This window comes from Ranitomeya imitator, chromosome 1, assembly GCF_032444005.1.
Source record: "Ranitomeya imitator isolate aRanImi1 chromosome 1, aRanImi1.pri, whole genome shotgun sequence".
In the NCBI taxonomy this organism is placed as follows: Eukaryota; Metazoa; Chordata; class Amphibia; order Anura; family Dendrobatidae; genus Ranitomeya; species Ranitomeya imitator.
Genome location: NC_091282.1, coordinates 264,826,717 through 264,898,805, shown reverse-complemented (window position 1 = coordinate 264,898,805; position 72,089 = coordinate 264,826,717).

Below are 72,089 nucleotides of genomic sequence, written 5' to 3'. Positions count from 1 at the left end.
ACGCCCGCAGAGCATTCCATCAAAGTCTGCATTTCAAAACATCAATACTTCCCTTCCAAACCCCGACGTGTGCCCAAACAGTGTTTTACCCCCCAGATATGGGGTATCAGCGTACGCAGGAGAAACTGGACAACAACTTCTCGGGTCAAATTTCTCCTGTTACCCTTGGGAAAATAAAAAATTGTGGGCTAAAAAATCATTTTTGAGAAAATAATTTTTTTTTTTATTTTCATGGCTCTGCGTTATAAACTTCTGTGAAGCACTTGGGGGTTCAAAGTGCTCACCACACATCTAGATTAGTTCCTTTTGGGGTCTAGTTTCCAAAATGGGGTCATATGTGGGGGATCTGCAATGTTTAGGCACACAGGGACTCTCCAAACGCGACATGGTGTCCGCTAATGATTGGAGCTAATTTTCCATTTAAAAGGCCAAATGGTGTGCCTTCCCTTCCGAGCTCTGCCATGCGCCCAAATAGTGGTTTACCCCCATATATGGGGTATCAGCGTACTCAGGACAAACTAGACAACAACATTAGGAGTCCAATTTCTCCTGTTACCCTTGGCAAAATAGGAAATTCCAGGCTAAAAATAATTTTTGAGGAAAGAAATATTATTTTTTATTTTCATGGCTCTGCGTTATAAACTTCTGTGAAGCACCTGGGGGTTTAATGTGCTCAATATGCATCTAGATAAGTTCCTTGGGGGGTCTAGTTTCCAAAATGGGGTCACTTGTGGGGGAGCTCCAATGTTTAGGCACACAGGGGCTCTCCAAACGCGACATGGTGTCCGCTAACAATTAGAGCTAATTTTCCATTCAAAAAGTCAAATGGCGCGTCTTCCCTTCCGAGCCCTGCCGTGTGCCCAAACAGTGGTTTAACCCCACATATAAGGTATCGGTGTACTCGGGAGAAATTGCCCAACAAATTTTAGGATCCATTTTATCCTATTGCCCATGTGAAAATGAAAAAATTGAGGCGAAAAGAAAATTTTTACGGATCAATTTGTGAAGCACCTGAGGGTTTAAAGTGCTCACTATGTGTTAGGTCTCGAGTTCCCGCTTCTGCACAGGGGGAATCTCGAGCCATCTCCGCTGCGGTCTCCCATTCTTATCCAGCCGCAGTGGAGTCTGCTCAGCAGGGACGTCGGTCCCAGCATCTTGCTCAGTCTCACTCTGTACAGAGATTTACTGCTGCTTCTTCAGCTTCTGCCATTAAAGCCAGTGCTGGTCAGCAGCGAGCAGACTTCTCTGGGACTAAGTCCTTGTCTGCACACACTGAGCATGCCCAGGGCAAGATCTCCCGTTGGAGATCGAGGGTCATGTGCTCAGGCCCTGCAGCACATTCCATTGGTCCTCTTGGCAGGTCTTGGAAGGGCAAAGTTTCTGTGGCCACTTCTTGTGCTGCTACTATATAAACTGCGCATGACCGCACGGCCATGCGCTAGTGTACATTTGCATACGTGTGTTTGTTGTGAGTGCAAGTCGTCCTTGGATACCCCTTCCCTATTGAATGTCTGTTCGTGGAAGGTGTATGGTTGCTATCTAGCGCCCGACTTATCCTACAGCACAAATCACACATTACAGCATCCAGTTGCTGTGACCGCCAGTACGGCGCCGTGCACTTCCTCTGTGCTCTCCTTACCCAAGCCTGGGTGGTTAGTGGCGTTCATCAGTGCGGCACCGCATGCACTCTTGTGCCCTAATATTTTTATTTAGCTTCCTTACACACCCAGTTGCGGTGTTGTGCCAGCAAGGGTCTAATCGGACTTCAATCCTAGTTGGGGTTGAGTTCGCTGACTACTTGCTCGCGCTCTATGTGCGGTACCGCGATCCTGTGACGCAACAGGTTCGCTTCCTTCACGCTGGGTGAAGTCTAACCCATGTGTGTATACTTATGAGTACCGCCATATAGTCCGTCATTACTTGGCAGCAGGTTCCATCTCTGCACGGTGGACCCCGGGCTGCGAACGCACCATACTCTATCTGTCTCATTATTTGGTGCGTTCCGCTAGCCCTAACACTATGCATCTAGATAAGTTCCTTGGGGCGTCTAGTTTCCAAAATGGGGTCACTTGTGGGGGAGCTCCAATTTTTAGGCACACGGGGGCTCTCCAAACGCGACATGGTGTCCGCTAAAGAGTGGAGCCAATTTTTCATTCAAAAAGTCAAATGGCGCTCCTTCCCTTCCAAGCCCTGCCATGCGCCCAAACAGTGGTTTACCCCCACATATGAGGTATCAGCGTACTCAGGACAAATTGGACAACAACTTTCGTGGTTCAGTTTCTCCTTTTACCATTGGGAAAATAAAAAAATTGTTGCTAATTTTTGTGACTAAAAAGTTAAATGTTCATTTTTTCCTTCCATATTGCTTCTGCTGCTGTGAAGCACCTGAAGGGTTAATAAACTTCTTGAATGTAGTTTTGTGCACCTTGAGGGGTGCAGTTTTTAGAATGGTGTCACTTTTGGGTATTTTCAGCCATATAGACCCCTCAAACTGACTTCAAATGTGAGGTGGTCCCTAAAAAAATGGTTTTGTAAATTTCGTTGTAAAAATGAGAAATCGCTGGGCAAATTTTAACCCTTATAACTTCCTAGCAAAAAAAAATTTAGTTTCCAAAATTCTGTTGATGTAAAGTAGACAAGTGGTAAATGTTATTTATTAACTATTTTGTGTCACATAACTCTCTGGTTTAACAGAATAAAAATTCAAAATGTGAAAATTGTGAAATTTTCAAATTTTCGCCAAATTTCCATTTTTATCACAATTAAACGCAGAATTTATTGACCTAAATTTACCACTATCATGAAGCCTAATATGTCACGAAAAAACAGTCTCAGAACCGCTAGGATCCGTTGAAGCGTTCCTGAGTTATTACCTCATAAAGGGACACTGGTCAGAATTGCAAAAAACGGCCAGGTCATTAAGGTCAAAATAGGCTGGGTCATGAAGGGGTTAAATGCCGAACACAGACTTCTCCCGGATGCAATGTTTGGCGTTCCAGGGCAAATCCGTTGCAGAGAGAGAGATTTTTTTCCATATCCAAGTTATGGATCTCCATTGTTTTCTTTGGGGTTCGGGTTTTGTTTAAGTTTGGCTACAGTTCTGGTACCTGGACCAAAGTTTGGATTTATCTTTAGGTCGGGTATCAGAACCCAAAGTTCCACGAGTCCAACCCTAGTGGAAACGCATTAAAAATTCATGTAACCCAAACCTGATTGCATCAATACATTTTCGTCTAAGTCTAACAATAGGAAGTCTCAAACTAGGCAGCTTTATTTAAAACATAATATACAAAGAGACAAAAGTCAAAAGACAAGAGTCAAAAAGGCAATAAAAAATGAAGTGAAAAACACAATGAAAAAACGCAAGTACCTAGTTTAGCTAATATATGCATAAAGGCTACAGAAAATCTGCAAAGTCAAAAGCTCACCAAATACTCTTCATGTGACATAGTCTAAGGCTACTTTCACACTAGCGTTAACTGCAATACGTTAAAATGCGTCGTTTTGCAGAAAAAACGCATCCAGCAAAATATTTTGCTGATGCGTTTTTTCCCCATAGACTTGTATTGGCGACGCATTGCGACGGATTTGCATACGTCGGTATACGTCATTCGACGGATGCGTCGAAATTAGGCGACACGTCGTCTGGAAAAACGTAGATTGCAACGTTTTTTGGCTCCGACAAAAAAAGTGTCTCGGCGCATCCATCGGCATGCGTCTTTGGCTACAATGAAAGTCTATGAGCGACGGATGCGTCGAGACACGTCGTACGACGCAATGCAGCGCTGCAATACGTTTTTTTCTACTGAGCATGCTCAGAAACAGGATTTTTTTAGCTAATTGGCCAGACATCCCCAAATAGACGGATCCGTCGAAATGCTGTATGCGTTGCATACGTTTTGCACTTTTTTGACGCATCCGTTTTTTTGGCAAAAAGACGTTTTTGTGACGGTTTGCAGTTAACGCTAGTGTGAAAGTAGCCTAAGAGAATGATTATCAGATTTTTCTGTAAAAATTCTCATCAGTCCAACAAGTATTGCAGTGAATCGCTACATTTATGGAAAGCTTTGTTTAGGTTACTGTAGTTTTAGAAGTAAAGTCACCAGTATGAATGTCTGTACCATTTATGTCTTATGTGTTCATATAAGACAGGAAAAAAACAGCTTCTATATCTGTGATGTGATTAACACCTAACATACAGTTTTACCTTGGAGGCTGTATGAGTCATGTCAATTGATAATCAATGTCTCTCCTTAATGCAGTTTGCACTATTATGCAGATGTAGTTTTTCACTTTAGCAGACACAAAGTCAATAAAATGTTGAATTGCCCTGGTTTCTTCACAACTACATATATTTTCTAAAATAAAATGTATATGACCTATATTCAGAATGCCCTTTGTTATTAAATGTGAAGATATAAACCTGCATAACGACACAAAACCAGCAAACATTGCAAATTTATTGCAACAGACACAGAAACATTATATAATTGGGAATTCCAACTGAATTCAACAGCTTGTTGCTAGAAATAAGTGAATTTACTCTTAATTAATTGAATAAATTCTGCTCTTCTCGAAAAAATTCAGATTAGTCATGATTTACATTTTTTTACACTTTATGTTGTGCTAATTATAGCAAAATGGCAGCCAGATGTCTGGTATGCTGATGGATTCTATACGCTGAGAAGAGGATAGAAAAATATTTATACTCACCTCTCCTAAAGCTACCCTTTTACCTCTCCGGCCACTGCTGGCCCTCCCATCAATAATGCAACAAGTTTTTCACACCTGGATTTGGAGATCCTCTGCCATTCTTCCTTGCAGATCCTCTCCAGTTCCGTCAGGTTGGATAGTGAACGTTGGTGGACAGCCATTTTCTGGTCTCTCCAGAGATGCTCAATTGGGTTTAGGTCAGGGCTCTGGCTGGGCCAGTCAAGAATGGTCACAGAGTGGTTCTGAAGCCATTTCTTTGTTATTTTAGCTGTGTGCTTAGGGTTATTGTCTTGTTGGAAGGTGAACCTTCGGCCAAGTCTGAGGTCCAGAGCACTCTGGAAAAGGTTTTCATCAAGGATATCTCTGAATTTGGCCACATTCATGTTTCCTTCAATGACAACCAGTCATCCTGACCCTGCAGTTGAAAAACATCCCCATAACATGATGCTGCCACCGCCATGTTTCACTGTTGTTGGGTTTGTATTGGGCAGGTGATGAGCAGTGCCTGGTTTTCCTCACACATTTCAGAATTTTCACCAAAAAGGTCTGTCTTCATCTCATCACACCAGAGAATCTTATTTCTCATAGTCTGTGAGTCCTTCATGTGTTTTTAGCAAACTCTATTTGGGCTTTCATATGTCTTGAACTGAGAAGAGGCTTCCATCAGGCCACTCTGCCATAAAGGCTTTACTGGTGGAGGACTGCAGTGATAGCTGACTTTATGGAGCTTTCTCCCATCTCCCTGCTGCATTTATGGAGCTCAGCCACAGTGATCTTGGGGTTCTTCTTTAACTCTCTCACCAAGGCTCAATTTAGCTGGACAGCCAGGTCTAGGAAGACCGCTGGTGGTCCCAAACTTATTCCATTTAAAGATAATAGAGGCCACTGTGCTCTTAGGAACTTTCACTACTGCAGAAATTCTGTTGTAATATTGGCCAGATCTGAGCCTTGCCACAATTCTATCCCAGAGCTCCTTGGCCAGGTCCTTTGACCTCATAATTCTCATTTTGTCTGACATGCACTGTGAGCTGTGAGGTCTTATATAGACAGGTGTGTGCCTTTCCAAATCAAGTCCTATCAGTTTAAATAAACACAGCTGGACTTCAATGAAGGAGTAGAACCATCGCAAGGAGGATCACAAGGAAATGGACAGCATTTGACTTAAATATGAATGTCTGAGCAAAGGGTCTGAATACTTATGACCATGTGATATCATGGGGTGCAGAGTGTACATTAATAAGTAAAAAATGTAATTTTGAATTTACCAAATGGCTGCAATGAGTGAAAAATTTAAAGGGGTCTGAAAACTTTCCGTACCCACTGAAAAAAAATCAGACAGTGCCTCAAACCTAATAAGGAATCGGCTAAATATAGTCTACCTAACAGCAAAATATTAAGCTAAACGGTGATATAATAAACATTTATAAATAGATTGTATCCCTGGGATCTCAAAGCTACATGTAACACATGGACAAATTTAATAAGAATGATTTAGTATGAACAATGTGTTATAAACGGTAATCAGAATCAGATCTACTTCATGAACAGAATGGTCATATGGTATATATTAAGTAATATGCAAAAGAAAGAAATAACCATAGCTATGTCACATTTCTATAACAATAAACAATATATAAAGAAAAAGTGGGAAAAACATTTAACCCACCAGGTCTGTCATCCAATATGGTCTGTAGGGAGAGTGTCTTAGTCTCCACATGTTACGCCACCTAGTGTGGCTTCCTCAGGGGGGAGATATCAATGTAAGATTAGATACCAATATGTATATTATATAACTAACCAGAAAGTCTGTACAGAGTTTCCTTTAATTAAAACAATGCCAAAACCAATGGAGAGGCAAATACAGCTAGACTCAACTTCATCTTGTTGTTATTGGTGTATATGTCATAATAGACCCCAATGTCAGACATGGGGAATCTTCTTATAGCTCATGCCATCTTAAGTAGAGCAATAATTATTTTTTTCAGATCCTCAAAGAGTTCTTTACCATGAGGTGTCATGTTAAACTTACAGTGACCAGTATGAGAGAGTTTGTGAGCAACAAAACCAAATTTAACACACCTGCTCCGCATTCACAACTGAGACCTCATAAGACTAATGAGTCACATGACATTGGCAATGGAAAATAGCTAGTTGGGCACAGTTTGACCATTTTCACTTAGGTCTCTACTCACATTTGTTTACAGCAGTTAAGTCATTAATGGCTGTGTTGAGTTATTTTGAGGGCACATGAGAAAGTCTCTCAAAGTCTCTCTGCAGCGCTGAGCGCAGAGAGTTCACTGTGAGAAATTTCTCATAGTGAACTGCAACAAACCCTCCGAGATCAGCGCTGCACCGTGAAACTTTAAGTAAATAAATAATTTTAAAAAATGATATGGGGGCCCCCTTGTTTTTTGATAACCAGCTAGGCAAAACTCACAGCTGGGGGCTGCAACCCTCAGCTGTCAGAATAAGCAGGCTGGTTATGAAGAATAAAGGGGTCCCCTCTCTGTTTTTTAAATTATTGCCTAGATTTCATAGTCAAATTGTTTTAACCCTGGGATAGGTGAAGGAAGAGTGATGCTATATAATGTGTGTACAATATTCTTTAAGTTATAATATACGTATTCTAACTGCAAAACAGTTTGATAGTGATTGGTTCCTCAGTTAGTACAACTAGAGTTGAGCGACCTTGACCTTTTTAGAGTCGAGCCGGGTTTCGCGAAACCCGACTATCTCAAAAGTCGGGTCGAGTGAAATCGGCCGATTATGACGTAAAGTCGGGATCGACCGAAACACGAAACCCAATGCAAGTCAATGGGGCAGCATAGTCGGCAGTGAGTGGGGGCCAGGAAAACACCTAGAGTGCCCATTTTAATGTCAAAACCATCCATTCTTCTTAATGAAGCTTGTCAAGCGTAATTTACCTTATAATAATTGGAAGGCATTTGAAATTGGGGGTCATTTGGCTAAAGTTGTGGTGGGTAGGGCTGGTTCAATTAATTAGTGGGCCCAGGAAATCTGGACCACGTCACGGCAGTGGAGCAGGGAGAGGTAAGTATTTCAACTTTGCAAGTGCTGTGAACCTGAGCAAGCAGGCGGGGCCCACTCGTTGGCATTGGCACTGGCACAGGGCCCCTCAAAGTACAGCGGTGTGTTTGCACGGCGGGGGCGCCTCCCACCGGCAGCAACACTTTTGCGTACCATGAGAGGCCCTGTGCCAGTGACGTCGCCAACTAGTATTCCTCCCCCCACCTGATGAAGGAACCTGCACTTTCATCTGCACCTTCCTGTTTGTCCCCGTGTAAGGTGGTATGGTATGCAGGAAGGGGGACCTGACTTTCAGCAGGGTCACAATCTTGCAGTGTAGCGTGCACGGGAAATGTTGCGTTATGGGTCAATGTACCAGCAGACTCATCTATCACTGGCTGGGCAATGGGCAGGATGAGGAGGAAACACAGATATAGGCCCAAAGAATAAAGTGGGCTAAATGCAGTTCAAAATTGGTAACACAGGACTAATCAGGGGGCATTGCAGTGGAGGACAACTGGAATGAGAGGCTGACACAGAGAGTAGGCCCAAATCAGTAAGTAGTCGAAATGCAGTTCAAAATTGGCAACAGTAGTAAACAGGCGGCACAGCTTTGTTCAGTGGAGGAGAACAGCAAGGAGTGGCAGACACCGATAGTAGGCCCCAACCCAACTAGTAGGCCAAATGCAGTCTAACATTAACAACTACTTAACGAGCGCCTGAAAACGGAATTTCAGGACAGGAAACCAGGAGAACAGCAAGGAGCGGCAGACACCGATAGTAGGCCCCAAACCAACTAGTACGCCAAATGCAGTTGTTCCGTTTAACCACAATTTAATGAGAGCCTGAAGATAGAAGTTCAGGAAAGGCAACCTGGAGAACACCTTGGAGTGGAACACACCATCTCTCTACACCCCATACCCAATTTGTAGGTCTAATGCAGCGTAGTTTCCAACAACTACTAAACGAGAGCATGATGATCGAAGCATTGGCGAGGAAACCTGGGGAACACCTTGGAGTGGAACACACCATCTCTCTACAGTGGAACACACCATCTCTCTACACCCCATACCCAATTTGTAGGCCTAATGCAGCGTAGTTTCCAACAACTAGTAAACGAGAGCCGGAAGATCGAAGCAATGGAGAGGAAACCTGGAGAACACCTTGGAGTGTAACACACCATCTCTCTACACCCCATACCCAATTTGTAGGCCTAATGCAGCGTAGTTTCCAACAACTACTAAACGAGAGCCGGAAGATCGAAGCAATGGAGAGGAAACCTGGGGAACACCTTGGAGTGTAACACACCATCTCTCTACACCCCATACCCAATTTGTAGGCCTAATGCAGCGTAGTTTCCAACAACTACTAAACGAGAGCCGGAAGATCGAAGCAATGGAGAGGAAACCTGGGAACACCTTGGAGTGTAACACACCATCTCTCTACACCCCATACCCAATTTGTAGGCCTAATGCAGCGTAGTTTCCAACAACTACTAAACGAGAGCAGGAAGATCGAAGCAATGGAGAGGAAACCTGGGGAACACCTTGGAGTGTAACACACCATCTCTCTACACCCCATACCCAATTTGTAGGCCTAATGCAGCGTAGTTTCCAACAACTACTAAACGAGAGCATGATGATCGAAGCATTGGCGAGGAAACCTGGGGAACACCTTGGAGTGGAACACACCATCTCTCTACAGTGGAACACACCATCTCTCTACACCCCATACCCAATTTGTAGGCCTAATGCAGCGTAGTTTCCAACAACTACTAAACGAGAGCCGGAAGATCGAAGCTCAGGAAAGGCAACCTGGAGAACACCTTGGAGTGGAACACACCATCTCTCTACACCCCATACCCAATTTGTAGGCCCAATGCAGCGTAGTTTCCAACAACTACTAAACGAGAGCCGGAAGATCGAAGCAATGGAGAGGAAACCTGGGGAACACCTTGGAGTGTAACACACCATCTCTCTACACCCCATACCCAATTTGTAGGCCTAATGCAGCGTAGTTTCCAACAACTACTAAACGAGAGCCGGAAGATCGAAGCAATGGAGAGGAAACCTGGGGAACACCTTGGAGTGTAACACACCATCTCTCTACACCCCATACCCAATTTGTAGGCCTAATGCAGCGTAGTTTCCAACAACTACTAAACGAGAGCCGGAAGATCGAAGCAATGGAGAGGAAACCTGGGAACACCTTGGAGTGTAACACACCATCTCTCTACACCCCATACCCAATTTGTAGGCCTAATGCAGCGTAGTTTCCAACAACTACTAAACGAGAGCAGGAAGATCGAAGCAATGGAGAGGAAACCTGGGGAACACCTCGGAGTGTAACACACCATCTCTCTACACCCCATACCCAATTTGTAGGCCTAATGCAGCGTAGTTTCCAACAACTACTAAACGAGAGCATGATGATCGAAGCATTGGCGAGGAAACCTGGGGAACACCTTGGAGTGGAACACACCATCTCTCTACAGTGGAACACACCATCTCTCTACACCCCATACCCAATTTGTAGGCCTAATGCAGCGTAGTTTCCAACAACTACTAAACGAGAGCCGGAAGATCGAAGCTCAGGAAAGGCAACCTGGAGAACACCTTGGAGTGGAACACACCATCTCTCTACACCCCATACCCAATTTGTAGGCCCAATGCAGCGTAGTTTCCAACAACTACTAAACGAGAGCCGGAAGATCGAAGCAATGGAGAGGAAACCTGGGGAACACCTTGGAGTGTAACACACCATCTCTCTACACCCCATACCCAATTTGTAGGCCTAATGCAGCGTAGTTTCCAACAACTACTAAACGAGAGCCGGAAGATCGAAGCAATGGAGAGGAAACCTGGGGAACACCTTGGAGTGTAACACACCATCTCTCTACACCCCATACCCAATTTGTAGGCCTAATGCAGCGTAGTTTCCAACAACTACTAAACGAGAGCCGGAAGATCGAAGCTCAGGAAAGGCAACCTGGGGAACACCTTGGAGTGTAACAAACCCTCTCTCTACACCACGGAAGGGCTGATTCTTAGGAAGGAAGGCTGTCGGAAAGAAGCAGGGCGCGTCCGAGGGTGATTATATTCTTATTAGGTATATACTCACCCTCGGACGCGCCCTGCTTCTTTATTTGTAATGAATGTTTATTTGCAATGTGGTTTTGACTTACTCTATTTTTTTGGTAAATAATGATTTTATTATTTTCATTGTTTTGCATCTTCTTGGCAATAATATAAAGAAGACGCGACAGGACAACACTCGGTGGATGCCATATCTGTGTTTAAAATTGAAAAAACCTTTCAGTTAACTACTTGCAGGAGAAAGTTATTGTAGCTGGTGGCCATTTTTAGTACTGTACCAGATTTTTGTTGTATGTGTTTGTTTTTAATGTTAAAATGTCTGCATTTGATATCTCTCCAGTATTTTCTTTTTTATAAGCAAAATACTTATTTTTATATTTTCTGATGTTGGTTCCAGGGGTACACGGGCAGCAGTGGTGTGGTCAGTGGAGGCCTAGTGGAAGGAGTGACCGCAGACAGGCATCGAAGGCCTAAAATAATAACACATGGCTGTAGGCAATTTTAAATTGGTTCCAGGGGTACACGGGCAGCAGTGGTGTGGTCAGTGGAGGCCTAGTGGAAGGAGTGACCGCAGACAGGCATCGAAGGCCTAAAATAATAACACATGGCTGTAGGCAATTTTAAATTGGTTCCAGGGGTACACGGGCAGCAGTGGTGTGGTCAGTGGAGGCCTAGTGGAAGGAGTCACCGCAGACAGGCATCGAAGGCCTAAAATAATAACACATGGCTGTAGGCAATTTTAAATTGGTTACAGGGGTACATGGGCAGCAGTGGTGTGGTCAGTGGAGGCCTAGTGGAAGGAGTGACCGCAGACAGGCATCGAAGGCATAAAATAATAACACATGGCTGTAGGCAATTTTAAATTGGTTCCAGGGGTACACGGGCAGCAGTGGTGTGGTCAGTGGAGGCCTAGTGGAAGGAGTGACCGCAGACAGGCATCGAAGGCCTAAAATAATAACACATGGCTGTAGGCAATTTTAAATTGGTTCCAGGGGTACACGGGCAGCAGTGGTGTGGTCAGTGGAGGCCTAGTGGAAGGAGTGACCGCAGACAGGCATCGAAGGCCTAAAATAATAACACATGGCTGTAGGCAATTTTAAATTGGTTCCAGGGGTACACGGGCAGCAGTGGTGTGGTCAGTGGAGGCCTAGTGGAAGGAGTGACCGCAGACAGGCATCGAAGGCCTAAAATAATAACACATGGCTGTAGGCAATTTTAAATTGGTTACAGGGGTACACGGGCAGCAGTAGTGTGGTCAGTGGAGGCCTAGTGGAAGGAGTGACCACAGACAGGCATCGAAGGCCTAACATAACAAAAATGTCAATACAATGGTATTGTCAGTGGCAGGCATTGAAGGATGTCAGCGCATAGACTAAACATTGGTGGAGCTGTGAGATAATTTTGCAAGTGGTAGATCACTGTTTGAGCTGGGGTGGGGGGAAACTGTCTTGTGGCCGGCGGTACAGGCCCAGGGCCCCTCATATTACAACGGTGTGTCTGACGTTGGGTGCGCACCACCACCGCCAGAGACACTTTATTGTACTAGGAGGGACCCAGTGGCAGTGCCGTCGACCAAAAGCGGGCTCACCCACCTCTTCAGACAAACTGCACTCTCACGGGTGCTGTCGCCAAGTGTCGATACCACGGCCCCGTGTGGGGAGTTTGGCCATTTAGTGAGGTGTAAACATGTCGTATGCTGGACAATCAGGTGCAGAAAATTACGAGATTGGAAAAGGCATTCAGAATAGTCCACAGGCAAGACCTTTTCATAGGAAAGCTAGGTGTCAGCCGGGCAAGGTGGGGCAAAAGATTTCGAAATCCAGTTGTGGTTCATTTTAATGAAGGTTAGATCATCTACATTTTGGGTAGCCAGACGAGTCCTTTTTTCTGTTAGTATTGAACCTGCAGCACTGAATACTCTTTCTGATAGGACACTAGCTGCCGGGCAAGCAAGCTCCTGCAATGCATATTCTGCCAATTCTGGCCAGGTGTCTAATTTTGATGCCCAGTAATCAAATGGGAATGACGGTTGAGGGAGAACATCGATAAGGGATGAAAAATAGTTTGTAACCATACTGGACAAATGTTGTCTCCTGTCACTTTGAATTGATGCTGCAGTACCTGTCCTGTCTGCGGTCATAGCAAAATCACTCCACAACCTGGTCAGAAAACCCCTCTGGCCAACGCCACTTCTGATTTCTGCCCCTCTAACTCCTCTGGTCTGCTGGCCCCTGCAGCTCGTGTGAGAACGATCACGGGCGCTGTGTGCAGGGAATGCCAGAAGCAAACGGTCAACAAGAGTTGATTGTTTGGTTGCTAATATTAGTTCCAAGTTCTCATGTGGCATTATATTTTGCAATTTGCCTTTATAGCGAGGATCAAGGAGGCAGGCCAACCAGTAATCGTCATCATTCATCATTTTAGTTATGCGTGTGTCCCTTTTGAGGATACGTAAGGCATAATCCGCCATGTGGGCCAAAGTTCCAGTTCTCAAATCTGCGGTTGTGCTTGGTTGAGGGGCAGTTTCAGGCAAATCCACGTCACTTGTGTCCCTCAAAAAACCAGAACCCAGCCTTGCCGCGCCACCAATTTCCAGTGGCCCCGGAAAAGCTTCCTCATTACAAATATAATCATCCCCATCATCCTCCTCGTCCTCCTCCTCCTCTTCGCCCGCTACCTCGTCCTGTACACTGCCCTGGCCAGACAATGGCTGACTGTCATCAAGGCTTTCCTCTTCCTCAGCTGCAGACGCCTGATCCTTTATGTGCGTCAAACTTTGCATCAGCAGACGCATTAGGGGGATGCTCATGCTTATTATGGCGTTGTCTGCACTAACCAGCCGTGTGCATTCCTCAAAACACTGAAGGACTTGGCACATGTCTTGAATCTTCGACCACTGCACACCTGACAACTCCATGTCTGCCATCCTACTGCCTGCCCGTGTATGTGTATCCTCCCACAAAAACATAACAGCCCGCCTCTGTTCACACAGTCTCTGAAGCATGTGCAGTGTTGAGTTCCACCTTGTTGCAACGTCTATGATTAGGCGATGCTGGGGAACGTTCAAAGAACGCTGATAGGTCTGCATACGGCTGGAGTGTAGGGGCGAACAACGGATATGTGAGCAAAGTCCACGCACTTTGAGGAGCAGGTCGGATAACCCCGGATAACTTTTCAGGAAGCACTGCACCACCAGGTTTAAGGTGTGAGCCAGGCAAGGAATGTGTTTCAGTTGGGAAAGGGAGATGGCAGCCATGAAATTCCTTCCGTTATCACTCACTACCTTGCCTGCCTCAAGATCTACAGTGCCCAGCCACGACTGCGTTTCTTTCTGCAAGAACTCGGACAGAACTTCCGCGGTGTGTCTGTTGTCGCCCAAACACTTCATAGCCAATACAGCCTGCTGACGTTTGCCAGTAGCTGCCCCATAATGGGAGACCTGGTGTGCAACAGTGGCAGCTGCGGATGGAGTGGTTGTGCGACTGCGGTCTGTGGACGAGCTCTCGCTTCTGCAGGAGGACGAAGAGGTGGAGGAGGGGGTGCGAACGGCTACAGCCAATTGTTTCCTAGACCGTGGGCTAGGCAGAACTGTCCCAAACTTGCTGTCCCCTGTGGACCCTGCATCCACCACATTTACCCAGTGTGCCGTGATGGACACGTAACGTCCCTGGCCATGCCTACTGGTCCATGCATCTGTTGTCAGGTGCACCTTTGTGCTCACAGATTGCCTGAGTGCATGGACGATGCGCTCTTTAACATGCTGGTGGAGGGCTGGGATGGCTTTTCTGGAAAAAAAGTGTCGACTGGGTAGCTCGTAGCGTGGTACAGCGTAGTCCATCAGGGCTTTGAAAGCTTCGCTTTCAACTAACCGGTAGGGCATCATCTCTAACGAGATTAGTCTAGCTATGTGTGCGTTCAAACCCTGTGTACGCGGATGCGAGGCTAAGTACTTCCTTTTTCTAACCATAGTCTCATGTAGGGTGAGCTGGACTGGAGAGCTGGAGATCGTGGAACTAGCGGGGGTGCCGGTGGACATGGCAGACTGAGAGACGGTGGGAGATGGTATTGTTGCCACCGGTGCCCTAGATGCAGTGTTTCCTACTACGAAACTGGTGATTCCCTGACCCTGACTGCTTTGGCCTGGCAAAGAAACCTGCACAGATACTGCAGGTGGTGCGGAAAATGGTGGCCCTACACTGCCGGAAGGGATGTTGCGTTGCTGACTAGCTTCATTGGCCGAGGGTGCTACAACCTTAAGGGACGCTTGGTAGTTAGTCCAGGCTTGCAAATGCATGGTGGTTAAATGTCTATGCATGCAACTTGTATTGAGACTTTTCAGATTCTGTCCTCTGCTTAAGGTAGTTGAACATTTTTGACAGATGACTTTGCGCTGATCAATTGGATGTTGTTTAAAAAAATGCCAGACTGCACTCTTTCTAGCATCGGATACCTTTTCAGGCATTGCAGACTGAGCTTTAACCGGATGGCCACGCTGTCCTCCAACAGGTTTTGGCTTTGCCACGCGTTTTGGGCAAGATACGGGCCCGGCAGATGGAACCTGTTGCGATGTTGATGCCTGCTGCGGCCCCTCCTCCTCCGCTTCAGAACTGCTGCCGCCTGCACCCTGTTCCCCCAATGGCTGCCAATCGGGGTCAAGAACTGGGTCATCTATTACCTCTTCTTGTAGCTCGTGTGCAACTTCGTCTGTGTCACCGTGTCGGTCGGTGGTATAGCGTTCGTGATGGGGCAACATAGTCTCATCAGGGTCTGATTCTTGATCAGCACCCTGCGAGGGCAATGTTGTGGTCTGAGTCAAAGGACCAGCATAGTAGTCTGGCTGTGGCTGTGCATCAGTGCACTCCATGTCAGATTCAACTTGTAATGGGCATGGACTGTTCACTGCTTCACTTTCTAAGCCAGGGACGGTATGTGTAAAGAGCTCCATGGAGTAACCCGTTGTGTCGCCTGCTGCATTCTTCTCTGTTGTTGTTTTTGCTGAAGAGGACAAGGAAGCGACTTGTCCCTGACCGTGAACATCCACTAACGACGCGCTGCTTTGACATTTACCAGTTTCACGAGAGGAGGCAAAAGAGCTAGAGGCTGAGTCAGCAAGATAAGCCAAAACTTGCTCTTGCTGCTCCGGCTTTAAAAGCGGTTTTCCTACTCCCAGAAAAGGGAGCGTTCGAGGCCTTGTGTAGCCAGACGACGAACCTGGCTCCACAGCTCCAGACTTAGGTGCAATATTTTTTTTCCCACGACCAGCTGATGCTCCACCACTACCACTACCCTCATTACCAGCTGACAATGAACGCCCCCGGCCACGACCTCTTCCACCATACTTCCTCATTGTTTTAAAAACGTAAACAAACTAACGGTATTTGTTGCTGTCACACAAATTACACGGTGAGCTATAACTTCAGTATGATTTAGCTACCCCTTTACAGGTGAGTGAGACCACAATGAAAATCAGGCACAATGTTACACACTCTGTTGTTGGTGGCAACAAATGAGAGAGATGCCACACACGCAGGACTGTCACTGAAGCACAAATGTAAATATTAATCTCCCACTGATTTGATTTTTTTTTTTTTTTAAGGGAGACTTTAGGAAAAAAAAATAATAGAATAAAATGATTTTTTCAGGAAGAATTTAGAAACCAAATAAAATAAAATGATTTTTTCAGGGAGAATTTAGAAAACAAATAAAACAAAAAAAGGCTTTCTATGGCCCACTGAGTGAGAGATGACGCACACAGGAGTCAGGAGTGGCACACAAGCCCAGAGGCCAATATTTATCTCCCACTGATTGATGTAGTGATTTTTTCAGGTAGATTTTGGAACCCAAATCAAACTAAAAAAATAATAGGCTTTCTATGGCCCACAATTGGAGAGAGAGAGAGAGATGGCACACCCAGGAGTCAAGACTGGCACACAAGCAGAAAGGGCAATATTAATCTCCCACTGATTTGTTTTTTTTTTTTTTTTTTCAGGGAGACTTTAGGAAAAAAAAAAATAGAATAAAATGATTTTTTCAGGAAGAATTTAGAAACCAAAGAAAATAAAATGATTTTTTCAGGGAGAATTTAGAAAAGAAATAAAACAAAAAAAGGCTTTCTATGGCCCACTGAGTGAGAGATGACGCACACAGGAGTCAGGAGTGGCACACAAGCCCAGAGGCCAATATTTATCTCCCACTGATTGATGGTGATTTTTTCAGGTAGATTTTGGAACCCAAATCAAGCTAAAAAAATAATAGGCTTTCTATGGCCCACAATTGGAGAGAGAGAGAGAGATGGCACACCCAGGAGTCAAGACTGGCACACAAGCAGAAAGGGCAATATTAATCTCCCACTGATTTGTTTTTTTGTTTTTGTTTTTTCAGGGAGACTTTAGGAAAAAAAAAATAGAATAAAATGATTTTTTCAGGAAGAATTTAGAAACCAAAGAAAATAAAATGATTTTTTCAGGGAGAATTTAGAAAAGAAATAAAACAAAAAAAGGCTTTCTATGGCCCACTGAGTGAGAGATGACGCACACAGGAGTCAGGAGTGGCACACAAGCCCAGAGGCCAATATTTATCTCCCACTGATTGATGTAGTGATTTTTTCAGGTAGATTTTGGAACCCAAATCAAGCTAAAAAAATAATAGGCTTTCTATGGCCCACAATTGGAGAGAGAGAGAGAGATGGCACACCCAGGAGTCAAGACTGGCACACAAGCAGAAAGGGCAATATTAATCTCCCACTGATTTGTTTTTTTTTGTTTTTTTTCAGGGAGACTTTAGGAAAAAAAAATAGAATAAAATGATTTTTTCAAGAAGAATTTAGAAACCAAATAAAATAAAATGATTTTTTCAGGGAGAATTTAGAAAACAAATAAAACAAAAAAAGGCTTTCTATGGCCCACTGAGTGAGAGATGACGCACACAGGAGTCAGGAGTGGCACACAAGCCCAGAGGCCAATATTTATCTCCCACTGATTGATGTAGTGATTTTTTCAGGTAGATTTTGGAACCCAAATCAAGCTAAAAAAATAATAGGCTTTCTATGGCCCACAATTGGAGAGAGAGAGAGAGATGGCATATCCAGGAGTCAAGACTGGCACACAAGCAGAAAGGGCAATATTAATCTCCCACTGATTTGTTTTTTTTTTTTTGTTTTTTTCAGGGAGACTTTAGGAAAAAAAAAATAGAATAAAATGATTTTTTCAGGAAGAATTTAGAAACCAAAGAAAATAAAATGATTTTTTCAGGGAGAATTTAGAAAAGAAATAAAACAAAAAAAGGCTTTCTATGGCCCACTGAGTGAGAGATGACGCACACAGGAATCAGGAGTGGCACACAAGCCCAGAGGCCAATATTTATCTCCCACTTTTTTTTTTTGTTCCAGGGAAAATTTATAAACCCAATAAAAAAAATAATAAATAGGCTTTCTATGGCCCACTATCTGAGAGACAGAGAGAGATGGCACGCTTAGGACTGGCACACAAGCCCAAAGGCCAATATTAATCTCCCTTTTTTTTTAAGGGAGAATTTATAAAACCAAAAAAAAATAAATAAATAGGCTTTCTATGGCCCACTATTTGTGAGAGAGATGGCATGCTCAGGACTGGCACACAAGCCCAGAGGCCAATATTAATCTCCCACTTTTTTTTTTTTTTTCCAGGGAAAATTTATAAACCCATTAAAAAAAATAAAAAATAAATAGGCTTTCTATGGCCCACTATCTGAGAGACAGAGAGAGATGGCACGCTTAGGACTGGCACACAAGCCCAAAGGCCAATATTAATCTCCCTTTTTTTTTAAGGGAGAATTTATAAAACCAAAAAAAAATAAATAAATAGGCTTTCTATGGCCCACTATTTGTGAGAGAGATGGCATGCTCAGGACTGGCACACAAGCCCAGAGGCCAATATTAATCTCCCACTTTTTTTTTTTTTTTCCAGGGAAAATTTATAAACCCATTAAAAAAAATAAAAAATAAATAGGCTTTCTATGGCCCACTATCTGAGAGAGAGAGATGGCACGCTTAGGACTGGCACACAAGCCCAAAGGCCAATATTAATCTCCCACTGATTGATTTATTGATTTTTTCAGGTAGAATTTAGAACCCAAATAAAGCAAAAAAAAAAAAAAAATGGGCTTTCTATGGCCCACTGAGTGAGTGATGATGCACACAGGAGTCAGGAGTGGCACACAAGCCCTGAGGCCAATATTTTTCTCCCACTGATTGATGTAGTGATTTTTTCAGGTAGATTTTAGAACCAAAATCAAGCAAAAAAATAAATAGGCTTTCTATGGCCCACTGAGTGAGTGATGATGCACACAGGAGTCAAGAGTGGCACACAAGCCCTGAGGCCAATATTTTTCTCCCACTGATTGATGTAGTGATTTTTTCAGGTAGATTTTATAACCCAAATCAAGCAAAAAAATAAATAGGCTTTCTATGGCCCACTGAGTGAGAGATGACACAGACAGGGATGGCACTCTAGCAGAAATGTCAATCTTAATCTCCCACAAAAAAAAAAAAAAAACAGGGAGTGTCCTTCAATTACTATCTCCCTGCAGTAATCTCAGCCAGGTATGGCAGGCAGCAATAAGGAGTGGACTGATGCACAAATTAAATAAAAAGTGTGTACAAACCAAAAAGATAGCTGTGCAGAAAGGAAGGAACAAGAGGATTTGTGCTTTGAAAAAAGCAGTTGGTTTGCACAGAGGCGTACACACAGCAATGCAGCTATCAGGGAGCCTTCTAGGGCAGCCCAATGAGCTACAGCGCTGAGGGAAAAAAAAAAAAAAAGTAGCTTCCACTGTCCCTGCACACCGAAGGTGGTGTTGGGCAGTGGAAATCGCTACAGCACAAGCGGTTTGGTGGTTAATGGACCCTGCCTAACGCTATCCCTGCTTCTGACGAAGCGGCAGCGACCTCTCCCTAAGCTCAGATCAGCAGCAGTAACATGGCGTTCGGCGGGAACGCCCCTTTATAGCCCCTGTGACGCCGCAGACAGCAAGCCAATCACTGCAATGCCCTTCTCTAAGATGGTGGGGACCAGGACCTATGTCATCACGCTGCCCACACTCTGCGTTTACCTTCATTGGCTGAGAAATGGCGCTTTTCGCGTCATTGAAACGCGACTTTGGCGCGAAAGTCGCGTACCGCATGGCCGACCCCGCACAGGGGTCGGATCGGGTTTCATGAAACCCGACTTTGCCAAAAGTCGGCGACTTTTGAAAATGAACGACCCGTTTCGCTCAACCCTACCGACAACTACTAAACGAGAGCATGAAGATCGAAGCTCAGGAAAGGCAACCTGGGGAACACCTTGGAGTGTAACAAACCCTCTCTCTACACCACGGAAGGGCTGATTCTTAGGAAGGAAGGCTGTCGGAAAGAAGCAGGGCGCGTCCGAGGGTGATTATATTCTTATTAGGTATATACTCACCCTCGGACGCGCCCTGCTTCTTTATTTGTAATGAATGTTTATTTGCAATGTGGTTTTGACTTACTCTATTTTTTTGGTAAATAATGATTTTATTATTTTCATTGTTTTGCATCTTCTTGGCAATAATATAAAGAAGACGCGACAGGACAACACTCGGTGGATGCCATATCTGTGTTTTAAATTGAAAAAAACTTTCAGTTAACTACTTGCAGGAGAAAGTTATTGTAGCTGGTGGCCATTTTTAGTACTGTACCAGATTTTTGTTGTATGTGTTTGTTTTTAATGTTAAAATGTCTGCTTTGATATCTCTCCAGTATTTTCTTTTTTATAAGCAAAATACTTATTTTTATATTTTCTGATGTTGGTTCAAGGGGTACACGGGCAGCAGTAGACAGGTCAGTGGAGGCCTAGTGGAAGGAGGGACCGCAGACAGGCTTCGAAGCCCTAACATAATAAATTGGGCTGGCTGTAGGCAATTTAAAATTGGTTCCAGGGGAACACGGGCAGCAGTAGACAGGTCAGTGGAGGCCTAGTGGAAGGAAGGACCGCAGACAGGCTTCGAAGCCCTAACATAATAAATTGGGCTGGCTGTAGGCAATTTAAAATTGGTTCCAGGGGAACACGGGCAGCAGTAGACAGGTCAGTGGAGGCCTAGTGGAAGGAGGGACCGCAGACAGGCTTCGAAGCCCTAACATAATAAATTGGGCTGGCTGTAGGCAATTTAAAATTGGTTCCAGGGGAACACGGGCAGCAGTAGACAGGTCAGTGGAGGCCTAGTGGAAGGGGGGACCACAGACAGGCTTCGAAGCCCTAACATAATAAATTGGGCTGGCTGTAGGCAATTTAAAATTGGTTCCAGGGGAACACGGGCAGCAGTAGACAGGTCAGTGGAGGCCTAGTGGAAGGAGGGACCGCAGACAGGATTCTAAGCCCTAACATAATAAATTGGGCTGGCTGTAGGCAATTTAAAATTGGTTCCAGGGGAACACGGGCGGCAGTAGACAGGTCAGTGGAGGCCTAGTGGAAGGAGGGACCGCAGACAGGCTTCGAAGCCCTAACATAATAAATTGGGCTGGCTGTAGGCAATTTAAAATTGGTTCCAGGGGAACACGGGCAGCAGTAGACAGGTCAGTGGAGGCCTAGTGGAAGGAGGGACCGCAGACAGGATTCTAAGCCCTAACATAATAAATTGGGCTGGCTGTAGGCAATTTCAAATTGTTTCCAGGGGAACACGGGCAGCAGTAGACGGTCAGTGGAGGCCTAGTGGAAGGAGGGACCGCAGACAGGCTTCGAAGCCCTAACATAATCAATTGGGCTGGCTGTAGGCAATTTAAAATTGGTTCCAGGGGAACACGGGCAGCAGTAGACAGGTCAGTGGAGGCCTAGTGGAAGGAGGGACCGCAGACAGGCTTCGAAGCCCTAACATAATAAATTGGGCTGGCTGTAGGCAATTTAAAATTGTTTCCAGGGGAACACGGGCGGCAGTAGACAGGTCAGTGGAGGCCTAGTGGAAGGAGGGACCGCAGACAGGCTTCGAAGCCCTAACATAATAAATTGGGCTTGCTGTAGGCAATTTAAAATTGGTTCCAGGGGAACACGGGCGGCAGTAGACAGGTCAGTGGAGGCCTAGTGGAAGGAGGGACCGCAGACAGGCTTCGAAGCCCTAACATAATCAATTGGGCTGGCTGTAGGCAATTTAAAATTGGTTCCAGGGGAACACGGGCAGCAGTAGACAGGTCAGTGGAGGCCTAGTGGAAGGAGGGACCGCAGACAGGCTTCGAAGCCCTAACATAATAAATTGGGCTGGCTGTAGGCAATTTAAAATTGGTTCCAGGGGAACACGGGCGGCAGTAGACAGGTCAGTGGAGGCCTAGTGGAAGGAGGGACCGCAGACAGGCTTCGAAGCCCTAACATAATAAATTGGGCTGGCTGTAGGCAATTTAAAATTGGTTCCAGGGGAACACGGGCGGCAGTAGACAGGTCAGTGGAGGCCTAGTGGAAGGAGGGACCGCAGACAGGCTTCGAAGCCCTAACATAATCAATTGGGCTGGCTGTAGGCAATTTAAAATTGGTTCCAGGGGAACACGGGCAGCAGTAGACAGGTCAGTGGAGGCCTAGTGGAAGGAGGGACCGCAGACAGGCTTCGAAGGCCTAACATAAGAAAAATGTCAATACAATGGTATTGACAGTGCCAGGCATTGAAGGATGTCAGCGCATAGACTAAACATTGGTGGAGCTGTGAGAGAAAATTTTGCAAGTCGTAGAGCACTGTTTGACCTGGGGGGGGGGACTGTCTTGTGGCCGGCGGTACAGGCCCAGGGCCCCTCATATTACAACGGTGTGTCTGACGTTGGGTGCGCACCACCACCGCCAGACACTTTATTGTACTATGAGGGACCTAGTGGCAGTGCCGTCGACCAAAAGCGGGCACACCCACCTCTTCAGACAAACAGTACTCTCACGGGTGCTGGCGCCAAGTGGCGATACCACGGCCCCGTGTGGGGACTTTGGCCATTTAGGGAGGTGTTAACATGTCGGATGCTGGACAATCAGGTGCTGCAAATTACGAGATTGGAAAAGTCGTTCAGAATAGTCCACAGGCAAGACCTTTACATAGGAAAGCTAGGTGTCAGCCGGGCAAGGTGGGGCAAAAGATTTCGAAATCCAGTTGTGGTTCATTTTAATGAAAGTTAGATCATCTACATTTTGGGTAGCCAGACGAGTCCTTTTTTCTGTTAGTATTGAACCTGCAGCACTGAATACTATTTCTGATAGGACACTAGCTGCCGGGCAAGCAAGCTCCTGCAATGCATATTCTGCCAATTCTGGCCAGGTGTCTAATTTTGATGCCCAGTAATCAAATGGGAATGACGGTTGAGGGAGAACATCGATAAGGGATGAAAAATAGTTTGTAACCATACTGGACAAATGTTGTCTCCTGTCACTTTGAATTGATGCTGCAGTACCTGTCCTGTCTGCGGTCATAGCAAAATCACTCCACAACCTGGTCAGAAAACCCCTCTGGCCAACGCCACTTCTGATTTCTGCCCCTCTAACTCCTCTGGTCTGCTGGACCCTGCAGCTCGTGTGAGAACGATCACGGGCGCTGTGTGCAGGGAATGCCAGAAGCAAACGGTCAACAAGAGTTGATTGTTTGGTTGCTAATATTAGTTCCAAGTTCTCATGTGGCATTATATTTTGCAATTTGCCTTTATAGCGAGGATCAAGGAGGCAGGCCAACCAGTAATCATCATCGTTCATCATTTTAGTTATGTGTGTGTCCCTTTTGAGGATACGTAAGGCATAATCCGCCATGTGGGCCAAAGTTCCAGTTCTCAAATCTCCGGTTGTGCTTGGTTGAGGGGCAGTTTCAGGCAAATCCACGTCACTTGTGTCCCTCCAAAAACCAGAACCCGGCCTTGCCGCGCCACCAATTTCCAGTGGCCCCGGAAAAGCTTCCTCATTACAAATATAATCATCCCCATCATCCTCCTCGTCCTCCTCCTCCTCTTCGCCCGCTAACTCATCCTGTACACTGCCCTGGCCAGACAATGGCTGACTGTCATCAAGGCTTTCCTCTTCCTCAGCTGCAGACACCTGATCCTTTATGTGTGTCAAACTTTGCATCAGCAGACGCATTAGGGGGATGCTCATGCTTATTATGGCGTTGTCTGCACTAACCAGCCGTGTGCATTCCTCAAAACACTGAAGGACTTGACACATGTCTTGAATCTTCGACCACTGCACACCTGACAACTCCATGTCTGCCATCCTACTGCCTGTCCGTGTATGTGTATCCTCCCACAAAAACATAACAGCCCGCCTCTGTTCGCACAGTCTCTGAAGCATGTGCAGTGTTGAGTTCCACCTTGTTGCAACGTCTATGATTAGGCGATGCTGGGGAAGGTTCAAAGAACGCTGATAGGTCTGCATACGGCTGGAGTGTACGGGCGAACGGCGGATATGTGAGCAAAGTCCACGCACTTTGAGGAGCAGGTCGGATAACCCCGGATAACTTTTCAGGAAGCACTGCACCACCAGGTTTAAGGTGTGAGCCAGGCAAGGAATGTGTTTCAGTTGGGAAAGGGAGATGGCAGCCATGAAATTCCTTCCGTTATCACTCACTACCTTGCCTGCCTCAAGATCTACAGTGCCCAGCCACGACTGCGTTTCTTTCTGCAAGAACTCGGACAGAACTTCCGCGGTGTGTCTGTTGTCGCCCAAACACTTCATAGCCAATACAGCCTGCTGACGTTTGCCAGTAGCTGCCCCATAATGGGAGACCTGGTGTGCAACAGTGGCAGCTGCGGATGGAGTGGTTGTGCGACTGCGGTCTGTGGACAAGCTCTCGCTTCTGCAGGAGGACGAAGAGGAGGAGGAGGGGGTGCGAACGGCTACAGCCAACTGTTTCCTAGACCGTGGGCTAGGCAGAACTGTCCCAAACTTGCTGTCCCCTGTGGACCCTGCATCCACCACATTTACCCAGTGTGCCGTGATGGACACGTAACGTCCCTGGCCATGCCTACTGGTCCATGCATCTGTTGTCAGGTGCACCTTTGTGCTCACAGATTGCCTGAGTGCATGGACGATGCGCTCTTTAACATGCTGGTGGAGGGCTGGGATGGCTTTTCTGGAAAAAAAGTGTCGACTGGGTAGCTCGTAGCGTGGTACAGCGTAGTCCATCAGGGCTTTGAAAGCTTTGCTTTCAACTAACCGGTAGGGCATCATCTCTAACGAGATTAGTCTAGCTATGTGGGTGTTCAAACCCTGTGTACGCGGATGCGAGGCTAAGTACTTCCTTTTTCTAACCATAGTCTCATGTAGGGTGAGCTGGACTGGAGAGCTGGAGATCGTGGAACTAGCGGGGGTGCCGGTGGACATGGCAGACTGAGAGACGGTGGGAGATGGTATTGTTGCCACCGGTGCCCTAGATGCAGTGTTTCCTACTACGAAACTGGTGATTCCCTGACCCTGACTGCTTTGGCCTGGCAAAGAAACCTGCACAGATACTGCAGGTGGTGCGGAAAATGGTGGCCCTACACTGCCGGAAGGGATGTTGCTTTGCTGACTAGCTTCATTGGCCGAGGGTGCTACAACCTTAAGGGACGTTTGGTAGTTAGTCCAAGCTTGCAAATGCATGGTGGTTAAATGTCTATGCATGCAACTTGTATTGAGACTTTTCAGATTCTGTCCTCTGCTTAAGGTAGTTGAACATTTTTGACAGATGACTTTGCGCTGATCAATTGGATGTTGTTTAAAAAAATGCCAGACTGCACTCTTTCTAGCATCGGATACCTTTTCAGGCATTACAGACTGAGCTTTAACCGGATGGCCACGCTGTCCTCCAACAGGTTTTGGCTTTGCCACGCGTTTTGGGCAAGATACGGGCCCGGCAGATGGAACCTGTTGCGATGTTGATGCCTGCTGCGGCCCCTCCTCCTCCGCTTCAGAACTGCTGCCGCCTGCACCCTGTTCCCCCAATGGCTGCCAATCGGGGTCAAGAACTGGGTCATCTATTACCTCTTCTTGTAGCTCGTGTGCAACTTCGTCTGTGTCACCGTGTTGGTCAGTGGTATAGCGTTCGTGATGGGGCAACTGTTGTGAATTCTGTGGTCACAAGTGGTATTGCAGTCTCTGGGCTTCCTCCCTCAGGTGTTTTGGTGAGCTCGTTGGCTGCCTTGCTATTTAGCTCCACCTGAGTCTGTCTTCCTTGCTCCTTGTCAATGTTCCAGTGTTGGATCTGAGCTACTGCATCTTTCCTTGGGCCTGCTGCTCTGCTAGATAAGTGCTTCTAGTTTGTTTTCTGTTTTTTCTGTCCAGCTTGTTATTATCTTTTGCTGGAAGCTCTGAGAAGCAAAGGGGTGCACCGCCGTGCTGTTAGTTCGGCACGGTGGGTCTTTTTTGCCCCTTTGCGTGGTTTTCGTTTTAGGGTTTTTTGTAGACTGCATAGTTCTCTTTGCTATCCTCGCTCTGTCTAGAATATCGGGCCTCACTTTGCTGAATCTATTTCATTCCTACGTTTGTCTTTTCATCTTGCTAACAGTCATTATATGTGGGGGCTGCCTATTCCTTTGGGGTATTTCTCTGAGGTAAGTCAGGCTTGTATTTCTATCTTCAGGCTAGTCAGCTCCTCAGGCAGTGCCGAGTTGCATAGGTAGTGATAGGCGCAATCCACTGCTGCTTCCAGTTGTGTGAGGACAGTTCAGGTACTGCAGTCTACAGAGATTCCACGTCTCAGAGCTCGTCCTATTGTTTTGGGTTTTTGCCAGATCTCTGTATGTGCGCTGATTACTGCACGCTGTGTTGCCTGATTGCCAGCCATAACAGTACAAGGAGCCATTCAATGATTTCCAATAGAGGGAAAAAAGAAATCCTGACATCATTTTTTTTTCTTAGCTCTGTCTTCAGTCTTTTTTTTCCCCTAGACATTAGAGTGCTTCAGGACACAGCTGTGGACATGGATATTCAGGCTCTGTGCTCCTCAATGGATAATCTCGTTGTAAATGTACAAAAGATTCAAGATACTATTGATCAGAAATCGATGCTAGAACCAAGAATTCCGATTCCTGATTTGTTTTTTGGTGACAGAACTAAATTCCTGAGCTTCAGAAATAATTGTAAGCTATTTTTGGCCTTGAAACCTCATTCTTCTGGTAATCCTATTCAACAGGTTTTGATTATTATTTCTTTTTTGCGCGGCGACCCACAGGACTGGGCGTTTTCTCTTGCACCAGGAGATTCTGCATTGAGTAATATTGATGCATTTTTCCAGGCGCTGGGATTGCTTTACGATGAGCCTAATTCAGTGGATCAAGCTGAGAAAAATCTGCTGGCTTTATGCCAGGGTCAGGATGATGTGGAACTATATTGTCAGAAATTTAGAAAATGGTCAGTACTCACTCTGTGGAATGAATCTGCACTAGCGGCTTTGTTCAGAAAGGGTCTCTCTGAAGCTCTTAAGGATGTAATGGTGGGATTTCCTATGCCTGCTGGTTTGAATGAGTCTATGTCCTTGGCCATTCAGATCGGTCGTCGCTTGCGCGAGCGTAAATCTGTGCACCATCTGGCGGTATTGTCTGAGAGTAAGCCTGAGCCTATGCAGTGCAACAGGACTATGACTAAAGTAGAACGGCACGAACACAGACGTCTGAACAGACTGTGTTTCTATTGTGGTGATTCTACTCATGCTATTTCTAATTGTCCTAAACGCACTAGGCGGTTCGATAGCTCTGCCGTTATTGGTACTGTACAGTCCAAATTCCTTTTGTCCATTACCTTAATGTGCTCTTTGTCATCATATTCTGTCATGGCGTTTGTGGATTCAGGCGCTGCCCTGAATCTGATGGATTTGGATTATGCTAAACGTTGTGGATTTTTCTTGGAGCCTTTGCGGTGTCCTATTCCGTTGAGAGGAATTGATGCTACACCTCTGGCCAAGAATAAGCCTCAGTACTGGGCCCAGCTGACCATGTGCATGGCTCCTGCACATCAGGAAGTTATTCGCTTTTTGGTACTGCATAATTTGCATGATGTGGTCGTGTTGGGGTTGCCATGGCTACAAACCCATAATCCAGTATTGGATTGGAACTCTATGTCGGTAACCAGCTGGGGTTGTCAGGGAGTACATGGTGATGTTCCATTTCTGTCTATTTCGTCATCCATTCCTTCTGACATCCCAGAGTTCTTGTCGGACTTTCAGGATGTATTTGAAGAGTCCAAGTCTGATGCCCTTCCTCCGCATAGGAATTGTGATTGTGCTATCGATTTGATTCCTGGTAGTAAATTCCCTAAGGGTCGTTTATTTAATTTGTCCGTACCTGAACACACCGCTATGCGCAGTTATGTGAAGGAGTCCCTGGAGAAGGGACATATTCGCCCATCGTCGTCACCATTGGGAGCAGGGTTCTTTTTTGTAGCCAAGAAGGATGGTTCGCTAAGACCGTGTATTGATTACCGCCTTCTTAATAAGATCACTGTTAAGTTTCAGTATCCCTTGCCATTGATTTCTGACTTGTTTGCTCGGATTAAGGGGGCTAGTTGGTTTACTAAGATTGATCTTCGTGGTGCGTATAATCTGGTGAGAATCAGGCAGGGAGATGAATGGAAAACGGCATTTAATACGCCCGAGGGTCATTTTGAGTATCTGGTGATGCCGTTCGGACTTGCCAATGCTCCATCTGTTTTTCAGTCTTTTATGCATGACATTTTTCGTGAGTATCTGGATAAATTCTTGATTGTTTACTTGGATGACATTTTGATCTTCTCAGATGATTGGGAGTCTCATGTAAAGCAAGTCAGAATGGTTTTCCAGGTACTGCGTGCTAATTCCTTGTTCGTGAAGGGATCAAAGTGTCTCTTCGGTGTGCAGAAAGTTTCATTTTTGGGGTTCATCTTTTCCCCTTCTACTATCGAGATGGATCCGGTTAAGGTTCAGGCCATCCAGGATTGGACTCAGCCGACATCTCTAAAAAGTTTGCAGAAATTCCTGGGCTTTGCTAATTTTTATCGTCGCTTCATCTGTAATTTTTCTAGCATTGCCAGACCATTGACCGATTTGACCAAGAAGGGTGCTGATTTGGTTAATTGGTCTTCTGCTGCCGTGGAAGCTTTTCAGGAGTTGAAGCGTCGTTTTTGCTGTGCCCCTGTGTTGTGTCAACCTGATGTTTCTCTTCCGTTCCAGGTCGAGGTTGATGCTTCTGAAATTGGTGCAGGGGCGGTTTTGTCACAGAGAGGTTCTGGTTGCTCAGTGTTCAAACCATGTGCTTTCTTTTCCAGGAAATTTTCTGCTGCTGAGCGTAATTATGATGTGGGCAACCGAGAGTTGCTGGCCATGAAGTGGGCATTCGAGGAGTGGCGTCATTGGCTTGAGGGTGCTAGGCATCGCGTGGTGGTTTTGACTGATCATAAGAACCTTACTTATCTTGAGTCTGCCAAGCGCTTGAATCCTAGACAGGCCCGTTGGTCGTTATTTTTTGCTCGTTTTGATTTTGTGATTTCATACCTTCCGGGCTCTAAAATGTGAAGGCGGATGCTCTGTTTAGGAGTTTTGTGGCCGACTCTCCGGGGTTATCTGAGCCGGCGAGTATCCTCAAGGAAGGAGTCATTGTGTCTGCCATCTCCCCTGATTTGCGGAGAGTGTTGCAGAAATTTCAGGCTAATAAACCTGATCGTTGTCCGGCCGAGAAACTGTTCGTCCCTGATAGGTGGACTAGTAAAGTTATCTCTGAACTTCATTGTTCGGTGCTGGCCGGTCATCCAGGAATCTTTGGTACCAGGGAGTTGGTTGCTAGATCCTTCTGGTGGCCATCTCTGTCGCGGGATGTGCGTGCTTTTGTGCAGTCCTGTGGAATTTGTGCTAGGGCTAAGCCCTGCTGTTCACGTGCCAGTGGGTTGCTTTTGCCCTTGCCGGTCCCGAAGAGGCCTTGGACACATATTTCGATGGATTTCATTTCTGACCTTCCCGTTTCTCAAAAGATGTCTGTCATTTGGGTGGTCTGTGATCGCTTTTCTAAAATGGTCCATCTGGTGCCCTTGGTTAAATTGCCTTCCTCCTCTGATTTGGTGCCTTTGTTCTTCCAGCATGTGGTTCGTTTACATGGCATTCCTGAGAATATTGTTTCTGACAGAGGTTCCCAGTTTGTCTCAAGGTTCTGGCGAGCCTTTTGTGGTAGGATGGGCATTGACCTATCTTTTTCCTCGGCCTTCCATCCTCAGACTAATGGCCAGACCGAACGAACCAATCAGACCTTGGAAACATATCTGAGATGTTTTGTTTCCGCTGACCAGGATGATTGGGTGTCATTTTTGCCGTTGGCTGAGTTCGCCCTTAATAATCGGGCCAGCTCGGCTACCTTGGTCTCTCCATTTTTCTGCAATTCTGGGTTCCATCCTCGTTTCTCTTCAGGACAGGTTGAGTCTTCGGACTGTCCTGGTGTGGATTATGTGGTGGACAGGTTGCAGCAGATCTGGACTCAGGTAGTGGACAATTTGACCTTGTCCCAGGAGAAGGCTCAGCTTTTCGCTAATCGCAGACGCCGTGTGGGACCCCGACTTCGTGTTGGGGATCTGGTTTGGTTATCTTCTCGTCATATACCTATGAAGGTTTCCTCTCCTAAATTTAAACCTCGTTTTATTGGTCCGTATAGGATTTCTGAGATTCTCAATCCGGTGTCTTTTCGTCTGACCCTCCCAGACTCCTTTTCCATACATAATGTATTCCATAGGTCGTTGTTGAGGAGATACGTGGCACCTATGGTTCCATCTGTGGAGCCTCCTGCCCCTGTTTTGGTGGAGGGGGAATTGGAGTATGTTGTGGAGAAGATTTTGGATTCTCGTGTCTCTAGACGGAAACTCCAGTATCTGGTCAAATGGAAGGGTTATGCTCAGGAAGATAATTCCTGGGTTTTTGCCTCTGATGTCCATGCCCCAGATCTTGTTCGTGCCTTTCATGTGGCTCATCCTGGTCGGCCTGGGGGTTCTGGTGAGGGTTCGGTGACCCCTCCTCAAGGGGGGGGTACTGTTGTGAATTCTGTGGTCACAAGTGGTATTGCAGTCTCTGGGCTTCCTCCCTCAGGTGTTTTGGTGAGCTCGTTGGCTGCCTTGCTATTTAGCTCCACCTGAGTCTGTCTTCCTTGCTCCTTGTCAATGTTCCAGTGTTGGATCTGAGCTACTGCATCTTTCCTTGGGCCTGCTGCTCTGCTAGATAAGTGCTTCTAGTTTGTTTTCTGTTTTTTCTGTCCAGCTTGTTATTATCTTTTGCTGGAAGCTCTGAGAAGCAAAGGGGTGCACCGCCGTGCTGTTAGTTCGGCACGGTGGGTCTTTTTTGCCCCTTTGCGTGGTTTTCGTTTTAGGGTTTTTTGTAGACTGCATAGTTCTCTTTGCTATCCTCGCTCTGTCTAGAATATCGGGCCTCACTTTGCTGAATCTATTTCATTCCTACGTTTGTCTTTTCATCTTGCTAACAGTCATTATATGTGGGGGCTGCCTATTCCTTTGGGGTATTTCTCTGAGGTAAGTCAGGCTTGTATTTCTATCTTCAGGCTAGTCAGCTCCTCAGGCAGTGCCGAGTTGCATAGGTAGTGATAGGCGCAATCCACTGCTGCTTCCAGTTGTGTGAGGACAGTTCAGGTACTGCAGTCTACAGAGATTCCACGTCTCAGAGCTCGTCCTATTGTTTTGGGTTTTTGCCAGATCTCTGTATGTGCGCTGATTACTGCACGCTGTGTTGCCTGATTGCCAGCCATAACAGGCAACATAGTCTCATCAGGCTCTGATTCTTGATCATTACCCTGCGAGGGCAATGTTGTGGTCTGAGTCAAAGGACCAGCATAGTAGTCTGGCTGTGGCTGTGCATCAGTGCACTCCATGTCAGATTCAACTTGTAATGGGCATGGACTGTTAACTGCTTCACTTTCTAAGCCAGGGACGGTATGTGTAAAGAGCTCCATGGAGTAACCCGTTGTGTCGCCTGCTGCATTCTTCTCTGTTGTTGTTTTTGCTGAAGAGGACAAGGAAGCGACTTGTCTCTGACCGTGAACATCCACTAACGACGCGCTGCTTTGACATTTACCAGTTTCACGAGAGGAGGCAAAAGAGCTAGAGGCTGAGTCAGCAAGATAAGCCAAAACTTGCTCTTGCTGCTCCGGCTTTAAAAGCGGTTTTCCTACTCCCAGAAAAGGGAGCGTTCGAGGCCTTGTGTAGCCAGACGACGAACCTGGCTCCACAGCTCCAGACTTAGGTGCAATATTTTTTTTCCCACGACCAGCTGATGCTCCACCACTACCACTACCCTCATTACCAGCTGACAATGAACGCCCCCCGGCCATGACCTCTTCCACCAGACTTCCTCATTGTTTTAAAAACGTAAACAAACTAACGGTATTTGTTGCTGTCACACAAATTACACGGTGAGCTATAACTTCAGTATGATTTAGCTACCCCTTTACAGGTGAGTGAGACCACAACGAAAATCAGGCACAATGTTACACACTCTGTTGTTGGTGGCAACAAATGAGAGAGATGCCACACACGCAGGACTGTCACTGAAGCACAAATGTAAATATTAATCTCCCACTGATTTGATTTTTTTTTTTTTTCAGGGAGACTTTAGGAAAAAAAAATAATAGAATAAAATGATTTTTTCAGGAAGAATTTAGAAACCAAATAAAATAAAATGATTTTTTCAGGGAGAATTTAGAAAACAAATAAAACAAAAAAAGGCTTTCTATGGCCCACTGAGGACTCTCAATTCTAAATTTTTTTATGGCCCACTGAGTGAGAGATGACGCACACAGGAGTCAGGAGTGGCACACAAGCCCAGAGGCCAATATTTATCTCCCACTGATTGATGTAGTGATATTTCAGGTAGATTTTGGAACCCAAATCAAGCTAAAAAAATAATAGGCTTTCTATGGCCCACAATTGGAGAGAGAGAGAGAGAGATGGCACACCCAGGAGTCAAGACTGGCACACAAGCAGAAAGGGCAATATTAATATCCCACTGATTTGATTTTTTTTTTTTTTTCAGGGAGACTTTAGGAAAAAAAAATAATAGAATAAAATGATTTTTTCAGGAAGAATTTAGAAACCAAATAAAATAAAATGATTTTTTCAGGGAGAATTTAGAAAACACATAAAACAAAAAAAGGCTTTCTATGGCCCACTGAGTGAGAGATGACGCACACAGGAGTCAGGAGTGGCACACAAGCCCAGGGGCCAATATTTATCTCCCACTTTTTTTTTTTGTTCCAGGGAAAATTTATAAACCCAATAAAAAAAATAATAAATAGGCTTTCTATGGCCCACTATCTGAGAGAGAGAGAGAGATGGCACGCTTAGGACTGGCACACAAGCCCAAAGGCCAATATTAATCTCCCTTTTTTTTTCAGGGAGAATTTATAAAACCAAAAAAAAAAAATAAATAGGCTTTCTATGGCCCACTATTTGTGAGAGAGATGGCACGCTCAGGACTGGCACACAAGCCCAGAGGCCAATATTAATCTCCCACTTTTTTTTTTTTGTTCCAGGGAAAATTTATAAACTCAATAAAAAAAATAATAAATAGGCTTTCTATGGCCCACTATCTGAGAGAGAGAGATGGCACGCTTAGGACTGGCACACAAGCCCAAAGGCCAATATTAATCTCCCACTGATTGATTTATTGATTTTTTCAGGTAGAATTTAGAACCCAAATAAAGCAAAAAAAAAAAAATGGGCTTTCTATGGCCCACTGAGTGAGTGATGATGCACACAGGAGTTAGGAGTGGCACACAAGCCCTGAGGCCAATATTTTTCTCCCACTGATTGATGTAGTGATTTTTTCAGGTAGATTTTATAACCCAAATCAAGCAAAAAAAATAATAGGCTTTCTATGGCCCACAATTGGAGAGAGAGAGAGAGATGGCACACCCAGGAGTCAAGACTGGCACACAAGCAGAAAGGGCAATATTAATCTCCCACTGATTTGTTTTTGTTTTTTTTCAGGGAGACTTTAGGAAAAAAAAAAAATAGAATAAAATTATTTTTTCAGGAAGAATTTAGAAGCCAAATAAAATAAAATGATTTTTTCAGGGAGAATTTAGAAAACAAATAAAACAAAAAAAGGCTTTCTATGGCCCACTGAGTGAGAGATGACGCACACAGGAGTCAGGAGTGGCACACAAGCCCAGAGGCCAATATTTATCTCCCACTGATTGATGTAGTGATTTTTTCAGGTAGATTTGGGAACCCAAATCAAGCTAAAAAAATAATAGGCTTTCTATGGCCCACAATTGGAGAGAGAGAGAGATATGGCACACCCAGGAGTCAAGACTGGCACACAAGCAGAAAGGGCAATATTAATCTCCCACTGATTTTTTTTTTTTTTTTTTCAGGGAGACTTTAGGAAAAAAAAATAATAGAATAAAATGATTTTTTCAGGAAGAATTTAGAAACCAAATAAAATAAAATGATTTTTTCAGGGAGAATTTAGAAAACAAATAAAACAAAAAACGGCTTTCTATGGCCCACTGAGTGAGAGATGACGCACACAGGAGTCAGGAGTGGCACACAAGCCCAGAGGCCAATATTTATCTCCCACTGATTGATGTAGTGATTTTTCAGGTAGATTTTGGAACCCAAATCAAGCTAAAAAAATAATAGGCTTTCTATGGCCCACAATTGGAGAGAGAGAGAGAGATGGCACACCCAGGAGTCAAGACTGGCACACAAGCAGAAAGGGCAATATTAATATCCCACTGATTTGTTTTTTTTGTTTTTTCAGGGAGACTTTAGGAAAAAAAAAATAGAATAAAATGATTTTTTCAGGAAGAATTTAGAAACCAAATAAAATAAAATGATTTTTTCAGGGAGAATTTAGAAAACACATAAAACAAAAAAAGGCTTTCGATGGCCCACTGAGTGAGAGATGGCACACACAGGAGTCAGGAGTGGCACACAAGCCCAGGGGCCAATATTTATCTCCCACTTTTTTTTTTTTGTTCCAGGGAAAATTTATAAACCCAATAAAAAAAATAATAAATAGGCTTTCTATGGCCCACTATCTGAGAGAGAGAGAGAGAGAGATGGCACGCTTAGGACTGGGACACAAGCCCAAAGGCCAATATTAATCTCCCTTTTTTTTTTTCAGGGAGAATTTATAAAACCAAAAAAAAATAAATAAATAGGCTTTCTATGGCCCACTATTTGTGAGAGAGATGGCACGCTCAGGACTGGCACACAAGCCCAGAGGCCAATATTAATCTCCCACTTTTTTTTTTTTGTTCCAGGGAAAATTTATAAACCCAATAAAAAAAATAATAAATAGGCTTTCTATGGCCCACTATCTGAGAGAGAGAGATGGCACGCTTAGGACTGGCACACAAGCCCAAAGGCCAATATTAATCTCCCACTGATTGATTTATTGATTTTTTCAGGTAGAATTTAGAACCCAAATAAAGCAAAAAAAAAAAAAAAGGGCTTTCTATGGCCCACTGAGTGAGTGATGATGCACACAGGAGTCAGGAGTGGCACACAAGCCCTGAGACCAATATTTTTCTCCCACTGATTGATGTAGTGATTTTTTCAGGTAGATTTTAGAACCCAAATCAAGCAAAAAAATAAATAGGCTTTCTATGGCCCACTATTTGTGAGAGAGATGGCACGCTCAGGACTGGCACACAAGCCCAGAGGCCAATATTAATCTCCCACTTTTTTTTTTTTGTTCCAGGGAAAATTTATAAACCCAATAAAAATAATAATAAATAGGCTTTCTATGGCCCACTATCTGAGAGAGAGAGATGGCACGCTTAGGACTGGCACACAAGCCCAAAGGCCAATATTAATCTCCCACTGATTGATTTATTGATTTTTTCAGGTTGAATTTAGAACCCAAATAAAGCAAAAAAAAAAATGGGCTTTCTATGGCCCACTGAGTGAGTGATGATGCACACAGGAGTCAGGAGTGGCACACAAGCCCTGAGGCCAATATTTTTCTCCCACTGATTGATGTAGTGATTTTTTCAGGTAGATTTTATAACCCAAATCAAGCAAAAAAATAAATAGGCTTTCTATGGCCCACTGAGTGAGAGATGGCACACACAGGGATGGCACTCTAGCAGAAATGTCAATCTTAATCTCCCACAAAAAAAAAAAAAAAAAACAGGGAGTGTCCTTCAATTACTATCTCCCTGCAGTAATCTCAGCCAGGTATGGCAGGCAGCAATAAGGAGTGGACTGATGCACAAATTAAATAAAAAGTGTGTACAAACAAAAAAGATGTGCAGAAAGGAAGGAACAAGAGGATTTGTGCTTTGAAAAAAGCAGTTGGTTTGCACAGCGGCGTACACACAGCAATGCAGCTATCAGGGAGCCTTCTAGGGCAGCCCAATGAGCTACAGCGCTGAGGGAAAAAAAAAAAAAATGTAGCTTCCACTGTCCCTGCACACCGAAGGTGGTGTTGGGCAGTGGAAATCGCTACAGCACAAGCAGTTTTGTGGTTAATGGACCCTGCCTAACGCTATCCCTGCTTCTGACGAAGCGGCAGCAACCTCTCCCTAAGCTCAGATCAGCAGCAGTAACATGGCGGTCGGCGGGAACACCCCTTTATAGCCCCTGTGACGCCGCAGACAGCAAGCCAATCACTGCAATGCCCTTCTCTAAGATGGTGGGGACCAGGACCTATGTCATCACGCTGCCCACACTCTGCGTCCACCTTCATTGGCTGAGAAATGGCGCTTTTCGCGTCATTGAAACGTGACTTTGGCGCGAAAGTCGCGTACCGCATGGCCGACCCCGCACAGGGGTCGGATCGGGTTTCATGAAACCCGACTTTGCCAAAAGTCGGCGACTTTTGAAAATGAACGACCCGTTTCGCTCAACCCTAAGTACAACCACACCCATTAATAATGAAAATGGGGTTTAAATAGAGTCTAACAAAATTATTGTATTATACACCTGATGAAGGCCTACATGGCGTTGTGAATTATTTGAATAAGTTTCCATTGTCTTTTCTAAAGTTTTGTATTTGCTGTACATAGCCAATAAGATGTCATCTGATTCAACATCAAAGATACTTGCTTCTTTGGCTTTATAACCCTCTTATATAATATAATCAATATGGGCTTTAAGTGCAGACTCTTAGATTTAATTTGAGGGTATTCCAATCCTAATTGGAGTAAGGGTTAAGGAATTACAGCTCTTTAAAATGTAGCTGCTTCTTTTAAAGGTTTGAAAAGATATTGGACAAATATAAAAAGCTCTTTAATGGGTTGCATGGGCTACTCCCTCATTAATTCATCATTAGTTAAGCAGGTAAAATGTCTGAAAATGATCCCAGAGTTGGCATTTGCATTTGCAAACTGTTTCTGCGAACCTACAACATTCGATCAAAAGAAAGCTCTCAATGGAAGAGAAAAAGATCATCATTAGGTTGAAAAAAAGAAGAAATCCATCAGAAAGATAGCAGAATGTTAGCGGTATCCAAATCAACAGTGTGTTACATTCTGCAAAAAAGAGTGCCAAGGTGAGCTAGGGAGCTCAAACAAGACAGAATGTCCGCGTAAGACAACAGCGGTGGATGATCATAGAATCCTTTCCATCATTTCTATAGATGTATAGAAAGATATGATATAATTGTATCCATTAGATGGATATAATAATTTATTTTTACATGAACAAAATGAATGATTACAAAAAAGTAGAAAAGATAAACTTACCAGCATTATGGTCTTATGTCGGTGATATCGGAACATGGCCTTGCACTCTAGAAGTGTTCCAATGCTGCCTTTTATTAACATATTAGTCAGCTCAGCATATATAATTTACAACACATTATTTGTTGGCTTTTTTGGGGCATTATTTATTTAGTGGATTTTGGTCAATTGGGATTGTTTTGTGAACTAATTTAAAGGATGAACAAATTAGATTAACGTTATCCAATATGGCTCAACATTTAGGTTTTCTAAGCTCATTCACGAGAGAAAAGAAAATTATATGTTTCTTTTGTAATTTACTGGTGAAAACAAATGCTTAAAATTAAACTTTTCATTCTGTCTGCTTAAGCTCCTGGGTAGAGAAATTAGTCATATATATGAGAATGTTCATATGTCAGGAACATTATGTTTGAAAAATCCCAACTTTACGTGCTGTACATGTTCATGCTACACATCTTTTTATGCTGTTAATACATATTTATTTGCAGCTTGCTGCTATATACATTCAGTATAGGAATAATACATAAGTATGTGCATATATTATGTATAAAACCATGCATTTATAATCATTGACAATATATAGATTTTTTTTCAAGTCCTGCCACAAGGCAGTGATAATCCATAAAAATGTTATGAATCCGACAGTCATCTGCTGGTTGTTTTCAGAGATCTTTAAAAACAAAATGACATTTTGCTGTTAATAGATGAAGGAAATGAACCTTAAGATGTGAATTGGATTATGCTGAACTTCTGAATTGTGCACATATGTGTTCATGAATGTATGCTTTGTGCTTTAGCTAGGTTAGGCTATGTTATTTTCACTCAGTGTCTGTTTATCCCTTGGTATATTCATTAAAATTTCTATTTTGATTATGTTTCTGACATATTTCAGTCTCAGCTTCTTATTAAACTGCTTTGATTGCTCAGCTTTGCAGAATGATTGTCATCCAAGTGCAACAATGTGTTTAATTATTAATGTACTTTTTCACAGTTTACAGTCATTCTACATGCCACACACATAGTCTGTTAATAATACATTTTCAATACAAAAGTAGAATATCATAATGTTTAAGCAAATGTAATGTACATATTTACCATTAAACTACTGTTGGTGAATATTTTTGTATTGTTGTAGACATCTTAGTTGAAATAAACTGTTTTAAAACTGTTAAACTTATTTTTTTACATAGCAAAAATGTACACCATGCAAAAGATGGTATTGACAAGTATGACAACTGCATCAACATTTTATTAATTAAATAAAAAGTGGATTAGAATAGCACCTTAAATGAAGGTAGAACAGCAAATCTTATGGATGACATGATCTCTTTTTACCTAGAATTATCATTTTTCAGATTAGGGTTATGTTCTAGTTAATATCTTTTCGTCTAGCTATCAGATAAAGCAAAATAGAGAGATACAGTTAGGTCCGGAAATATTTAGATATTGACCAAATCTACATGTTTTGGGCTCTGCATGTTAGGGCTAGCGGAATGCACCAAGTAATAGAGAGATTGATACGTGGGGCGTTTACAGCCCGGGGTCCACTGTGCAGAGATGCCTGCTGCAAAGTAATGGCGGATGGACTGTTATGTTTGCTAATGACAGGTGTTATGAAGGCAATCCAGAAACACAGTGTGCTTAGCGATCAGAGCGCACACAGTGATCTGACAAGTACCCAAAAATACAAGAACGAGCTCTGAGACGTGGAAACTCTGTAGACTGCACACCTGATCCTATCCTAAACACAACTAAAAGCGGCTGTGGATTGCGCCTAACAACTACCTAGGCAACTCGGCACAGCCTAAGAAACTAGCTAGCCTGAAGATAGAAAAATAGGCCTGACTTGCCCCAGAGAAATTCCCCAAAGGAAAAGGCAGCCCCCCACATATAATGACTGTGAGTAAGATGAAAAGACAAAACGTAGGGATGAAATAGATTCAGCAAAGTGGGGCCCGATATTCTAGGACAGAGCGAGGACAGTAAAGTGAACTTTGCAGTCTACAAAAAACCCTAAAGCAAAACCACGCAAAGGGGGCAAAAAAAACCCACCGTGCCGAACTAACGGCACGGCGGTACACCCTTTGCGTCTCAGAGCTTCCAGCAAAACAAAAGACAAGCTGGACAGAAAAAAAGCAACAAAAAAGCAAAAGGCACTTAGCTATACAGAGCAGCAGATCACAGGAACAATCAGGAGAAGCTCAGATCCAACACTGAAACATTGACAAGGAGCAAGGATAGCAGCATCAGGCGGAGTTAAGTAATGAAGCAGTTAACGAGCTCACCAGAACACCTGAGGGAGGAAGCTCAGAAGCTGCAGTACCACTTGTGACCACAGGAGTGAATTCAGCCACAGAATTCACAACAGTACCCCCCCTTGAGGAGGGGTCACCGAACCCTCACCAGAGCCCCCAGGCCGACCAGGATGAGCCGCATGAAAGGCACGAACAAGATCAGAAGCATGAACATCAGAGGCAAAAACCCAGGAATTATCTTCCTGAGCATAACCCTTCCATTTAACCAGATACTGGAGTTTCCGTCTAGAAACACGAGAATCCAAAATCTTCTCCACAATATACTCCAATTCCCCCTCCACCAAAACCGGGGCAGGAGGCTCAACAGATGGAACCATAGGTGCCACGTATCTCCGCAACAACGACCTATGGAATACATTATGTATGGAAAAGGAGTCTGGGAGGGTCAAGCGAAAAGACACAGGATTGAGAACCTCAGAAATCCTATATGGACCAATAAAACGAGGTTTAAATTTAGGAGAGGAAACCTTCATAGGAATATGACGAGAAGATAACCAAACCAGATCCCCAACACGAAGTCGGGGACCCACACGGCGTCTGCGATTAGCGAAACGTTGAGCCTTCTCCTGGGACAAGGTCAAATTGTCCACTACCTGAGTCCAGATCTGCTGCAACCTGTCCACCACAGTATCCACACCAGGACAGTCCGAAGACTCAACCTGTCCTGAAGAGAAACGAGGATGGAACCCAGAATTGCAAAAAAATGGAGAAACCAAGGTAGCCGAGCTGGCCCGATTATTAAGGGCGAACTCAGCCAACGGCAAAAAGGACACCCAATCATCCTGGTCTGCAGAAACAAAACATCTCAGATATGTTTCCAAGGTCTGATTGGTTCGTTCGGTCTGGCCATTAGTCTGAGGATGGAAAGCCGAGGAAAAGGATAGGTCAATGCCCATCCTACCACAAAAGGCTCGCCAAAACCTTGAAACAAACTGGGAACCTCTGTCAGAAACAATATTCTCAGGAATGCCATGCAACCGAACCACATGCTGAAAGAACAAAGGTACCAAATCAGAGGAGGAAGGCAATTTAGCCAAGGGCACCAGATGGACCATTTTAGAAAAGCGATCACAGACCACCCAAATGACTGACATCTTTTGAGAAACGGGAAGGTCAGAAATGAAATCCATCGAAATATGTGTCCAAGGCCTCTTTGGGACCGGCAAGGGCAAAAGCAACCCACTGGCACGAGAACAGCAGGGCTTAGCCCTAGCACAAATCCCACAGGACTGCACAAAAGTACGTACATCCCGTGACAGAGATGGCCACCAGAAGGATCTAGCCACTAACTCTCTGGTACCAAAGATTCCAGGATGACCAGCCAACACCGAACAATGAAGTTCAGAGATAAGTTTATTAGTCCACCTATCAGGGACGAACAGTTTCTCTGCTGGACAACGATCAGGTTTATTCGCCTGAAATTTTTGCAGCACCCGCCGCAAATCAGGGGAGATGGCAGACACAATGACTCCTTCCTTGAGGATACCTGCTGGCTCAGATAAACCCGGAGAGTCGGGCACAAAACTCCTAGACAGAGCATCCGCCTTCACATTTTTAGAGCCCGGAAGGTACGAAATCACAAAGTCGAAGCGGGCAAAAAATAACGACCAACGGGCCTGTCTAGGATTCAAGCGCTTGGCAGACTCGAGATAAGTCAAGTTCTTATGATCAGTCAATACCACCACGCGATGCTTAGCTCCTTCAAGCCAATGACGCCACTCCTCGAATGCCCACTTCATGGCCAGCAACTCTCGATTGCCCACATCATAATTACGCTCAGCGGGCGAAAACTTCCTGGAAAAGAAAGCACATGGTTTCATCACTGAGCAATCAGAACCTCTCTGTGACAAAACCGCCCCTGCTCCAATCTCAGAAGCATCAACCTCGACCTGGAACGGAAGAGAAACATCTGGCTGACACAACACAGGGGCAGAACAAAAACGACGCTTCAACTCCTGAAAAGCTTCCACAGCAGCAGAAGACCAATTAACCAAATCAGCACCCTTCTTGGTCAAATCGGTCAATGGTTTGGCAATGCTAGAAAAATTACAGATGAAGCGACGATAAAAATTAGCAAAGCCCAGGAACTTTTGCAGACTTTTCAGAGATGTCGGCTGAATCCAATCCTGGATGGCTTGGACCTTAACTGGATCCATCTCGATAGTAGAAGGCGTAAAGATGAACCCTAAAAATGAAACTTTCTGCACACCGAAGAGACACTTTGATCCCTTCACAAACAAAGAGTTAGCACGCAGGACCTGAAAAACCATTCTGACCTGCTTCACATGAGACTCCCAATCATCTGAGAAGATCAAAATGTCATCCAAGTAAACAATCAGGAATTTATCCAGATACTCACGGAAGATGTCATGCATAAAAGACTGAAACACAGATGGAGCATTGGCAAGTCCGAACGGCATCACTAGATACTCAAAATGACCCTCGGGCGTATTGAATGCAGTTTTACATTCATCTCCTTGCCTGATTCTCACCAGATTATACGCACCACGAAGATCTATCTTAGTGAACCAACTAGCCCCCTTAATCCGAGCAAACAAGTCAGATAACAATGGCAAGGGATATTGAAATTTAACAGTGATCTTATTAAGAAGGCGGTAATCAATACACGGTCTCAGCGAACCATCCTTCTTGGCTACAAAGAAGAACCCTGCTCCCAGTGGTGATGACGATGGGCGAATATGTCCCTTCTCCAGGGATTCCTTCACATAACTGCGCATAGCGGCGTGTTCGGGCACGGATAAATTAAATAATCGACCTTTAGGGAATTTACTACCAGGAATCAAATTGATAGCACAATCACAATCCCTATGCGGAGGTAGAGCATCGGACTTGGGCTCTTCAAATACATCCTGATAATCAGACAAGAACTCTGGGACCTCAGAAGGGGTGGATGACGAAATCGACAAAAATGGAACCTCACCATGTACCCCCTGACAACCCCAGCTGGATACCGACATGGAATTCCAATCCAATACTGGATTATGGGTTTGTAGCCATGGCAACCACAACACGACCACATCATGCAGATTATGCAACACCAGAAAGCGAATAACTTCCTGATGTGCAGGAGCCATGCACATGGTCAGCTGGGCCCAGTATTGAGGTTTATTCTTGGCCAAAGGTGTAGCATCAATTCCTCTCAATGGAATAGGACACCGCAAAGGCTCCAAGAAAAACCCACAACGTTTAGCATAATCCAAATCCATCAGATTCAGGGCAGCGCCCAAATCCACAAACGCCATGACAGAAAACGACGACAAAGAGCATATCAAGGTAATGGACAGAAGGAATTTGGACTGTACAGTACCAATGACGGCAGACCTAGCGGACCGCTTAGTGCGCTTAGGACAATCAGAAATAGCATGAGTGGAATCACCACAGTAGAAACACAGACCATTCAGACGTCTGTATTCCTGCCGTTCAACTCTAGTCATAGTCCTATCGCACTGCATAGGCTCAGGTTTAACCTCAGGCAGTACCGCCAAATGGTGCACAGATTTACGCTCGCGCAAGCGTCGACCGATCTGAATGGCCAAAGACAAAGACTCATTCAAACCAGCAGGCATAGGAAATCCCACCATGACATCCTTAAGAGCCTCAGAGAGACCCTTTCTGAACAAAGCTGCCAGCGCAGATTCATTCCACTGAGTGAGTACTGACCATTTCCTAAATTTCTGACAATATACTTCTATATCATCCTGACCCTGGCACAAAGCCAGCAAATTTTTCTCAGCCTGATCCACTGAATTAGGCTCATCGTACAGCAATCCGAGCGCCAGGAAAAACGCATCGACACTACTCAATGCAGGGTCTCCTGGCGCAAGAGAAAATGCCCAGTCTTGAGGGTCGCCGCGCAAAAAAGAAATAATAATCAAAACCTGTTGAATAGGATTACCAGAAGAATGAGGTTTCAAGGCCAGAAATAGCTTACAATTATTTTTGAAACTTAGAAACTTAGTTCTATCTCCAAAAAACAAATCAGGAATAGGAATTCTTGGTTCTAACATAGATTTCTGATCAATAGTATCTTGAATTTTTTGTACATTTATAACGAGATTATCCATTGAAGAGCACAGACCCTGAATATCCATGTCCACACCTGTGTCCAGAATCACCCAAATGTCTAGGGGAAAAAAAAAAAAGTGAACACAGAGCAGAAAAAAAAAAAAAAAAATATGATGTCAGAACTTTTTCTTTCCCTCTATTGAGAATCATTAGTTTGGCTCCTTGTACTGTTATGTTTGCTAATGACAGGTGTTATGAAGGCAATCCAGAAACACAGTGTGCTTAGCGATCAGAGCGCACACAGTGATCTGACAAGTACCCAAAAATACAAGAACGAGCTCTGAGACGTGGAAACTCTGTAGACTGCACACCTGATCCTATCCTAAACACAACTAAAAGCGGCTGTGGATTGCGCCTAACAACTACCTAGGCAACTCGGCACAGCCTAAGAAACTAGCTAGCCTGAAGATAGAAAAATAGGCCTGACTTGCCCCAGAGAAATTCCCCAAAGGAAAAGGCAGCCCCCCACATATAATGACTGTGAGTAAGATGAAAAGACAAAACGTAGGGATGAAATAGATTCAGCAAAGTGGGGCCCGATATTCTAGGACAGAGCGAGGACAGTAAAGTGAACTTTGCAGTCTACAAAAAACCCTAAAGCAAAACCACGCAAAGGGGGCAAAAAAAACCCACCGTGCCGAACTAACGGCACGGCGGTACACCCTTTGCGTCTCAGAGCTTCCAGCAAAACAAAAGACAAGCTGGGCAGAAAAAAAGCAACAAAAAAGCAAAAGGCACTTAGCTATACAGAGCAGCAGGTCACAGGAACAATCAGGAGAAGCTCAGATCCAACACTGAAACATTGACAAGGAGCAAGGATAGCAGCATCAGGCGGAGTTAAGTAATGAAGCAGTTAACGAGCTCACCAGAACACCTGAGGGAGGAAGCTCAGAAGCTGCAGTACCACTTGTGACCACAGGAGTGAATTCAGCCACAGAAGTACTGAGCTCACACGTGGGTTAAACTTCACCCCGTGTGAAATGTAAGCGACCTCTGTTGCCTCACAGAGTCACGCTGTACACAGAAACTAATACCCTCACTAGGGTTGTGCTTGCTCTGGAACTCTTCTGTGCTAACCGCACACATGAAGGAACCAGATGCTAAGTCAAGGCTAGTTGCCCCATTGACGCTAGCTGCCTGCCTGAGTGTACAGTCCCAATGCTAAACAAATTATATCTATCTAATGGATACAATTATATTATATCTTTCTATATATCTCGAGAGGTTCAATTTGTTTTATTCATTGATTGTCTGCAGGGATAAGTGGAGCTTTTGAAGCTCGAATTTGCCAGCTTCACCAAACTTTCTCCCAAAAATTGATTTGCGTTAAATACACTTCCCAATACTCATAATGCTGCAAAGGTTCAAATTTCCAAGATAATATGTTCAGAATACTCTGATGTCTACTAGGACTGTATTGATGCTAGCACAAAAACAGGATTCAAAGATCCTCCAAAAATTCAGAAAAATAGCAAAAAAGGCACGAGATGCTTACCTGCCTAGGCCTCCAAACAAATCAGGATGCAGTGGACCCATATGGTTAAGATGGCAACACAGGTGCAGAAATACCGATGAGGCAGCCACTCACAACCTACCAAATTAATGGAGGGGGTGGCTGCTTGGCATATGACTGCACATTAAAGACTTGTATGTGGCGCTGTTCACACAATGGGAATGCACAGCATCCAGGTTAACAGCCCATTAGTGATGCCCTTCTATTAACTCAGGCGGGCTGCCCAGCGCTATTAAGATGCATCCCATGTGAACAGACACCACAGACACCACAGTTTACAAGACAGAATAGGCCCAAATGCACCCTGAAAAAATGCAAAAAACACATATCTAAAAAAATATGTGAGATATTAGTTTAAATTCTGGCCAAAATATGTAAGCTCGTTACCCAACGTCACGGGTCCCCACGCTTACGAGTCCTACTCTAACCAATGCTAGCACAAAAACAGGATTCAAAGATCCTCCAAAAATTCAGAAAAATAGCAAAAAAACATATGGGTCCACTGCATTTGTTTGGAGGCTTAGACAGGTAAGCATCTCCTGCCTTTTTTGCTATTTTTAGGACTGTATTGGTCCCCATTTGAGGTTTTTATTTCAAACATAGCTTTAGTAATGTCCCAGTGAAGTTAACTTCTCTGGTTTAGGGTCAGAAACAGATGGTAACTGGTGAAAACCAACAGCCTATTTACCAACACACTGCAAAATCAGACTTTTTAGGATACTTAAAATGTAAAAACAGTCCACAAAATATCCCTTTTTGGAGGAAGATACCTGCCTTGATGATGTTTATTCACAAGTAGTTTAAACAGATGGCACCGTGTTTTTTTCACGAGAGGTGGTGTAAAAATTGGCCTTATTTAAGAAGTACCAAGAGCTATTTTCTTAGCAAAATTAAAAATGATAGCTTGTTCACAAGTCATCCAAGAATATCTTTATTAGAAATCAAAAACTAATGTGTTTTGAAATTGAAGATTGCCTTGCGCAGGCGTATACTACGGAGGACATAGAATGAACTTCAATCCAATATTGCGGCCAGCATGCAGCCAGCGGGTAAGGAAAGGGTGAATCAAACACAAGAAAACTCCGCCCATATGACCAAAAACCGGTCCCGCCAAATTCAGGTGACAGCTTCCCTTTAAGCAAGGACATACAGAACATATTAAGTATCTTGAAAGGAGGGGTAAGCTTTATATAAAAGGCTAAGGTATTAGTTTTGAATGGACCAGTGAAAATGTTTTCCAATTTATTGAAAGGGATATTGAGCCTGGTATTTGGCCCATCTGTGTGTTTCTTATTAGAGGAAGAGGTCTGTCTACTTTGTGGTCTACTCAGGTTTTCTCTATCTTCAGTACAGATAATTTTCAGATTGACTACGGATTTGCCAAATTGTTGCCTTCCCTATAATGTACTGCAGCAATCAGATCACATGGTTTAACCTATCCAATCAGGGTAGCTATTACAGCCAGTATAAAATATAGGGGTCGGCTAAGGAAGTCCATTATAAGCTTGTACTGTATAGAAGAGCTCAGAGCACGCAGCATAGGGATTAGAAATGAGTGAACCTTTCATGGTTCAGATCAGCACACGTCCAGATGTTCGCCGAACAGCTCATTGAACAATTCACTGAACATATCCGAACCCCATTGAATTCAATAGAAGGAAAAGCCAAAGCAATATACAACACCTTCAGTGAGGCCAAACAGCTGCCAAAACTTCTCAAATTAGGGGCAGTCACCAGGAAAAGGGGAATCAATTGACCCAGAGTACAATTTGTGCAGCATGGATGCATTGGACAGGGCCTGGGAGAGGGCTAGGACCAGCATTTCTAGCTACTTGATCAGTATCAAGTGGATTAGTGAAAGGTGTAGACCTGGTGCTCTGAGAGCCCTGCCAAATTCAGGCAGCACACATGAAGCAGACCCCACTTGGAGTACAAACATTTCCAAAAATTAGACACAGACATCACTAAAAATGGCATGAACTGACCCGCAGTAGAAATTTGATAATGGCCCAGCAGCAGTCAGCATTGAAACATGCATGAGGTATCAAGGTCTGTGCAAGCATTTACAGCTTTAAATTTAAGTTTAAATTAGGACAAGGTGGGTAAGGCACCCGTGTAGGTCAGCTGTGCTTGGAGCCCTGATACCTCATGAATCATCTTAGGCCAGAGTCACACTAGAGCGTACAACGGACGAGTGCTATGCGATAAAAAATCTCATAGCACTCGGACCGATGCTAATCTACGGGGCAGCTCCCATCATCCATTGTTTTCTCGACCGTATTATACATGCGAGAGAAATCGCAGCATGCTGCAGTTTGCACCATATTATGGCCGAGACTCACCAATAAAAGTCTAAGGGTACGAGAAAAACTCGCACACCACACGGACCATCAGTGTGACTTGCAAGAAATACGCACCGGTGTCCTTTAGAACAGCCGGCAATTCAGTGTGGTGTAATGTAAAATCACACTGAAAGGTTAAAATAGAATAGATAAAAAAATGTATACACATAGTATGTACAGTACAGACCAAATGTTTGGACACACCTTCTCATTTAAAGATTTTTCTGTATTTTCATGACTATGAAAATTGTACATTCACACTGAAGGCATCAAAAATATGAATTAACACATGTGGAATTATATACTTAACAAAAAAGTGTGAAACAAATTAAAATACTGTATGTCCTATATTCTAGGTTCTTCAAGGTAGCCACCTTTTGCTTTGATGACTATTTTGCACACTCTTGGCATTCTCTTGATGAGCTTCAAGAGGTAGTCACCAGGAATGGTCTCCCAAAAATCTTGAAGGAGTTCCCAGAGATGTTTAGCACATGTTGGCCCTTTAGCCTTCACTCTGCGGTCCAGCTCACCCCAAACCATCTCGATTGGGTTCAGGTCTGGTGACTGGAGGCCAGGTAATCTGGCGAAGCACCCCATCACTCTCCTTCTTGGTCAAATAGCCCTTACACAGCCTGGAGGTGTGTTTGGGGTCATTGTCCTGTTGAAAAATAAATGATAGTCCAACTAAATGCAATCCGGATGGAATAGCATGCCGCTGCAAGATGCTGTGGTAGCCATGCTGGTTCAGTATGCCTTCAATTTTGAATAAATCCTGAACAGTGTCACCAGCAAAGCACTCCCACACCATCACACCTCCTCCTCCATGCTTCACAGTGGGCACCAGGCATGTAGAGTCCATCCATTCACCTTTTCACATGGTGGTTGGAACCAAAGATCTCAAATTTGGATTCATCAGACCAAAGCACAGATTTCCACTGGTCTAATGTCTATTCCTTGTGTTCTTTAGCCCAAACAAATCTCATCTGCTTGTTGCCTGTCCTTAGCAGTGGTTTCCTAGCAGCTATTTTACCATGAAGGCCTGCTGCACAAAGTCTCCTCTTAAAAGTTGTTGTAGAGATGTGTCTGCTGAGAGAACTCTGTGTGGCATTGACCTGGTCTCTAATCTGAGCTGCTGTTAACCTGCGATTTCTGAGGCTGGTGACTCGGATAAACTTATCCTCAGAAGCAGAGGTGACTCTTGGCCTTTCCTAGGGCAGTCCTCAAGTGAGCCAGCTTCTTTGTAGCGCTTGATGGTTTTTGCCACTGCACTTGGAGACACTTTCAAAGTTTTCCCAATTTTTCGGACTGACTGAACTTCATTTCTTAACGTAATGATGGCCACTCATTTTTCTTAGCTGCTTGTTTCTTGCCATAAAACAAATTCTAACAGTATATTCAGTAGGACTATCAGCTGTGTATCCACGAGACTTCTGCACGACACTACTGATGGTCCCAACCCCATTTATAAGGCAAGAAATCCCACTTATTAAACTTGATAGGCCACACCTGTGAAGTGAAAACCATTCCCGGTGACTACCTCTTGAAGCTTATCAAGAGAATGCCAAGAGTGTGCAAAGCAGTCATCAAAGCAAAAGGTGGCTACTATAAAGAATATAAGACATATTTTCAGTTGTTTCACACTTTTTTGTTAAGTATATAATTCCGCATGTGTTAATTCATAGTTTTGATGCCTTCAGTGTGAATGTACAATTTTCATAGTCATGAAAATACAAAAAAATCTTTACATGAGAAGGTGTGCCCCCAGTAACCCCAGAAAAGGCGCATTTGTAAGATAGCCTCTCTCTTTCCATTGCCCTGTAGCGGTGGCATATGTGGTAATCAGGGGTTACTGTCACCTTGCTATTGTAATGTGACATTAAGCTTGGTTAATAATGGAGATGTGTCATTAAGACACCTATCCATTACTAATCCTATAATAAGTAAAGGGCTAAATCAACACACACACATTAAGAATAAAGTTTTTTTTTAATGAAATAATTAAGCACACAGGTTTACCATCTTCATTACTCTCTCAATCCAAGCAAAGCCCTCTTTCTGTAAAAAAAAATCGAAATAAAAAAGCAACAATATCCCATACCTGTCTGCTGTACAGTCAAGTCCCACGTTGCAATCCATCTCAAGGGGTTAAATAGGTTATAACCGGGAGCGGTGCTAATGCTACCGGACGGGCTGTAAACCACGGAGGAATGAATGAAAAGCTGCCTGCGCAGCCTCCCCGCCTGACTGGACATGAACTCATTAGCGTGGGAAAGTTTCTGAATATTTTCCCACTCTATCAAGTTCACCTCAGGTCAACATGGGGATTCTATGTTGGTCAACATGGAGATTCTTTGGGGGTGAACATGGGGATTCTATAGGGTGAACATGGGGATTATATAGGGTGAACATTGGAAATCTATGGGGATGAACAAGGGGATACTAAGGGGATGAACATGGGGATTCTAAGGTGGTGAACATGGGGATTCTTTGGTGGTCAACATGGAGATTCTATGGGGGTGAACATGGGGATTCTGTGTGGGCCTCATGTCGTATGTAGGGAGGCTGTGTGGGGCTCATGCCGCATATAGGGAGGCTGTGTGGGGCTTATGCCACATATGTAGTAGAATGTGTGAGGCTCATGCTGTATATAAGGGGCTGTGGGGAGGTTCAATGATATATACGGGAGGTTGTCAGCATACTTAATTATGCTCAACATTAAGTGATACAATTAATGTTAATAAATATTGAGTGGAATTAATGTCAAGCTATTAGTTCGGCCCTCCACAACAGTCATGGTCTCACATGTGGCCCCTCGGGAAAATTAATTGCCCACCCCTGCACAAGATGAAAAGCTAATTTGGAGTCTCCACATTTCAAAAAATTGTTGCCACACATCTATAAAGCAGCATCAATTTTCCCATAGAAGTAATAGTATAATGGGGCTCTGACAGCCCTACCACTACAAGCAAACTAGCAGATGGAGACCCAACTAGGAGTCTCCACATTTCAAAAAATTGTTTGTAACATTATTAGCAGTAGCAAAAGCAGGCTCAAAAGCCACAACAAAGGTGTCACAGACTGCAATAGCATGAGATCAATGCAGCACACTAAAAACTACACCTCGCTTAATCTGCCCAGTCTGTGACTGGGGTGCAAAAGTCATTGGCGATCCATGACTTGTTCATCTTAATGAAAGTTAGGCAGTCTACACTTTCAGGGGACAGCCAGATGTGCTTATCTGTCAGGATACCACCAGCAGCGCTGAAGACACGTTCCGAAAGAACACTGACTGCTGGGCATGACAAAATCTCCAAGGCATGACAGGCGAGCTCAGGCCACTCTTTCATTTTTGAAGACCAAAATGCAAAAGGGTTGAAACCTCACAAAATGCAATTGATATTGAGCTTGAGATACTCCTGCACTACCATCTCCAGTCATTCACAACAAGACTTGTACTCTGTTCTGCTGGGGCACAGGCTGGTCTAAAAAGTGTGTGAAACATCTCAAAGAAATTGATTCTGCCACTTACACTGCTGCTGCTAATATTTATGCGTTGATGGCTCAACGTTCTCGGGGTTGGAAGTCTAGAACTGCGATGCACACGTGTGCCTCACTGCTGTCTTGCAGAAAACCACTCTTAAGATTGTCTACAAGTGTGTTTTGATAATCTAGCATGTGTGCGTTCCTTTCCAGGGTAGGAAGCATGTGGCAAAAGTCAGAACTATATCAACCCGAAGAATATGGGCATCATGTTGCAGATAGTGCAACAAGAAGCCTCTTTACGGCATCTCTCTTATACCAGGTCCTACGCTTGCCTTACCTCGCTGAGAATAAACGTCTCCATCTGAATGGGTGCATGTGAAACCTCTTCTTAGACTAAAATTCTCTCTCTCTGTGGAGGGGTATTGGACCTGCTGTAATTAAAACACCTGAAGCTAGGAGGCGGAGTGCAGGATCAGAAGGCTAGAGAATACATTTCAAAAACCTGACCTGCACATCCAAACATAGACTCAGTGTGAACAGGTGCTGAACCCAGAGTCGCCAACTTGTATATAGTTAAGTAAATAAGGCAGCACACTGCAGCGCTAAAACATGCAAACTTGAAAACATGAAATTTGAACTGCATTACTGCACTAGAAATATGAAAAATGAGAGCTTTTAGCGCATAAAAATGGCCAATTTTATGTGTACCTGGTAGCCTCTTTATGGCATCTCTCTTATACCAGGTCCTACGCTTGCCTTACCTCGCTGAGAATAAACGTCTCCATCTGAATGGGTGCATGTGAAACCTCTTCTTAGACTAAAATTCTCTCTCTCTGTGGAGGGGTATTGGACCTGCTGTAATTAAAACACCTGAATCTGGGAGGCGGAGTGCACGATCAGAAGGCTAGAGAATACATTTCAAAAACCTGACCTGCACATCCAAACATAGACTCAGTGTGAAAAGGTGCTGAACCTAGAGTCGCCAACTTGTATATAGTTAAGTAAACAAGGCAGCACACTGCAGCGCTAAAACATGCAAACTTGAAAACACGAAATTTGAACTGCATTACTGCACTAGAAATATGAAAAATGAGAGCTTTTAGCGCATAAAAATGGCCAATTTTATGTGTACCTGTTAGCCATTTTTATGCGCTAAAAGCTTTCATTTTTCATATTTCTTGTGCAGTAATGCAGTTCAAATTTCGTGTTTTCAAGTTTGCATGCTTTAGCGCTGCAGTGTGCTGCCTTATTTACTTAACTATATACAAGTTGGCGACTCTAGGTTCAGCACCTGTTCACACTGAGTCTATGTTTCGATGTGCAGGTCAGGTTTTTGAAATGTATTCTCTAGCCTTCTGATCCTGCACTCCGCCTCCTAGCTTCAGGTGTTTTAATTACAGCAGGTCCAATACCCCTCCACAGAGAGAGAGAATTTGAGTCTAAGAAGAGGTCACATGCACCCATTCAGATGGAGACGTTTATTCTCAGCGAGGTAAGGCAAGCGTAGGACCTGGTATAAGAGAGATGCCGTAAAGAGGCTACCAGGTACACATAAAATTGGCCATTTTTATGCGCTAAAAGCTCTCATTTTTCATATTTCTAGTGCAGTAATGCAGTTCAAATTTCGTGTTTTGAAGTTTGCATGTTTTAGCGCTGCAGTGTGTTAGGGGTCGAGTTCCCGCTTCTGCACAGGGAGAATCTCGGGCCACCTCCGCTGCGGTCTCCCATTCTTGTCCAGCCGCAGTGGAGTCTGCTCAGCAAGAACGTCGGTCCCAGCATCTTGCTCATTCTCACTCTGTTCTCAGTGTTACTGCTGCTTCTCCAGTCTCTGCTATTAAAGTCTGTGCTGGTCAGCAGCGAGCGGACTTCTCTGGGACTAAGTCCTTGTCTGCACGTACTGAGCATGCCCAGCGTAAGGTCTCCCGTTGGAGATCGAGGGTCATGTGCTCAGCCTCTGCAGCATATTCCATTGGTCCTCTTGGCAGGTCCTAGAAGGGCAAAAGTGCTGTGGCCACTTCCTGTGCTGCTGCTATATAAACTGCGCATGACCGCACGGCCATGCGCTAGTATTGTCAAACAATTGCTAATGTGTGTATGTTGTGAGTGCAAGTCGTCCCTGGATACCCCTACCCTATAGTATGACTGTTCGCGGAAGGTGTATGGCTGCTACCTAGCGCCCGACTTATCCTACAGCACTAGTCACACATTATAGCGTCCAGTTGCTGTGACCGCCAGTACGGCGCCGTGCACTTCCTCTGTGCTTTCCTTACCCAAGCCTGGGTGGTTAGTGGCGTTCGTCAGTGCGGCACTGCATGCTCTTCTGTTTCATTTCACACCCAGTTGCGGTGTTGCGCCAGCAAGGGTCTAATCGGACTTCAATCCCAGTTGGGGTTGAGTTCGCTGACTACTTGCTCGCGCTTTAGGTGCGGTACCGCGGTCCTGTGCCTTAACAGGATTGCTTCTTTCACGCTGGGTGAGGTTAACCCACGCGTGTATACTCTAGTGCAGAGGTCCCCAACTCCAGTCCTCAAGGCCCACCGACATGTCATGTTTTCAGGATTTCCTTAGTTTTGCCCAGGTAATAATTGCATCACCTGTGCAATGCAAAGGAAATCCTGAAAACATGACCTGTTGGTGGGCCTTGAGGACTGGAGTTGGGGACCTCTGCTCTAGTGTACCGCCATATAGTCTGCTAATTGCTAGCAGCATGTTTTCACCTGCACGGTGAACCCCGGACTGCGAACGCATCTATACCATCTGTATTGGTGCGTTCCGCCAGTCCTAACAGAATACTAGCGCAAGGGTTTAGCTAGTAAATGGCGGACGACCAGTGTTTACAGCGGTACATCCAGCAGCTGGAGGGAAGGTTGGCGGCTCTTGAGCGTTCAACCTCAGCTGTGGATGTTACTGCTGTCGCTGTTCAGGCTGCAAGTGTGGCTGCAGCTACCTTGTCCACTGCCGCTCCTGTACCGACGCTATCTCGCCTCCCGCAACCAGAGAAATTTTCTGGCCTCTCGTTTCCCTACAGAGCGGGCTAAGGTGGGCTTTATAATTTCCTTATTGTCGGACAGGGCGTTGCAGTGGGCTACGCCGCTGTGGGAGCGTGGCGATCATGTGGTGCAGAGTGCTCCGTTATTCCTGAGCACTCTGAAACAGGTCTTTCTAGGACCTCGTGTCACCCATGACACGGCGCTCCAACTGTTGGCACTGACTCAGGGCTCGTCCTTGGTCAGCCTTTTTGCCGTCCATTTCCGCACTCTGGCATCTGAGCTGGAGTGGTCGGATAAAGCCCTTATCCCTATATTTTGGAGGGGGCTGGCTGACCACGTTAAGGATGCTCTGGCCACTAGGGAGATTCCCGCCACACTGGAGGAGTTAATAGCAGTATCTACTCGCATTGACCTCCGTTTTCACGAGCGGAGGTTAGAGCGAGCCCAGTGTAGGCAGAGGTTTCGGCTGGCTCCCACCTTCGCCAAACCTTTGGAATCTCCAGTCCAGGCTCCTGAGTTCCAGGAACCTAAGGTGGTGTCACGAGTGGGATCTAAGTCCCAGACCGCTCGTGCACTCCAGGGTTGCCATGTTTGCCAACAGTCAGGACATCTTGCCACCAGATGTCATCAGCGGTCGAGGACACGTCAGCGTCTAGTGGTAGTAGGTGGAGGTGCACTAGAGACTGCGACGTTTGCCTCCAAATTGTCCTTTAAGGGGACAATTACCTTTGGCTCATCCTCCCACTCGGTAGACCTCTGCGTGGATTCTGGGGCGGAGGGCAATTTTATGTCTTCTGCCTTCGCCCAACGTCACGCAATACCCCTGGTTATGCTATCTCAACCAGTAACGGTACGAGTGGTGAATGGGTCGACACTCCCCGCACAGATAACACATCAGACCATCCCTGTTACTCTGTCCCTGTCGCCATCCCATCAGGAGATTATTTCTCTGCTCGTCATTCCTGAGGGTATTGATGAGGTCCTGTTGGGGATACCTTGGCTACGGTACCACTCTCCTCACATCGAGTGGTCCTCAGGCAGAATTCTGGGATGGGGTGAATCATGTGGGGGTAGGTGTCACCGAGAGTGCGTTCAGGTTGCTACTTCTGAGGTACCCGCAGATCTATCCTCTCTCCCCAAGCAATATTGGTCTTACGCAGACGTGTTCTCCAAGAAGGCGGCGGAGACCCTTCTGCCCCATCGCCCCTATGACTTTCCTATCGATCTCTTGCCTGGTGCGGAGCCTCCCCGGGGTCGAGTTTATCCATTATCTCTCCCGGAGACGGAGGCCATGTCTCAGTACATTCAAGAGAATCTGGCAAGAGGGTTTATCAGGAAGTCAGTGTCACCTGCTGGGGCAGGGTTCTTCTTCGTGCAGAAGAAGAATGGGGAGCTACGTCCATGCATAGACTACAGGGGTCTTAACGCTATCACCGTTAAGAACAAGTATCCTTTGCCCTTGATATCTGAGCTCTTCGATAGGCTTCGGGGAGCAAGGGTATTTACTAAATTAGATCTGCGGGGTGCTTACAACCTGATTCGCATCCGTGAGGGGGACGAATGGAAAACGGCGTTTAACACCAGAGATGGGCACTATGAGTATCTGGTGATGCCCTTCGGGCTCTGTAATGCCCCAGCCGTTTTTCGAGACTTTGTCAACGACATCTTCCGGGATATGCTTTCCACCTCAGTTGTAGTCTATCTGGATGATATTCTCATCTTTTCTCCAGATATTGACTCCCACCGGAGAGATGTTGGCAGAGTCTTCGACCTCCTACGGGCAAACTCTCTTTACGCTAAGTTGGAGAAGTGTATGTTTGAGCAGGAGTCTTTGCCGTTCCTGGGCTATATCATCTCCGCCCAGGGATTGGCTATGGATCCTGCCAAACTACAGGCTGTGATGGACTGGCAAGAGCCCCATTCTCTTAAAGCGGTGCAGCACTTTATGGGGTTCATTAACTATTACCGCCAGTTCATTCCCCACTTCTCAACTCTGGTAGCTCCCTTGGTAGCCCTCACCAAGAAGGGAGCGAATCCTAAATTGTGGTCGCAAGAGGTCTCCAAGGCCTTCACTTCTATTAAGTCCCACTTTGCTAGCGCTCCCATCTTACATCGTCCCGATGTGGATAAGCCATTCCTAATGGGGGTGGATGCCTCGTCCGTTGGTGCTGGAGCAGTCCTCTACCAGAAGGATGCTCAAGGTCGGAAGCATCCATGCTTCTTCTTCTCTAAGACTTTCTCGCCAGCGGAGAGAAACTACTCCATCGGGGATAGGGAGCTGCTAGCAATGAAGTTGGCCTTTTCAGAGTGGAGACATCTTCTGGAAGGTGCGCGGTTTCCCTTCCAGGTTTACACTGACCACAAAAATTTGGTCTACTTACAGACAGCCCAGCGGCTAAATTTTCGCCAAGCCAGATGGTCCTTGTTCTTTTCCCGGTTCCACTTTTCTCTTCATTTTCTCGCCGGGGAGAAGAATATTCGTGCTGATGCTCTCTCTCGCTCCCTTATGTCAACTGAAGAGGAGGAAGAGGAGCCTCGGCTTATTGTTGCCTCTGAGAGCCTGAGAACCGTAGCACCAATTTCAATTGAGTCTGTGCCTCCGGGCAAGACTTTTGTGCCCATTAATTTGCGACCGGAGGTTCTCTCTTGGGCTCATTCGTCCAGAGTGGGTGGACACTTTGGGACAAAGAGGACATCTGAGCTACTGGCGAGGACGTACTGGTGGCCGCATATGGTCCGGGATGTCAGGGATTATATTCTGGCGTGTGTCTCCTGCGCCAAAAATAAATCTCCGCGTCAAAGGCCAGCTGGGTTGCTCTATCCCTTGCCGGTGGCAGATAGGCCCTGGGAGATGGTCGGGATGGACTTTGTCGTGGGTTTGCCCAAGTCTCGCGGCTGTACCATCATTTGGGTCATCACCGATCATTTCTCGAAAATGGTGCATTTGGTGCCGCTACCACGGTTACTTTCTGCACGGGCCTTGGCTGCGTTGTTCATTAAGCACATCTTCCGCCTACATGGTATGCCTGACAAAATTGTCAGTGACCGGGGTCCCCAGTTTGAGTCTCGTTTCTGGAGAGAGCTGTGTCGTCTTCTCAGTATTGAGTTGAATCTCTCTTCCGCTTATCATCCCGAGAGGAATGGGTTGGTAGAGAGGGCCAACCAGACCTTGGTCACATACCTGCGACATTTTGTTTCAGCCAGGCAGGATGACTGGGCATCCTTGCTATCATGGGCAGAGTTTGCGCTGAACAACGCCGTAGACGACTCCACTGGACAAACCCCATTCCTCCTCAACTATGGTCAGCATCCACGGGTACCTGTGCCTATGCCCGTGTCTTCCGCAGACTCCAGGGTGGCAGACTGGGCTATGGAGGCACGGGATATTTGGGACCGCACTCAGGATGCCATTCGGGCCTCTAAGGAGAGAATGAGGTCCTCCGCCGATGCTCATCGGCGCCCCGCCCCGTCCTTTGCTCCTGGCGACTTGGTGTGGCTCTCCGCCCGTAACATCAGGCTGGGAGTTGAGTCCACTAAATTTGCTCCTCGCTACTTGGGTCCCTTCAAGGTCCTCGAACAGGTTAATCCTGTGGTCTACCGTCTGGCCATTCCTCCACGCCTTGGTATCACCGACACCTTTCATGTGTCCCTCCTTAAGCCCGTATACATGTCTCGGTTTTCTGAGTCATCTGCCGGGACATCGGGTTCGTCTACGGATGATTTCGAGGTGAACGCTATCTTGGGGTGCAAGGTGGTACGTGGCAAAAATTTTTTTTTAGGTGGACTGGAAGGGTTACGGCCCTGAGGATAGGTCCTGGGAGCCTGCTGAGCACATTCGGGCTCCGCAGCTCATTGCTGCCTTCGAACGTAGCGAGGCCCAAGGAGAGGGGGGCCCTAGGAGGGGGGGTAATGTTAGGGGTCGAGTTCCCGCTTCTGCACAGGGGGAATCTCGGGCCACCTCCGCTGCGGTCTCCCATTCTTGTCCAGCCGCAGTGGAGTCTGCTCAGCAAGGACGTCGGTCCCAGCGTCTTGCTCATTCTCACTCTGTTCTAAGTGTTACTGCTGCTTCTCCAGTCTCTGCTATTAAAGTCTGTGCTGGTCAGCAGCGAGCGGACTTCTCTGGGACTAAGTCCTTGTCTGCACGTACTGAGCATGCCCAGCGTAAGGTCTCCCGTTGGAGATCGAGGGTCATGTGCTCAGGCTCTGCAGCACATTCCATTGGTCCTCTTGGCAGGTCCTAAAAGGGCAAAAGTGCTGTGGCCACTTCCTGTGCTGCTGCTATATAAACTGCGCATGACCGCACGGCCATGCGCTAGTATTGTCAAACAATTGCTAATGTGTGTATGTTGTGAGTGCAAGTCGTCCCTGGATACCCCTACCCTATAGTATGACTGTTCGCGGAAGGTGTATGGCTGCTACCTAGCGCCCGACTTATCCTACAGCACTAGTCACACATTATAGCGTCCAGTTGCTGTGACCGCCAGTACGGCGCCGTGCACTTCCTCTGTGCTTTCCTTACCCAAGCCTGGGTGGTTAGTGGCGTTCGTCAGTGTGGCACTGCATGCTCTTCTGTTTCATTTCACACCCAGTTGCGGTGTTGCGCCAGCAAGGGTCTAATCGGACTTCAATCCCAGTTGGGGTTGAGTTCGCTGACTACTTGCTCGCGCTTTAGGTGCGGTACCGCAGTCCTGTGCCTTAACAGGATTGCTTCTTTCACGCTGGGTGAGGTTAACCCACGCGTGTATACTCTAGTGTACCTGCACGGTGGACCCCGGACTGCGAACGCATCTATACCATCTGTCTTGGTGCGTTCCGCCAGTCCTAACACAGTGTGCTGCCTTATTTACTTAACTATATACAAGTTGGCGACTCTAGGTTCAGCACCTGTTCACACTGAGTCTATGTTTGGATGTGCAGGTCAGGTTTTTGAAATGTATTCTCTAGCCTTCTGATCGTGCACTGCGCCTCCTAGCTTCAGGTGTTTTAATTACAGTAGGTCCAATACCCCTCCACAGAGAGAGAGAATTTTAGTCTAAGAAGAGGTTTCACATGCACCCATTCAGATGGAGACGTTTATTCTCAGCGAGGTAAGGCAAGCGTAGGACCTGGTATAAGAGAGATGCCGTAAAGAGGCTACCAGGTACACATAAAATTGGCCATTTTTATGCGCTAAAAGCTCTCATTTTTCATATTTCTAGTGCAGTAATGCAGTTCAAATTTCGTGTTTTCAAGTTTGCATGTTTTAGCGCTGCAGTGTGCTGCCTTATTTACTTAACTATATACAAGTTGGCGACTCTAGGTTCAGCACCTGTTCACACTAAGTCTATGTTTGGATGTGCAGGTCAGGTTTTTGAAATGTATTCTCTAGCCTTCTGATCGTGCACTCCGCCTCCTAGCTTCAGGTGTTTTAATTACAGCAGGTCCAATACCCCTCCACAGAGAGAGAGAATTTTAGTCTAAGAAGAGGTTTCACATGCACCCATTCAGATGGAGACGTTTATTCTCAGCGAGGTAAGGCAAGCGTATGACCTGGTATAAGAGAGATGCCGTAAAGAGGCTACCAGGTACACATAAAATTGGCCATTTTTATGCGCTAAAAGCTCTCATTTTTCATATTTCTAGTGCAGTAATGCAGTTCAAATTTCGTGTTTTCAAGTTTGCATGTTTTAGCGCTGCAGTGTGCTGCCTTATTTACTTAACTATATACAAGTTGGCGACTCTAGGTTCAGCACCTGTTCACACTGAGTCTATGTTTGGATGTGCAGGTCAGGTTTTTGAAATGTATTCTCTAGCCTTCTGATCGTGCACTCCGCCTCCTAGCTTCAGGTGTTTTAATTACAGCAGGTCCAATACCCCTCCACAGAGAGAGAGAATTTTAGTCTAAGAAGAGGTTTCACATGCACCCATTCAGATGGAGACGTTTATTCTCAGCGAGGTAAGGCAAGCGTAGGACCTGGTATAAGGCTGGGTTCCCATTGCGTTATGGGACCGCGTTAAACGGACAGCGTTGCACGGCGAAATTAACGCCGTGCAACGCGTCCGTTAACGCGCCCATTCACGCTAATGGGAACGCGCTACACTAGCGCGTGCCATGATCGGCACGCGCTAGCGACGCGCCAGAGATTCCTGGTGCGCCGCGGACGCTGCTTGCAGCGTCCGAGGCGCGCCCGCGGTCCGTTCCCCGCTCTCGCAGATCGGCGATCTGCGAGAGCGGGGACGTTACCGCGACCCCGACCGCAGCCCCATATAATACATTGCGTTAGCGCAATCCGCTAGCGCTAAATGGATTGCACTAAAGCAATGTGACCCTAGCCTAAGAGAGATGCCGTAAAGAGGCTACCAGGTACACATAAAATTGGCCATTTTTATGCGCTAAAAGCTCTCATTTTTCATATTTCTAGTGCAGTAATGCAGTTCAAATTTCGTGTTTTCAAGTTTGCATGTTTTAGCGCTGCAGTGTGCTGCCTTATTTACTTAACTATATACAAGTTGGCGACTCTGGGTTCAGCACCTGTTCACACTGAGTCTATGTTTGGATGTGCAGGTCAGGTTTTTGAAATGTATTCTCTAGCCTTCTGATCGTGCACTCCGCCTCCTAGCTTCAGGTGTTTTAATTACAGCAGGTCCAATACCCCTCCACAGAGAGAGAGAATTTTAGTCTAAGAAGAGGTTTCACATGCACCCATTCAGATGGAGACGTTTATTCTCAGCGAGGTAAGGCAAGCGTAGGACCTGGTATAAGGCTGGATTCCCATTGCGTTATGGGACCGCGTTAAACGGACAGCGTTGCACGGCGAAATTAACGCCATGCAACGCGTCCGTTAATGCGCCCATTCACGCTAATGGGAACGCGCTACACTAGCGCGTGCCATGATCGGCACGCGCTAGCGACGCGCCAGAGATTCCTGGTGCGCCGCGGACGCTGCTTGCAGCGTCCGAGGCGCGCCCGCGGTCCGATCCCCGCTCTCGCAGATCGGCGATCTGCGAGAGCGGGGACGTTACCGCGACCCCGACCGCAGCCCCATATAAAACATTGCGTTAGCGCAATCCGCTAGCGCTAGCGCTAAACGGATTGCACTAAAGCAATGTGACCCTAGCCTAAGAGAGATGCCGTAAAGAGGCTACCAGGTACACATAAAATTGGCCATTTTTATGCGCTAAAAGCTCTCATTTTTCATATTTCTAGTGCAGTAATGCAGTTCAAATTTCGTGTTTTCAAGTTTGCATGTTTTAGCGCTGCAGTGTGCTGCCTTATTTACTTAACTATATACAAGTTGGCGACTCTAGGTTCAGCACCTGTTCACACTGAGTCTATGTTTGGATGTGCACGTCAGGTTTTTGAAGTGCAACAAGAAGGCCCTGATGTATTGGGTGCTTCCATGAGGTTTCATTCCTTGGTGTGTTGGTGGCAGGATAACACTCAAGCTTATTTCCTCCATCTCCTCCCACCAACCACAAAGATCTTCAGCCCCTGACTGTTGTGCGCCCATCACCTCTTCATCCTCATCCTCCTCCATTTGTTCCTCAGCTTCTGCACCTTCACTAACAGTTTGTCTGGTAACATGAGCCCCCCTTAATCAATCCACGCTTGCATAACACCCATCTTTGCGACTATAGTTCGGAATTTAGATTTATTATTATAGAATAGCAAATGTGTTGGGAAAACATTCACCAATCTGAAATTCGGTATGAGTGTAACACATTCTGATTCGTGTTTAACTTTACAAACATTTTTACTCAAAGTCAGCAATCAGTCACAGTTTGGTAAATCATCGGGTTTCCACTAATGCTTTTGTTATTACTTTGGCTTGGATAGTGGTGCTGTATGATGAGCTTGGTGGAACAGGGGGGCGTGTTTGATGAGGGGAGAGATTGTGGAGAGGTTAGAGGAGCGTGTGAAGAGGTTCCAGGTGAGGCATGACCTTTCCCCCCTCACTCCCAACTTTATGTGTGTTGATTCTGGTAACTAATCAAATTTGTCAAAATTAAAAAAAAAACTCAGTAGAGGCAAAAATTGTAGTAATTTGACAACTACGTGCATGAACCGACACACGTGCGATCAACATGCCTTAGTGTGGGAATCTCACTGCGCTAAAATGTGGACTAGCGGGCCTCACCAACCACCAGCCACCCCATCAACCCCATTTGCTGCTTCTTCATCCTCCATAATAATTCCAAGTCTTCTCACACAGGTCTCCAGCAGCAGAAACTACTATTGCTTACCCACCATAGTCGAGGTGAGTGAGAGCCGGTCAGCTGTTACGAAATAGGCATAACTGCTGATTTTGTGTCAACTAGCACAACACATCTTTCTCACTCCACTATAACATCTCCTCCTGCACCTCTCTCACAGTCCAGCAGTTTCCTGTTCTCCGTACTCCACCCTCGCTCAGCACAGCTGTCAGCCCTCGGTCCCGCAGTTGTGCTCATGAAAAAGAATGTTTCTTCCTACACTTGTGAAAGCTAGGAGCTTGAATTTCACAATCTACAATCTGTTGGCCATGGAAATGCCGCCTTTCTGTCTGGTAGTAACAGATGATTTCTGAAAGTTGATGGTCGTCACAGTCCCCCAGTACCAGTAGCTAAGTCACATTACTTCTCTAAGAAAATTGTGCCTGCGCTACAACAGCATGTTGCCAACAACATCACCCATTCCCTGAAAATATCTATGTCTGCCATGGTGCATTTCACCACGGATACCTGGATTATCAAGCATGGGCAGGAGCGTTACATCTCGCTGACTGGTCGGTGGGTAACTACGAGGGGCAATCCAAAAGTAATGATAATCGGTTATTTCTATTGCACACAGAAATTAACATAAAATGTTTTCTTCTCTCTTAGGTACCCACTAGTCCAGGAAAAAAAAATTACTTAAATAGACCACGATTCCCGGGAGCTACATTCATTTGAATATGAACTGCCGAGGAGTGAACATCAAAATGGAAAAAAACGAGCTCAGAGCTGTCATCAAATACCTCTGCTTGAAAAAAATAACTACCAAAGACATACACAGCGACTTGGTGGAAACATTGGGGGACTCTTCCCCTCCATATTCCACAGTTGCATGCTGGGCCAAGGAATTTAAGCCGGGAAGAACATCGACGGAAAATGAACATCATGAAGGACGCCCATCCACGTCCCTCAATGAAGAAAACGTGAAAAAAGTTGAAGAAGTTGTATTGGCAGATCGAAGAGTGACTATCAGGTATGTAGCTGAGGTCACAGGGATCTCATATGGCAGTATTCAAAGAATGCATATGAGAAAGGTCTCCGTGCATTGGGTGCCAAAAATGTTAACCGACGAACAAAAGAAGAAACGAGTTGACATTTCAATAGCAAATCTCGAAAAGTTCCAAGCAGACAAGGAAAATTTTTTGTCACGTTTTTTGACCATGGACGAGACCTGGATCCACCACTTTGATCCCGAAACTAAACAACAATCGATGACATGGAAACGAGCCGACGAACCGACGCCAAAGAAATTCAAAGTGTCAAGCTCAGCAGGGAAGGTTATGGCGTCCGTTTTTTGGGACGCTGAAGGAATTATTATGGTGGACTATTTGGAGAAGGGAGCCACTATTACCGGCTCCTACTACGCAGAACAAATAAGAAGATTGCGGGAGGCTATCAAGGAGAAAAGGCGCGGCAAACTGCGGGCTGGAGTGTTGTTTCACCAAGATAACGCGCCGGCTCACAAAGCTGCTGTTGCCATGGCTACCATTCAAGAAGTGGGCTTTGAACTGGTGGAACACCCCCCCTATTCACTAGATCTAGCCCCCAGTGACTTCTTTCTCCTTCCTCGGCTCAAGGAACACCTCCGGGGCAAGAAATTTGATGACAATAGCGACCTGATAACCGCTGTTGGGGATTTTTTGGAGGGTCAAGATCAAGAATTTTTTTCGAAGGGAATTCTAAGTTTAGAAAAGAGATGGACTAAATGTATAGACTTGTTAGGAGACTATGTAGAAAAATAAATTTATTTTTTGACTATATTCATTGTGTTTAGTATTGATTATCATTACTTTTGGATCGCCCCTCGTATGGTGACTGTTGGGGTAGGTGGTCAAGGGGCTATTCCATAAGTCTTGGAATCCCAAAGGCTTGTGGGACAAACCTCTATATCTGACAGTTCCTCCACTGCTTCTGCCTCTTCCACCTCCGCAAGGGCCTCCACTTGTTCCCTCAACATCTCCCTTAATCAGACATGTGTAAAAAATAATGCAGATAAGCACCGCACAGCCATCGCTCACTGCAATCAGGCAGTGTTTAAATTAATATGTCTTGGAGATCACAGTCAAACAACTCAAGAGTTGTGGACAGGTATGCAGGCTGAGTTAGAGCAATGACTGTCTCCACTAAACTTGGAGCCAGGGAAGGCCGTTTGCAATCCTGGTGGTGGCTGTACACTGTTGCAAACTCACACATGTTCCTTGCATGGATCACATCCTCAACCTGGTGGTACAGCAATTTCTCCACCATTATCCCAGCCTGGAATGATTGCTGTTGAAAGCTCGGTCACTTTGTGATCACTTCGACGATCGTACCTCACAGGTCAGCAACTTACATTGCTATACAGGTGTTTGATTAGCGATGTTGCTAAACAGTGCAATTCCACTTTGCACATGTTGCAGTGGCTGTGGCAGCACCAACGAGCCCTGGTTCAGTATGTCCTTCTGCATAGACTGGGACAACGCAGTCCGTATGTGTTGCAAATCACACTTGCGGAGTGGGTATAGGTGAAGAATCTCGGCACCCTTCTTGACAGTTTTTATATAAGATGGTTTGAGTTGACAATACTGTCATCAGCATCACTATTCCAGTTATCTACATACTGGAGCATATTTTCAATAGTCTGCCTGAGGAGGTGATGGTCCCAGAGGAAGAGTTGGAAACAGATGAGGATGCGGAAGGGAAAACAAATCTCAAATTTCCGGACTGTGGTCGCACAGGGCATGTCATGGGAGGGTGGCTTATAGTGATCAACGGGGGCTCATGGTACCAGACAAACTGTTAGTGAAGATGACGGAACCGAGAAACAAATGGAGAAGGATGAGGTGATGGATGCGCAACAGTCAGGAGATGAAGAGCATAATGTTCTGCTCTCTGTTGTCCGTGGTTGGCAGGAGTGGATGGAGGAAGCAACTTTGAGTATTGCTCCACCACCAACACAGCATGGGCTTGGTTGTTATTGAAGCGTCCAACACTTGAGCTCCTTCTCGCTGCACTATCTGCAATATGATGCTATTCTTGGGGTTAGAAATAGTGCTGACTGCTGGGTTCCCACTCTGTTAGATCCATGGTACAAGAGAAAATTTTGCCTGATGCTTCTCCCAATGAAAAGGGATGCGCACATGCTGGAGTATTTAAAAACGCTTGTAGACAATCTTAACAGTGGTTTTCCCCAAGAAAGCAGTGAGGCATACAGTGTGTATCCCAGTTCTAAGTGTCCAACCCTGGGAACGTCAAGGCGTCATCTCACAAACATTAGCGGCAGCAGTGTAAGTGGCATAAGCAATTTCTGTGAGTCACTTTACACATTTTTTAGACCAGCCTGTATACCAGCAGAACAGAGTACAAGTCTGACACGTTATGAATGACTGGAGAGGATGGTGCATGAGCATCTGGGGCTCAATATCGATGCCAATGGGGAGGTTTGGACCCTTTTACATTTTGGTCTTCAAAAATGGAAGAGTGACCTGAGCTTGCCTGCCACTTTTTGGAAGTTTTGTCATCCCAGGCAGTCAGCGTTCTCTTAGAACGTGTCTTCAGCGCTGCTGGTGGTGTCCGGATGGATAAGCACATCCGGCTCTCCCATTAAAGTGTAGACCACCTAACGTTCTTCAAAATAAACATGTCATCAACCGCCAATGAGTTTTGCACCCCAGATACAGACTTGGCAGACTAAGCGATGCTGTTGTTTTTACATACATAGTAACATAGTAACATAGTTAGTAAGGCCGAAAAAAGACATTTGTCCATCCAGTTCAGCCTATATTCCATCATAATAAATCCCCAGATCTACGTCCTTCTACAGAACCTAATTGTATGATACAATATTTTAGTGTCATTCATTGATATAACGTTATTGCAGTCTGCGCCATCTGCATGGTGTCTTCTGTGCCTGCTGTTGCTACTGCTGCTAATGTTACAAACATTTTTTTGAAATGTCGAGACTCCAAGTTGGGTCTCCATCAGTTAGGTAGACTGTGGTGGAAGGTGTGTCAGATTTCTATTATAGTGTTTCTACTCTGTGAAAATTGATGCCACTTAAGTGGTGTGTGACAATTATTTTTTGAATGTGAAGAGTCAAAGTTGGGTCTCCATCTGGTGGGTTGACTGTGTAAGTAGGGCTCCCAGACAGGAAAGCTTGCACTCACTTTCAGTCAACTACCTGTGTTACTTTCTTTAAATCTTTCTACCAATAGTACTATATGAAACTGATGTTTGTGCTGAGTGTACTGGAATAAAAATAAAAAAAATTGGAGGTGTTGCCAGAGGTATCTGGTTCCCAGCTAAGAAGGCTGACACCGCTCCCTTAACCACCAGGTCCTCATTAAAAATTCAATTCCAAGCTGTAAATGCTGGGTTAGAACCTATCTCACGCATGGTCAATGCCTGACTGCTGCGCCACTAAAAAATGTATACTGTGGGTCAATTCATGTCACTTTTCATGTTGTCTGCCAAAAATTGACCTATCTGAGCAGCTTTTTCTCTGCCCTGAAGGTGTTGTCTCTGCATTTGATTTTGCCTGTCATTCAATTCAATGAGGTTTGGATACATTCGACGAATTCTTACCGAACCTTGAAAGGTTCACTCATCTGTAATTGTTATCCCTTCTATATCCTCCTCTTTCACTTCTTCCTCTGGGAACCTACGTCCTCTGGTAGACTATTCCTTCATAGGGCCATTTTGCAAGCGTAATTTGCACCACACTGTACTGTGTTGGCCCAAACTATGCAAAATGCTATACTGCACCATGGCACATCAGTGCTGCAACAGTCGCTGCAACATGAGCAAAGTGGAATTCCACCATGTTGGCACATTGGATATGAAACAGTTAACCAGTAGGCCGAAAGACCTCTGTAGTGATGCAAGTCGATGTCGATGACCTGCGGGGTGTGATTATTGGAAGTGAGCACACAGTGACCGAGCTTTATGCAGCAGTGCATCCAGGCCGTGAAAGTAGTGGAGGAATTGGTGTACTACCAGGTTGAGGACGTGAGCCATTCAAGGCACGTGTATGAGGTTGCCCCAGTATAGGGCCACCACGAGGTTTACACCATTATCACAAATGACATTTCCTTGTTCCAGGTTCAGTGAAGACAGCCATTGCCTTCATAGCTGTCCACAACTCTTGAGCTGTGGGACTGTGATCTCCTAGGCATATGAATTTAAACACTGCCTGATTGCAGTGAGCCCTGGCTGCGCAGTATGAAGGTGGGAAGTATTCTCTGCTCTGAAGAGGAAGGTTGAGCACGGAGGTGAAGGCTCTATGGGATTAGGCAGAAGCAGTGGAGGAACTGTTAGATACGGAGGTTTGTCCCGCAAGCCTTGGGTATTCCAAGACTTGTGGAAAAGCTCCTTGCCTGCCTGCCCCCACAGCCACCAGAGTCATGTTTACTTGCCCAGGTGTCAGTGATGAAATGCATCCTGGGAGGCAGATTTTTTCAAGGAATAGGTGATGTTCTCTGCGAAAGGCTTGTGCAGTGCAGGCACCTCTTTCTTAGGAAAGTAATGGCTACTGGACAAATTGTTTTGGGGGACGGCATCTGCTATTAACTTCCTAAAATTGTCTGTGTCCATCAGATGGAAAGGCAGCAATTCCGTGACCAAAAGATCGGAGATGGTGAAGTTCAAACGCATGTGTAGGAGAAAACATTCTGTTATGTGCCCACAACTGCTGGACCAAGGGCTGACTGCTGTGCTGAGAGAGTGTGGAATAGGGTGAACATTAGGGTTGAGCGACCTTTACTTTTATAGGATCGGGTCGGGTTTCACCTAAAAAGAATATACTCACCCTCGGACGCGCCCTGATTCTTTCCGGCAGCCTTCCTTCCTAAGAATCAGCGCTTGAAGGACCTTCGGTGACGTTGCGGCTTGTGATTGGTCGCGTGAGCGGTCACATGGGCCGTCGCGCGACCAATCACAAGCCACGACGTCACCGAAGGTCTTTCAAGCGCTGATTCTAAGGAAGGAAGACTGCCGGTTAGTACCAGGGCGCGTCAGAGGGTGAGTATAGCAATATTTTTTATTTTAATTCTTTCTTTTACACTTAAATATGGATTCCGATACCGATTTCCGATATTGCAAACATATCGGGAATCGGTATCGGAATTCCGATACCAGATTCAGAAGATTGCCGACCTCATGGCCGACCCCACACAGGGGTCGGGTCGGGTTTCATGAAACCCGACCTTGCCAAAAGTCGGCGACTTCTGAAAATGGCCGACCCGTTTCGCTCAACCCTAGTGAACACGACAAACGTCCGGAGTGTGAGTGAGGTTCAGGTGGTGATGTTGTGGTGGATTGCGAGAGATGTGATGTGCTCGATCAAAACAAATACAGCAGGCATATATGTACTCTTCTATTACAACTGATGTGCTTCCACTCACCCTGACTGTAGGGGGTAAAGAAGTAGAGGTTATGCGGATGGAGACCTGTGTAAGAACACTTGTCACGGTGATGAAGCATGAAAGCAGCGGCTGTGGTTGAATGGATGGCAACAGTATGGTTAGGGCTGCTAGTCCACATTTTTGCGCAATGAGAATCCCAGACTAACGCATGTTAATTAAGCATGTGCCGGTTCATGCATGTAGTAGTCAAATTATTGCAATGTTTGCCTCTACTATGTCATTTTTTGAAAAGTTGTCAGATAACGAGAGTTGGGTCTTCCTTTGCAGTCTCAAAAAAAGCCCAGGCTAGGCAACCCTTGCCTCCACTGCAAGCTGCAGACTCACAACCGCTGCTGGCCATAGCCAGAGTTGGGGCTGAGGGCGCAGTGCTTATAATGGTTGCATTGCTCCATGTTTGCAAGCTGTAACATAACCTTCTCATCTCTCTCCTCTTCCACCCCTTTTGCTGATCTACAAAGCTATATGCCTATGGGGTCACACCACGTTGAATCTACAACCTCTTCATCCCCTCGGTTCTCCCTCTCCTTGCCCTGAGAGTCACCATACTCATTTTGCTGCCCTGACAGCACAGTACAGTGTGCTTGCACCTCAGGTACCTGAGTCTTTTCAGGATCTCCTCCAACTTCCGGTGACAACACGCCCTGCTAAAGCTGATCTGTTTAGGTCAAACACCACACACTGCAGCAGAGCTGTGGCAAGGAATAAAGCAACAAACCGATCAGAAGCTCTCCCAACTGCAACTCAAACCAGGTCTAGTTGTGATAATGGGCGTAACCTGGTGGCTGCTTTAAAGCTCGGGAAGCTGGTAGTCGTGCCATGCATGGCTCACGTGCTGAACCTAGTGGTTCAGAAATTTATCAAAACATATCCTGACTTGCCGTGATTACTTGAGACGGTGCGCCATATTTGAGCCCATTTCCATCATTCCTCTACTGCTGTTGCCGATCTTTCAGCGCTTCAAAAGCAATGTAATTCGTCAAATCACCGACTCATCCTGCCCACATGGAAGAAATCAACATATCATATGTTGGTAACGATTAGTGAGCAGCAGAGGACAGTTGCTGAATACCAGCTTAAACATGCCTGTCAGACTGCGACTCAGTCAAGACACATAACAACTGTTGATTGGATGTGGATCGCTGACATTTGTGAGGTGCTTGATAACTTTGAGTACTGCACCAATCTCGTGAGCGGTGATCAGGTTATTATCAGTTTTACCATCCTCATGCTATGTACGTTGAAAGAATCGCTATATGATCTAAACAGGGAATCTTTGAGTGCCCATCAGCTGTATATGGAGCAAGATTTCACACTGGGTGATTCTACACAGCCCAGCCAATATCATGAGGAAAGATTGGGTAATGAAGATGAGGAAGAAGACAAGGAGGGAGAGGACTTATTTTTCTGTGGTACCGAGGGGACCCTTGATGCTAAAGAGAGGACTACCAACACCAGCTTCGTGTCTGTCCAGCATGGGTGGGCTAGAGAGGAAGAGGTGATGGAGGAGGAGAGTTAGTGTGAGGAGAGTTTGGGTATTGTTCCTCCTTCTGGGACAGAACATTTGCCTCTTTGCAGCTTGGCACACATGGCACAGTTCATGTCTGTCTGTCTCAAGACCCTCGCTTCATCCACATTTTCAACAGCAACCTATACTGGTTGGCCACCTTTCTCAATGCACAGTACAAGGACAAATTTCCTTCACTACTGTTGCAGTCACCAAGGGGTTTCACAATTGAATCCTTTAAGAGGGCCATTGCCAATCATTTGATGACAACATCACACTCAGACACCGCTAGTAGGAGAGATACCATCTCTTTGCAAAAGCATGCAATAATGGGGAGAGACATGCCCAGCAGGTCCAAAGGAGGTGGGGGGAAAATGTCCACAAACTGGGCCATCTTAAATAAACCGGATTATCATCAAGGGCTAGCTGGACCGGTAACATTGTCAAGGAGGCAGAAGTTGAACAACATGATCAAAAAGTATCTAAGTGAGCATACCTGTGTCCTTCCTGATGCTTCTGTTCCATTTAATTACTGGGTATCCAAGCTACACAGATGGCCAGACCTCTCCTTGTATGCCTTGGAGGTGCTGGCCTGCCCTGCTGCTAGTGTGAAGTCAGAGCTTGTTTTCAGTGCCGCTGGGGCAACCATCACATATACACGCACACAGCTGACTACAAAGAATGCAGACAGAAAGACTCTGATCAAATTTAACAAGGACTGGATTATGCCACAGTTTTTAAGCCCTCCAGATGACAGCATCCCAAACTAAATTCACCAAAGACGAACTGGTGATCACGTCCATCACTTCCCTTATAAACCCCTTTCCTTCTTCTTACATGTGTATCCTACTCCTGCTTCTGCCACATGTACCTCATGGTCAACAAGCTAGAAGCAATGTTCCATTCATTAATATTTCCCATCGGAGGCATTTGTGATGAGACCTTTTTCCTGCATCAACCATGATACAGCCCCTTGGGCTAATTTTTGGAAACACTACGTACAGACCAACAGTTTGGACACACCTTCTCATTTAAAGATTTTTCTGTATTTTTATGACTATGAAAATTGTACATTCACACTGAAGTCATCAAAACTATGACTTAACACATGAGGAATTATATACTTAACAAAAAAGTGTGAAACAACTGAAATTATGTCTTATATTCTAGGTTCTTCAAAGTAGCCACCTTTTGCTTTAATGACTGCTTTGCACACTCTTGGCATTCTCTTGATGAGCTTCAAGAGGTAGTCACAGGGAATGGTCTTCCAACAACCTTGAAGGAGTTCCCAGAGATGCTTAGCACTTGTTGGCCCTTTTGCCATCATTCTGCGGTCCAGCTCACCCCAAACCATCTCAATTGGGTTCAGGTCTGGTGACTGTGGAGGCCAGGTCATCTGACATAGCACCCATCACTCTCCTTCTTGGTCAAATAGCCCTTACACAGACTGGAGGTGTGATTGGTGTCATTGTCCTGTTGAAAAATAAATGATGGTCCAACTAAACGCAAACCGGATGGAATAGCATGCCACTGTAAGATGCTGTCGTAGCCATGCTGGTTGAGTATGCCTTCAATTTTGAATAAATCCCCAACAGTGTAAACAGCAAAGCACCCCCACGCCATCATACCTCCTCCTCCATGCTTCACGGTGGAAACCAGGCATGTAGAGTCCCTCCATTCACCTTTTCTGCATCACACAAAGACACGGTGGTTGAAACCAAAGATCTCAAATTTGGACTCATCAGTCCAAAGCAAGTAA